Source organism: Mustela erminea, chromosome 12 (assembly GCF_009829155.1).
Source record: "Mustela erminea isolate mMusErm1 chromosome 12, mMusErm1.Pri, whole genome shotgun sequence".
Taxonomy (NCBI): domain Eukaryota; kingdom Metazoa; phylum Chordata; class Mammalia; order Carnivora; family Mustelidae; genus Mustela; species Mustela erminea.
Genome location: NC_045625.1, coordinates 46,754,698 through 46,826,786, shown reverse-complemented (window position 1 = coordinate 46,826,786; position 72,089 = coordinate 46,754,698). Strand labels below are relative to the sequence as shown.

The window sequence follows — 72,089 nt, the reverse complement described above, 5'->3', positions numbered from 1 at the left end:
AGGAAATTCTTCCTGACCTTTGCACCAGCATTATTAATGTTATAACAATGAGCTAGCTCACTCAACACATGCTCTGGGGTGTGAAACTGAAGGAGAAATTTTAAAACTGGGAGTACATTCAATAAAATTGCACATAACATTTACAAGGATGTGTGAATGTGTCCGGAGGAGGGGTGAGAACAAACAAAATAAAAAATAAGGTTTCTTTAGTGCAGTAAAGTTACTGGCAAATTTTGATTTCCTTTGCTTTTTATAAGTATCATTTTTAAAAGGGTATGTGAAGTGAATACAAGGTGGAAGGAAGAAAACTTGGCAGAAAATGATAGGTGAGGAACAGCTGCGACAAAGAGTGTTAGGATGGGATTGGGAGGGAGACAGACCCTAAGTAACTCTTAATCTCACAGAACAAACTGAGGGTTGCTGGGGGGAGGGGAGTTGGGAGAAGGGGGTGGGATTATGCACATTGGGGAGGGTATGTGCTTTGGTGAGTGCTGTGAAGTGTGTAAACCTGGCGATTCACAGACCTGTACCCCTGGGGATAAAAATATATGTTTATAAAAAATAAAAAATTTAAAAATAAATAAATAAATAAATAAAAGAAATCAAGGGGCTTCTGGCTTGAGGGATTTGAGAAGAGCCTCATGCAAGGAGGTTGATCTATGAAGGATGATGAAACTATCTCCATCATCTCCATCAGGGACCAGACAGGAGGCAACAGGCTTAAACTTCAGAATGAGGGATTTAGATAAGAGAGAAGGAAAATTTTTCAGACAGTGCAATTTGATAGACACTGGAATGTGTAGCTGGGAAGCTTGTGGAATTTCCTTCTCTAGAGGTCTTTTAAAAATAGAACAGTGTTTCGTCTGCCTGAAGGATGGACTCTGTTTGACCTTTCAGAGTGTCCATTGAACTTGAAAGGTGCAACATACCTCAGAGAAGAAAGCAAACCTGAATCATCCTGGGTGGCTTGAGTAATGAGAATTGGGTACAAAATTTTCATATTTGACTTGATCTACATAAGTCACATATGTAAATGTGGCTGTTATAGGTCTTTCTTTTCCTTTCAGTTGAATCTTTTCATTTTTAAGCCTTGGCGATTAGGGTTTAAGTAAAAATATTATAGGGAAAGAAGGAAGAAAGTTCATCTTACTTTAGGGCCAATTTTTACAGGGACATAGGCAAGAAGAAAAGGATATTTTGAGTATCTTTGATTTTGCTTTCACTTCTTATTCTAAATTTAAAAAAAAAACTGCATTTTCTGTTGGAGTTGATACTTTGAGAGTAAAATTTTAAAAATTAATTTAGTCTAAATGTTTCTTATGGTGTTTTTGGTATGTCAAACTGGGAGGGGTTCTCTGTATTTAATTTCCTCTCAGGAAGTTTACCTTCAGAAGTCCAAGTGTGAGGTCAAGCTTTGGGTTGCCGGAAATGGTAAATGTCCTTTACTGTCTGAGCACCCAGACAACACTTAATAAAACATCCTCCTTTGTGGGCATTGGTAAGGATTAGGGTGCTTTCACCATTTCCTCTTATTTTATAATTGGTGAATTCTGGATTCAGTCTTCTAAAACTCAGAAATGAAATTATACGTAAGAATACAGATCCCCTGGATTCAGCTGTACCAGCAGCTTTCCCATTACAGGCGGTAGCCATCTTTTTTCCTTTCTAAAAATCAAAATGTCACGAAGCCCAAAAGGGAAGTAAGCTTTAGAGCTTGTTATTTATCTCAAGCAACAACAATGCCAGGGTGTTTCTAAACTTGATCTCTGTTTCAGATGATATGAGGACAGTCACAGGATAAAGCAGTGAGTCATAATACCTCATATTCATATCGCTCTTGTCAAAATGCTTATTCATCTAATATCTGATTTGATCTTAACAAGAGCCTCCTCAGTGTCATGATCTTACAGGTGAGAAAATAGGATCTCAGTATGGAGATGTGACTTGCCCAAGATCACAGGGCTAGAAAACTTAGGGTTAGAACACTCCTGATTTCAAAGCCCATGTCTTTCCCACTATATCATGTTGTGCTGTCTACGAGAATCTATGAGAAAAAAAAAAACCCTAACCTAGGGTTGTTTTTTTTTTTTTTTCCACCACTGGTGAGATCTTTGTCTCTGATTCATTCTGAGCTAACATCATATTATAGACCATGACACTAATGTTATTGTCACCAAATAGAAAGTTGTGCTAGGAGTCTCATGGGGTAAAACACCAAAGGTTTTTAAAAATCCTGCCATTCCGCAAAGGTCATGCAAATTTCTGATAGGGCAGTCCATATGAAGATTACAACTTACTCTAATTCATGCTCGCTTTTGGTTATTAAGCAACATTTTGTTTGTATGACAAAACTTACTTTAATTCTTTTATTTGTCTCCGACAGAAATTAAATATTAACAACTCCCATGATCCCTGGCTTTCTGTCGTGGATGTCTTTGGGGGTCCAGTGTCTTTATTTCCTTCCCTAACAGTTCGGAAGTTTGTTTAATACTGAGTCAGAGGAAGCATTCTAGCTGAGTCCTCACATGGTCTTGTTTACAGCTCCAGAGTGCACATAATAGATAAGCTACTGATTTCCACAAGAACCCCCACATTTCCTGGGTGTGTGGGCGTGTGTGCTCGCGCCTGTGAATTACGATTGTGCAATCTGCCGGCTAGCTGCCTCAGGTTGCAAAGCCGTTTCTGATCTCTGAAATATTTCTCTCCCAAGCCTAATTTCATCAACCAAAATCCATTGTGTTCCATGGGAGCTGTGCTCATAACTAATAATTAACACTGAAAGCCCCATGAGTTTGTAACAAGATCAAACTTGATATTGAGGCAGGGAGTAGGCAAATTTGCCTGAGGAACTATTGTGAAATAAAGCTGCAAATGGTCATAGATGAACGCTGTTCCATCTGTAGGATTTCTCTCCTTGACTGTAATTATAACTATCACTTAGAGAGAGCCCAGTTAGGTCAGCATCATCTTATTTGATTCTAACTGTAGCCCTGAAAGATAAATATGGCTGAAGCCCTTTTGTAGAAAAAAAGGTGATCAGAGATTCAGTAATAGGTCTTGTAGTAGGCTGATGGGAACTGACAGAAGGATGAGGGGGGCCGGGACTGTTGGACTCCAATGACAGAGTAGGTTCCACAGTATTTCTTTCATTCCTTTTTTGATGTGACTTTGCTTGAACTTAATTGTAGGTTACATAAGGCATTGAATTTATTAGAAGAGCGGTCCCTGAATAGTAAGGGAATTCAGCCTACAGATGTTCGGAAGATGATGGTGATAGGCTGAGAATAGCTCATTAAACTCTTGAGTATTTCAGGGAAGGTGATCTGAGGCAGAAATATTACAGAGACCTCAGATCATTCTTGCCTGGAAATGGCGTATGTGTACATGACTGCATGGGTAATCTGTCCTGGGTAGGGAGCTGAAGTGATTACAACCGCCGTGAGCAAGTACTGGACAGAAAAATTGCAAAGCAGATTTTTTTGAACCAATTTTTATTTTTTATTAAAATTTTTAAAATTTATTTAGTTACTTTTTTTTTTTTTTTTGAAAGAGAGAGAGAGAGAGAAAGAGCCTGATGTGGGGCTGGATCTCAGGACCCCAAGAACATGATCCAAGTGGAAAGCAGAAGTCGGATGCCTAACAACCTAGCCAACCAGGATCCCCTTGAACCAAATTTTTACATCAAAACTAAGCAACCTGTATTATCTCAAGATTGTGCTTACCAAGTTTGGCCCTCTTTGTAACTTTTATTTTTAAAAAGCCATCATAATTCGTTCCCTTCGTTTTCTCTTCCCAGCTGCAGCTGCTACTGAATTTGAAGCATGCCATTGACCACTTTTGTAGCGATAGCTTTATTTTTGCAAAGTGAATGGAATAGAGTTTGTGGGCATATAGAATGCAGGCACTGAGAAACCTAAATGAATGTGTAAGAATGACCACAAGGCACCAAACGTGGGTGTATTTATCTGCTTGTCTCATTACTAAGAGGTTTTAGTTCTAACAAATATCCGGAAGGATTTAGCTTTGGGGAGTGGGAAGGCAGAAGGAGTGGAATAAGAGTTTTGAAACTGTAAACAATTTATTTGAGCCTCCAACTGATGTACTCCATTTTCTTCACATCAGAAACAGGATTCCTTAAGGGACAGTGAGGGAAAGATTTTACCACCAGTGTACACAGGCATTAGAAAATTGATTTTACAATTTATTTAGTAGATTAATAAGACATTTCACTGCAAGAAAAATTGGAAACTGCCAAGTTTAAATATTAGTTGTTAAAACAGCAATTAGGACTTTTTGTGGCCCAGAAATGTTCGATCTTAGTGGTATTTGCAAGTTAATTGTGTTGATGCAATTCTCTCTGATGTTCTACTCCTTAAATAGATCATGTGGTTTCATTGAAGAGGGTAAGTGAAGCTCCTTTTCATTTTCTTTTAAAAAAATTTTTAAAGTAGGCTCCACACCCAGCATGGAACCCAACATGGGGTACAACGTGGGGCCCGAACTCACGACCCTGAGATCAAGACCTGGCTGAGATTAAGTGTCAGATGCTTAACCACTGAGCCTCCCTGGTGCCCCTCCTTTTCCCTTTATTTCAGAGACACCATAGGACAGTGTAGATATTCAGTTCTGGGGTCAGACTACTTGGGTTAAATCCCAGCTCTGCCTCTATCAAGTTTTATGACCTTGGGCAAGTTAGTTATAACCCTCTGTGTCTCAGTTAATTTACCTTTAGAATGGGGATGATAATCATGTTACTTTTCTCATGGGGTCATTATAAAGATTAAAATGAAAGAATCATAGGACACACAGAGAGTGAGAGGTCAATAAATAATTCTTTTTGAAATTTACAGATAGTAATAGTTACCTTTTTTTAAACATACAGTTCTATGAGTTTTAATACATGCATAGATTATTGTAACTACCCACATACCAACATAATAGGACACAGAATAATTTCAGAAGACTTCCCTTACACACCTGTCTGTGGTCCGATACTGGTGCCACCAGCCCCTGGCTACCACAGGTATGTTTTCTGTCCTTACATAGTTTTGCTTTTTTACAGAATGTCATATAAATGGAATCACATTGTATATCATCTTTTGAGATTAGCATCTTTCACTTAGCATTATGCCCTTGTGGTACAACCTGATTTATAAAAGAACTCCACAGAAATTCATCTGACTTCATAGAAAAGGGATTAGATAAGATTTTTAAAGGATCATTAAAGAGAAGAAAACACATATATTAATATCATACAAAGGGGGACTTTGGTCTAATATTAGTAATTTTCCAGAGTTATCAAAATATCAAATATGGTACATCTTTAAGAGGAAATTATCCCCCTGTCATTAAGAGTGTAGACACATAAGTGAAGGGCCATTTGGAAGGCCCGGTGAAGAAGATGCAAGAGTCAAATATAAATATAAGTTATAAAGTCAAAAACAAATATAAATTGATAATGGTGATGTGTGGTGTTTTGTATGTAGGGACCTGGAGTGGGACAAGGTGTTGAAAAGTCACAAATAATCCCAAATAATCTGTAAATGTAATCATATTTGCTCCAAGCCTTGTGGGTGCCTGTTAAGTGTTCCTGGGTGCAGGGGGACCTGGGACACTTGTCACCTCCGCAGCTGAACTGTATACATGGGGAGGTTAGGCAGCAACCATTAGAGAAGATCAAGAAGAGGTCAAATCCTGACCTGGATTAAAAGAGAGGGATGGGGTGGGGATGGCAAGGTTGAAGGAAGGGAAGGAGCTGGGCCTAGGCTGAGCAGACACATCTGCTACTTTGCACTGCATGTTTGATCCCAGAGGCAACAATTTTCATATTTTCTAAATAATGGGTATATTCACCTAATTTACACAGGCACACATCCATATATAATTGTGTATTATGTATGTGAATGTATGTGTTTAACTTGATTCATCTTCATTCTGCAAATCTTGTTAATTTGCTTCTAAAAACCTGAAAGTTCACTGTACCAACTATGGTTTTCTGGCTATGCTCAGGGTAATTATGTGGTATTTGATTTAATCCTTGAGTGAAGATGTTAACATCACATTACAGATGAGGAAGCCGAGGTTTAGAGGGGTGAAGTGACTCACCCAGAGAAACAGAGATAGTAAATACAGACAGAGCTGGAGCTGCTTTTCAGGAATGTCTGCTTGTCTTCAAAGTCTGGGCATTTGTCTTCACTCTGCTTTTACATGTTGATGAGAACAGTTGGATTTTGCTCTTTTTTTTTTCCTACTTGGAAATCTATTATCAATTTTATTTTATTTATTAGTTTTTTAAAAAGATTTATTTATTTGAGAGAGAGAGTACGAGCAGAGGGAGAGAGCAGAGAGGAGGAAGAGAGAGAATCCCAAGCAGACTCCCACTGAGCACAGAGCACAATGTGGGGCCCAATCTCACACCCTGAGATCATGACCTGAGCTGAAGCCAAGAGTCTGTCTCCTAGCTGACTGCCCCACCCGGGTGTCCCTCCAATTTTAAATACACGTGAAAACAATCTGACTTTTTAAAGTATACTCTATAATGATACTTCCTGTGTTTGTTGTTATTATTACTGATGATAAAACTTTATATCCAGTTACTCACTGAATTTAGCAAGGATTTCAGGAAAGAAAAGCTAAGCTTGTGGAAAGGTCTTGGAATCAGAGGACCTGAGTTAAAATTTAAGTTCTGTTCATCATAGCTGTCTGGTTTCTCTCAGCTTTGTGTTCTTTGCTGAATTCAAAATGTAATACCATGGATTTTATGTCATTTAATGACAAAAATGGATGGACACATGCCTGGCTTTGTTTATCCCATGGTAGGCATTTAGTAGGAATTTGAGAAATTAGGAAAGACAATGAAGAAGCACTTCTAATTTCACGACTGAAGTATGAGAAGAAAGGCTACGGCTTTATTTGTTTGGATGGCAGACGACTTGGGGCTCTGGTTTGTGCTTGGTGGTTTTAAAGAAGGTTGTATAGGACTGTTTTGTTTACATTCAACTCAATCTTACACATGTAAGTATGAATCTAGTTCAACAGGGAATACAATGGATGAATTAAAGTATTAGATGGTATATAGATTTTCAGGATAGTGCACACACACACACACACACACACGGCCATTATGCTATTCTTTTCTTCTTTTAATTGCTCTCATATGAAGACTAATAAACCTCTCTGGAGATTTCATTACTAAAAGTGAAAGAAGCCAAGCGGGGCTGAGAAGTTATTTGAACCTGTTTCATTTAGAGCTGGAGCAAATAATCCAAAAATTTGTATGGAATCAGAAGAGACCCCGAATCGCTAAGGAAATGTTGAAAAACAAAAATAAAACTGGGGGCATCATGTTACCTGATTTCAAGCTTTACTACAAAGCTGTGATCACCAAGACAGCATGGTACTGGCATAAAAACAGACACATAGACCAGTGGTACAGAGTAGAGAGTCCAGATATGGACCCTCAACTCTATGGTCAAATAATCTTCGACAAAGCAGGAAAAAATATACAATGGAAAAAAGACAGTCTCTTCAATAAATGGTGCTGGGAAAACTGGGCAGCTATATGTAGAAGAATGAAATTCGACCATTCTCTTACACTGTACACAAAGATAAACTCAAAATGGATAAAAGACCTCAACATGAGACACGAATCCATCAGAATCCTAGAGGAGAACATAGGCAGTAATCTCTTCGATATCAGCCACAGCAACTTCTTTCAAGATATGTCTCCAAAGGCAAAGGAAACAAAAGCAAAAATAAAATTTTGGGACTTCATCAAAATCAAAAGCTTCTGCACAGCAAAGGAAACAGTCAAGAAAAGAAAGAGGCAACCCACAGAATGGGAGAAGATATTTGCAAATGACAGTACAGACAAAAGGTTGATATCCAGGATCTATAAAGAACTCCTCAAACTCAACACACACAAAAAAGATAATCACATCAAAAAATGGGCAGAAGACATGAACAGAGACTTCTCCAATCAAGACATACAAATGGCTATCAGACACATGAAAAAATGTTCATCATCACTAGCCCTCAGGGAGATTCAAATTAAAACCACATTGAGATATCACCTTACACCAGTTAGAATGGCCAAAATTAGCAAGACAGGAAACAACATGTGTTGGAGGGGATGTGGAGAAAGGGGAACCCTCTTACACTGTTGGTGGGAAAGCATATATGGTTTTCACTTGAGCTATTCTCTCTGATTGAAGAGAAATGCAAATGTGAGCCGTCAGGGAGTCTGTTCCACTAGGATTCAACTTTCCTCTAATTTATGGCTGCGGTTGCCTTAAGGCTGCATTCTGCCATTTTTGAGTCTGGCATCTTTTACCTTCTTAGTAGCATTTTTTTTTCTTCTGTTCATTCGAGACTCACTTCTACTTATCAAGTATATTTATTGAAAGGTTGCTCCTCCTTGTGTCCCACGTGCTAGGGCTTGTTGACCTAGGGAGGAAGGCAAGACACAGTAAGTGAGGACAGCAGAAGTTGGGGAAGCCAGCGAGGAGACAGACTGGCTGGCAGAAAAGAAAATCCAACATGGGGAAACCTGAGGCTTGATGACAAAGACAGTGGGGTGCTCAGCTATAGGTAAGCACCATGCTGTTAAAGCAGGAGGTGGGGAGGGCAGGCACTCCAGATCACTGTTGGAAGCTTGGCTACCATCCCCAGGTGTCAGCTGTGTTTCAGTCCTACCTGCACTGGTGAGTGCTGGTTCCATCTTTTTAAAGGCACAGATCACAGCTTCTGATATTAGAGATGAGGGGTTATATAAAGCTTACTTGTTGAAGTATGTTTAAGGACGGCTGTTTGTTTTTGTCCCATTTGTTTACAACTATATTGGGGGGTTTTTCTCTTCTACTCTCAACTCCTCAGTGTACAGGTGAAGCCATGCTGGTAGTGTCCAAAAGGCACCAAGTGAGGAGTCCATTGTACACTTCAGGCAAGTTGATCAAATAGAGTCGAAGTTGACTGCAAAAATTTTAATTCCATTAATGATGCCACAAACTAAAGAAGACTCTCTGTGTGTTTTCTAACTCTCTTCAGCATAGGTGGCAGGTTGCATAATACCCATTTGTCCTAAAAGTAAACATCTTTACAGCAGAAATTACTGAAAAAGACATGGCAAACATCTCTAGCATCTTCCCAATGGATTAGTGGTCCCCCCTTTTTTTTCACACTATCCTGGGCATTATCAATATTTTTGTAGGGTGCCTGGATGACTCAGTTAAGGGTCTGACTCTTGATTCTGCTTGGGTCATGATCTCATGGTTGTAAGATCGAGCCCCATGTTGGGTTTCATGCTGGGCATGGAGTCTGCTTGAGATTCTCTCTCTCCTTCTCATTCTGCTCCCAACCCCTCTTAAAAAAGTAATAAAAATACCTCTCACCTACATTTGAACCTTATAAGAACCTCATGTTATAGATGTTATCTTTGTTTTGTAGTGAAGGATCAGAGAAGTTATTTACTTTGTCCAAGAACATACAGCAGTAAATAAATAAAATAACATTCTGTACACCAACTTAGGGGCTTTGCTATCGCTTCTAGAACTCACAGAATTTGTATAGCTGCTGACAAAATATTGAGTGATATAGACGATATACACTGAAATGAATCTGCTGTAATATCTCTTGCCCTTTACTTGTTTCTCTCATTTCCTTAGTTTAACAACCTTATCTCTTTTTTAAAAAAGTAATTTTTAAAAAAGATTTTATTTATTTATTTGACACAGAGAGAGAGAATACAAGCAGGGGGAGTGAGAGAGGAGAACAGGCTTCCTGCTGAGCAGAGAGCCCGATGCAGGACTCTATGCCAGGACCCTGGGATCATGACCTGAGCCGAAGGCAAAGGCTTTAACCCACTGAGCCACCCAGCTGCCCCTAAAAAAGTAATTTTTAATCACTTTTTTATTATTAAAATTTTTTTAATTCCAGTATAATTAACACACAGTGTTATAATAGTTGCAGGTTGTATGGTCTCGTGATTCATTGATTCTACACATTACTCGGTGCTCATCACTATAAGTGTACTCTTCATTCCCTTCACCTATTTCACACCCCCAACCACCTAGTTAAGAGTCTGTTGTTGTTTTGTCAGTCTCTTTTCTTCTTTGTTTTGTTTCTTAAATTCTACTTATGAGTGAAATGATGGTATTTGTCTCTCTCTGACTGACTTATTTCACTTAGCATTATACTCTCTAGATCCACCCATGTTATTGCAAATGTCAAGATTTTATTCTTTTTTATACCTGACCAGTATTCCATTAAAAATATGTACCACATCTTCTTTATCCATTCATCTATCAATGGACACTGGGTTGCTTCCATAATTTGGTTATTATAAGTAATGCTGCAGTAAACAGGGGTGCACTTATCTTTTCAAATTAATGTTTTCTTTCTTTTTTTTAAAAGAGATAAAAATATTTTATTTATTTGACGACAGAGGTCGCAAGTAAGCAGAGAGGCAGGCAGAGAGAGAGGGAGAAGCAGGCTCCCTACTGAGCAGAGAGCCCCATGCAGGGCTCAATCCCAGGACCCCAGGATCATGACCTGAGCTGAAAGCAGAGGCTTTAACCCATTGAGCCATCCAGGCACCCCAAATTAATGTTTTCATATTCTTTGAGTAAATATCTAATAGTGGAGTTACTAGATCACATGATAATTCTAATTTTCATTTTTTGAGAAACCTCCATACTGTTTTCCACAGTGGCTGCACCAGTTTGCATTCCCACCAACAATGCACGAGGGTTCCTATTTCTCTACATCCTTGTCATCACTTGTTGTTTCCTATGTTTTTCTTTTAGCCATTGTGATAGGTGTGCTGTGATATCTCATTGTGGTTTTGATTTGCATTCCCCTGATGATGAGTGATGTTGAGCACATTCTCATGTGTCTATTGGATAGCTGCATGTTTTCTTTGGAGAAACATCTGTTCATGTCTGCTGCCCATTTTTAAATTGGATTATTTGTGTTTTTTAGTGTTGAGTTGTAAAGGTTTTTTAAAATTTATTTTGGATACTAAACCTTTATTGGATATGTCATTTGCAAATATCTCTGTGTAAAATCATAATCATATGGTGTAGGCACAAAATTCAATAGTAAGAGGGAGCTGTGTTATCAAGAAGGTCAGAAACATACAAGAGTATATGGAGAGCTTTATTATGTGTCAGGAGGTGTCTTAAACCCAAAAAAGGAAAAAGAAAAGAAAAAAATGAAGAAAAAAAATGACTTACTATTTGAAAAAAGACTAAAAATGCCAATTAACACCATAAACCACTTACCAAGATGAAATCTGGATGGATTAAAAATGAAAAAGTAAAAAATCATTAAAAATCTATAAGAAGATGTGTATTTATCTCATCTTAGGAGGGGACAGGAATTTTTAAGCATAAAGGCAATGAAAGAAAGCACAAATGTTTATAGATTTGATTACATGAAAGTTGACTTTTGAAGAGTCATAAATGAACAAAATAAAAATCAAACAATAGATGTGAAAGTATTTGACATCAGATTAAGAAGGGCTGTTATTTTTAGTATATAAAAAATTCTTATAGCTCAAAACCAAAAGTCTCTGACTGCAGTAAAAAATGGATAAAAGGTTTAACCAGAAAATTCAGTGAAGACAAAATACAAGAGGCTAATTTTAATTCAAAGATTTCAACTCATTTTCTAAGTAAAGGATTACTTAAAACAAGATAGCCTTTCTCTATCAAAATAGAATGTTTCAAAATACATATATGCAATTTTGATAATGGTCTGGTGATGGAATTGGTGGGGTCATAAATTGGTGTACACTTTCTGGAGAGCACCTAAAACTTTTTTTGAGAACCTCAAATAAGTTTGGCCTTTTGACCTCACAATTTTCTTTCTAGGAATATACTCTGTGGTTTTAGGAAAAATTTCAAACAAAGATAGATAAATATCCTGAAACATACCTATATATGATATCTATATTACAGAAATGATATTTATATATAACTTTGCCATATATATGCGAAGATTTTTATTTCAATATATATGCAAAGATTTTCATTTCAATATTTTAGGAAAATGTTTTTAGGAAAATTTTTTATTATGGAAAAACCAATATAAATGTAGAGAGAATATGACAATCAATCTCTGTGTATCCATTACCTGGCTTCAGAAATTATTAATATTTTCCCACTCTTATTTCATCTGTTTCTGTTTGCTTTCTGTCCAGAACTATTTTAAAGCAAATGAAAGACCTCTTATTATTTTATTTGCAAATATTTCTATATGATAAAAGCTTCAAAAAGTATTCAAATGTCATTATTAAGTCTAAGGGAATTAAACAGGTTTATGGTCACATTTCTTCCTTGACTACAGAATGTCTTTTGATAATTGTTTTGCTCACATTAGAATCCATAAGAAGGGTCTGCACATTGCACATACCGGTGTCACATCTCTGAAGTTAACGTGTAACAGTCCCCCCTTTCTCTTTCTCCTGCTATTTATTTGCTGAATAAACTAGGTCATTTGTCCTGTAGAATGTCAGACTTAGCTGATGTCTGCCTCATGGTATCATTTAGTGTTTTTCTCTTTCTCTCTTATTTTCTGTAAACTAGCACTTAGAATGAGGCTTGATTAGTCAGGCTCATTTTCAGGTTTTATTTTTTTTGGGGGGGGCAAGAATACTGTGTGTGTGGTGTTTTCTACTTCCTGTTGTATTATATCAGTATGCATATAATTTCTGCTTGCCCCACTTTCAGTGACTCTAAGATTGATTTGTAGTTCTGGTGAGCGCTCTTTATCAAGGTTCCTGTTGACTTTTTACATAATTATTAGTTATTACATTTATTAATGATCATTGCCTAGAGCCATTATTTCATTAGAACCTACAAAATGGTATTTTTTCTAATTCAACCAATCCTTTTGCATGAACTGGAAATTTTCTGTAAAGAAAAGCTCTCTCTCTCTGACAATTTGATTACTCTAAAAGAGTTCATGCTGGAAAGGCATGATACATGCTTGATTCTTTTCCTTATTTTCAGTTTTTCAGAGTAATGTGTCAATACTCTCGCTACCTTTGATTCTTTGGTTTATTGTGGTGCAAGCTTCTAACAACAGAAGTGAATGTCTGACAGCAGAAGATACCCTGTGGTATATCTAGGCTATAAATACTATGCAATCTTTAAATTTCAAAAAATATTTAATAGCATAGGAAAAGATTCTGAATTAAATGTTAACTGAGAAAGACCCAGAAGTATATAAATAGCATCATAGAAATATTATCTAACGTGTATGCATTGTAAAATACTATCTCAGCCTCAGATATTAACATGATCACCATAGGATAGTAAGTTTTAGTCTTCAATTTTTATCTTTATTTTCCATAGACCCTTCTAGAAGGTCCACTACTTTTATCCTTAAAATAAAATGTAAATTTGTTCGAAGGAAATGTCTCAGGGTAAGTTGTTGTACTTGAGAGATTCCTGGATGCTGATTTTGGCTCCAGCTTTTGTAACTTCTATTTTAACTCTCTCCTACATCTAAACAAGTTTTTATGGTACTAACCAAACAATTGGAGTGATTTAAAATGTACTCAATTCTGCAGATTCTGAGACGTCTTTTTCATTAAACATAACACTCTCTGTTGACTCATATAAGCAGCAGAATGGAATCTGTTAAGTCACGCTCAACTAAATTTGACTTAGTTCAGAAGACAGCTGAACTGAATTTCCTGTTTTTGTTTTGTGTGTGTGTGTGTGTGTGTGTGTGTGTGTGTGTGTGGCATGTTTTATCAAATGGTTCATTGGTCCATATCAGATAAACACATGGACCATAATCTCAAGATTGCATCTTCTTGCCGGGATCTGTTTAATATACTACATTTGTTTGTTGCTTAGTATCAAGATGAATGAAAGGAAACCAACACACTGTCTCTGATTTTGACAAGTTCCCCAAGTAATCCTCAGTAAAGTACTTGATTCTCCAGGGACCTCTCTGAGGCCCATTATACCTCCATAAAATGAGGATCAGATGGTTTGATTCAGGGGTTGTTTCCAACACAGTATGTGTAACACTCTTGGCCTAATACTCAGCAACTCACATTTGCCCAGCAAACAGTAGTTTTCTCTTCCCTCTTCCTAAACAGAAAGGAAAGCTGTCTTGTCCAGTTTTACTCTTCTAATCTTAGAGAGCAGATCCCGGGGGCCTGTATCTAGAATCAAGTCCAGCTCCATTCCTGGTTTTGGGGCCAGGGAAATAAATACATCTTTTGTGTCTCAGTTTTCCCTACCTGAAAATGGGGGAAATAACAGCACTTACTTATAGGCTGCTGTGCATTTAAATGGGTTTGTAAATGCCTAGGGCTTAGAACTTTCCGTGGCACAGAGCAGGAACTCTGTGGGTGGGAGCTATTATCTTTATTATCTGCCTAGAGAAATGGTAGGTCCAAGCTCAAGGTTCAAGTCACTTCCCCCTTGGATGATGCGTGAAAGACACTGACCACTTCTTGCTTTACTTCTCTTTTTCTAGGTCCTACACAGAACCTCTTTCTTTTGTTGATTCATTTAATACTTACAGTCACACAATCCAGATTTTTCTTTTTATAATCCCGTGATTATAATTGATTAGGATTATGGGACACTTGTCCCTTTTCCTTGTCCCTTTGCATTGTTGTGATGGTGGTGATAATGAGGGTGTGTGTGTGTGTGTGTGTGTGTGTGTGTGTGTGTGTGTTATAGCCTAAGATATGGTGGCACAGCCAGCTGATGGATGCAGGTATAGTTGTAACTTTCTACACATTCATTCCATTACTAAATTTTATTGAGAAATTTCCACAGATTTCTCTTTCTGTTATGGAATTTCTTATTAGCGTATTTCCCCAAAAGTAAGTAGCTTATCTCTCAACCCTGCTTGTTGAGGGGTGGGAATGGGATAACCTCAGTTCTTCCGTATTTTGACAACAGAGTGTTATTAGACAGGTTTAGGAGAAGGTGCAGAATGACTCAGAAATAGGGACAAACCATATGGCCATATTATTTAGGAATGGGACAACCTAATCAGGGCACAGGGAGCTCTAGACCCCACAAGGGAACATTAGACCGTATTAGAAAACATTTCTCACTCAAACTGAAGAAAATAAAGAAGGATCCAAAGTAGATATAAGGTGCCTTCTATGGCAGTAACCTGAGAGATAGTTCTGTAAATGTGCTTCTAATGATACAAAGATGTCCTTTCTAATAATTCATAGGCACCACGGAGTTTCTCAAGTTCCATCAAAGGGATCAGGGTGTGTACCTTAGGAGACCAGGAGGGTGGATTGTAACACACCTATGGGGGTGTTGTATTGTCAAAATAGACTGAGTTATAGAAAGGGGTCTGGGAAATGAGCGCCCATGATAAAGCCTCGTCATTGGCACTTAGCAGTTCTGAGCAGAAAGTAATCTGCATCTGAGGGCAGGCCCCTGTGTCTGGACAGAAATAATCTAGCAAGTGATAGGACAATCCACTCAGATATCCCACTGAGACTATTAAGAACATCTATGACTAAGTGCTTTAGTTCTTTGTTCACCAGGGAGAGACTGAGGCATTCTTTGTTCCACTGATTGTCATACCCAACGGTAGGAAGTCATGTCTGTGAATCTGCTCAAATGAGCCTATCTGGGGCAGATCACACAGGGCGTTGGAGACTATGCTAAGAATTTTGGAGGTTGGGAAACCATTTGTGGGTTTTAAACAAGGAAGTGAGTGAAAATGTGCTATTTATAGATTTATAAGCTATAGAATCAGAGAAAAATCGCTTCATTGCACTATTTTAAATTTAAAAAAGAGAGTCACCTACTTTCCATTCACAAAACCTTTGGAAACACTCTAAGATATTGTATCATCAGGCTTCTCCAGAGAAACAGATCAAACAGCATATACATCTATATCTATCCTGAAGCCTCAGTTCTAGCTCTTACAGCCTTCAGTTGACTCGATGAAACTTGCCCACATTATGGAAGGTAACCTGTTTTGTTCAAAGTCTACAGACTAAATGTGAATCACATCTAAAACGTAGCTTCACAGTATCACATCTGGACTGGTGGTTGGCCAAAACCTGGACACCACACTCTAGCGAAATGGACACATTAAAATTAACTATTGCAGACAGAGAGCATTTATGATGTCATCCTTAGTTGAGAGGTGACTTTGTTAGTTCAGGGCAATATAATATCACCAAGGGCAAGTCATTTATTATCAATTGCAAGTGTCCATAGTCAATAAATATGAGTTGGATTCCCACATGAGCCATTTAGTTTTAAGGACCATGTTTTAGATTGTATTCCAACATTTTAAGGTCTATCTCGAACCTTCTGAAATATAGTCTTACTAAGGGAATGTGCAAAAGGTATGGGAAAATCAGTGAACGTATATGCTCCTATGAGAAAACAACTCAGAGTTGCAGGTTGTTGGGGTATGGTAGTGGATAAAGTGTGTCCTCACCCTGGCATGGATGGATGTAAAGGGCCAGCATCTTTCTCTATGGATCACATTTTTAGAAAGATTTTATTTATTTATGTGACAGAAAGTGAGATTGAGCAAGAACAGGGAGAGCGAGAGAGAGACTGACACGGGGCTCGATCTCAGGACCCTGAGGTCATGACCCGAGCCAAAGGCAGTCACTTAACTGACTGAGCCACAAAGGCGCCGCTCGAATTTGTTTTTTTAAATGAAATTTTGACTTTCTTTTAAAACTCACTATGGGGGCCCTGGGTGGCTCAGTGGGTTAAGCCTCTGCCTTCGGCTCAGGTCATGATCCCAGGGTCCTGGGATGGAGCCCCACATCGGGCTCTCTGCTCAGCGGGGAGCCTGCTTCCCTTCCTCTCTCTCTGTCTGCCTCTCTGCCTGCTTGTGATCTCTGTCTGTCAAATAAATAAATAAAATCTTTACAAAAAACCACAAACCTCACTATGAAGGGATAAGTTTATTGTGCATATCAAAGTACACAGTAAAAGTTGTGTCTGTTGTTTACCAGACTTTAAAGATCTTTTTTCTTTCTCACTTATATTAGTCACAAATTCTAGAGAATGGAATTTGAACTTTTAACTAATTTATTATTAAATTATTTATTAATTTTGTTATTATTAACAAATTTTTTATTTAGATTCAACATCTAATCCTCCATTTTATTCATCTATGTACCATATTTGTAAATGAATATTTTTCTTTTGTTTATGGGATCCAACCAATAATTGTTCCATGGTGACGTTGGTGTGGTGAAATAGGAACTTTCTACGCATCTAAGATTTGCTAAGATTTGCTGATTATGGGAACTTCATTAAGGACAGATATTCAAAGAAGCCCCCAGCCCTTAAGGAGCCTGCATTGTCATGGGGCACCCAGGCAAAGGAACACTTATAAAACATTTTGATCAATGGTATAAATTCTAGACATTGTGTCATTTCACCCATAAATACTTATTGTGCATTGCTGATTGAAAGAATATGTTTTATGTGCAAACCATATCATCACAACTTACAAATTTAACAAATTTTAATATATTTAATCCATATTCAAATTTACATGATTGTCTCACATATCTTAACAACATGTCCCATTTGCTATAATTCTGCAAAAAGAATGTGAAAAGTCACTAGAAATCATAAAAGACACTTATTTGAAGACACACTTACACTAATAACATATGGTGATGAGGAAGAGGAGGCTAGACTTGTGATTTTTTTATAGAGAAAGTAATTATTTTCTCAGGGATTAAGTTGCAAAATCCTTAGCTTTAAATTGCATAATATTTTAGAATTTAAAAGTGTTGCTTTTTATTTTTATAGAATTTTATTTGGTTTCCTGAGAATGTTGGATAATTTATTTTTGTTCTTTTGTATTGTTTTCCATTTTATATTTATTTTGCTGGTAATGAAAGCAATTCGTGTTCCTTATAAAAATGTTGGGATATTAATCATAATTTATGACCCAGTGATGACCCTCAATATTCTGGAATATTTCCTCTAGTCTTCAGTGTGGCCGTTTATGACACATACAGGTGTATGTAATGTGTACAAAGAGGCTTTTATTAATTGTAACCCACTTTTTGCAATTTACATTTTATCTTATGCATTTCCCAAGTCAGTGAACAACAATCATTATTTTCACAAATCTGTGTGAATCTATGACTAGTCCATAGATTAAGTTGCTAAAATGGAATTAATGTGTTCAGGGTAAGAATACTTGTAAGATTCTTAGTATTTATTGCTTAATGGTCCCTCAGAAATTATTTTCCAATTTCCAGAAAATAAGCACTTATTTTAATTCTACTTCTTTAGCATATGATATTAACATACAAGTTTTAGGATAAATTGATGCATAAAATATTACATCTGTCTTCTTTTTTTTCATTTAAGTTTTTGTGACAATGAATTTTGTTTCAGTGTTTTATGAAAATATTTTTTCAAATGTTTATCTATAACTGTAATTTTTTTGCCTGTTAAGATGTTTGATCAACTTTCTATTTCAGGACCCATCTTACTGAGTTAATATTTTGTCTATAGTAAAGATATAAACTTTTTCTATATTGTTGTTTTACACTGGCAAATATTTTTCTAAGTTTTTCTTCTAATTTCATTTGTTTTTTCCTAAAGAGATTTTACATTTTTACAGTTAAGCCTGTCAGTGGTTTCTATTGTTATTTCTTTCAAAGATTTTGCTTGGTCCTTCCTATTCTCAAGTAGTAAATATATAGTTAAATTTGCTTCATGTTGGTTTATGACTTTTAAAAATACTTTATTCTTTATTCCTTCTGAATTAAATTTAGAAGTATGGTGTGATGAGAAGCACCGACAAGACTTTTTCCAATCATTTCATTTTCATAGCATATAAAGGATAACGTTTCCTTTCCTTATTAATTTTTTGGTCATAACTTTATCACACACTTAATTTTTTTTAAACACAACTTTTATGTCCGCTTGGCACATTAATGTGCATTGACTTAGAATGATCTTTTCTTGGTAGATTTTTTAAAAAAGATTTATTTGTTGGGGCACCTGGGTGGCTCAGTGGGTTAAAGCCTCTGCCTTCGGCTCAGGTCATGATCTCAGGGTCCTAGGATTGAGCCCCGCATCAGGCTCTTTGCTTGGCAAGGAGCCTGCTTCCCTTCTTCTCTCTCTCTGCCTGCCTGTTTGCCTACTTGTGATCTCTCTCTGTCAAATAAATAAGTAAAATCTTTTAAAAAAAGATTTATTTATTTAGTTAGTTATTTGAGAGAGAGCAGCGACTGATTTATTTAAGAGAGAGAGGGAGCAGGAGTGGGGCAGAGGTAGAGAATCTTCAAGCTGACTCCCTGCTGAGCTCAGAGACCACAGGGTCTCCATCCCAGACCCATGAGATCAGACCTCAACCAAAACCAAGAGTTAGATGCTCAACCAGCTGAGTCACCCAGGCGCTGCCCTTGGCAGATTGTTAGAGGATCCTCTTTGCAGTCGTCTTCTTCTCCTCCACCTCCTCTTCCCCCTCCTCCAGCCCCCTTCTCGTCCGCTCTCCCTCCCCCTCCCTCTCCCTCTCCTGCCTCTTTCTTTTCAATCTCCTGCGTTACTTTGAACATGACAGTCAATGAAAATGTGTTGTGTGATATAAATGATTAATGAGTCATTAATATACCTGGGAAAGTATTAACTTTAAGATAAATAATTGTTTTGGTTGTTTTAAATATTTAACTTTTGGGGAAAAGGAGTGCTGGGCCTGATCAGTTTTTTTAATGACCCCTCCATTTTATGATTCTTTCCTGTAACTTTACGCAGGCGCAGTCATTTCCTAAATCGGAGCACCAAGCTAGATTCTCCTGTTCCTCGGGTTCAAGATTAACATTAGGAGCTAAGTCATTTTAATTCATCCTTCTTCCAAAGCAACTGTGGTGCAGGCTGGTATTTCTGAAACCTCAGCAATGCGCAGACACCTTTTGCAAAAGCCCTTTGAAGATTGCACCGTGTCTTGTCAATCCACCGGGATAGCCATATATACCAACCCAGTCTGGAATATCTCAACAACATATTCCCTAAGAATCGGCCTGCGGAGATTCTTTCTTAGCGCCCCTGCGATCCTGCGCTCACACACACACACACACACACACACACACGCACAGCGATCCTAACTCTACTGTAAACTACAGCCCCGCGGGGACCCGATCTGCTTTTGCAACCCCCTGCGGCACAGCCTCCACGCTCCAGATGTTCGCTCCCAGGCGAGCCCACACCTTGCAGCGCTCCCGCTCCCACCCCAGCGGCAAGCAGCGGAGCGGATCTCCAGCTTTCCGGCGGCCTCCTACCTCCTCCTGGGTCTCCTGGAGGTGATGGGCGGCTGCCTCTCTGTGTCTAGCTGGGCCTGGGACTCCCCGGTCTCCGTCCAGGGCGCGCCGCCCGCCTGCGCTCTGCCAGGGCTTGGGGCAGGGGGCGCAGAGGATAGATACCCCGCCCCACTTCCTATCCTTCCTCCTTTTCCTCTGCCTCCCTTTGCAACAGTATAAGAACGCATTGAGAAAGTATCTTTATTTCGTTACTTCGTTAAGAAACGTCTCTGCCTCTAAGGGAAAGACCTTGGTGTCTGGCCTTCAGTTCCCGTGGAATAAAACAAGGGGCTCAAGTCCATGGGGCTTTTCACACGGAGTCCCCGGAAAAGAAAAGGTACCTGGGGGGCGCTGTTTGAAATGAAACAAGAGGAAAGCAGAGAGGGAGGCTAACTCTAAGAGACTCTTCATCTCACAAAACAGAGGGCTGCTGGGGTGGGGTGGGGGAGGGGTGGGGTGGCTCGGTGATGGACACTGGGGAGGGTGTGTGCTATGGTGAGTGCAGTGAATTGTGTAAGGCTGATGAATCACAGGCCTGTACCCCTGAAACAAACAATACATTATATGTTAATGACAAAAAATTGCGACACACACACACACACACACACACACACACACACAGGATGTAAACAAGCAAAACCAAACAAAATGACTTCTCCTCTTCCCCGGAAAAACACAACCACAAAAGACCAAAACAACGACAAACTCTTGTAAAAACCCTGAAGGATATCGCTTTCCAATATTCTTTCAGGGCTAACATGCCATGCTTGAAGAGTTTTTTCATTTTCTTCACATCGCATCACTTGCCTTTGTTTTCATCTGTAATGATTTCCATAAATTGGTAAATTTACTTCAACGGTTTCTTTATATACTCTTAATAACTTGTGTTATTGGCTGATTAAAGCAGCTTACACTAAAAAAAAAATGCAGCATCACACAAATTCTGTTCCAGAGAAAATTCTGGACTCTAGACCAAACAGTAGGGTTTTAGTCCTAGGTGTGCCGCTGTTTTGTTTTGTCTTGAGCAATTCACTTCACCTCACTTTTGATCTCTGAAGAATGAACTAGTAGACCTGAATGGTCTCTTTCCTGTTTTGAGTTTTCAGGACACCCACGCTTCCCGACCTGCTGGCAAACTGACTATGTAGTCATACTAGGTAGAATGTAGGTTTAACTGCCTAGGGCAGTGCTTTGGCTCCCAAGTAGGGGATTTTACCCCTTGGGGCTTTGGCTACCCCTTTCTTCATTGACTTTATAAATAGGAAGCAGGTTGAGTCATTTGCTGTGGGATTAGTGGGGATTTGAATGGCTCCTTCCTGATAGCATCTGAAGGTAGGTCTCCCTTGAAACCTATGGTCCTACTTCATTATAAGAAGACTATGAGGGACGCCTGGGTGGCTCAGTTGGTTAAGCAGCTGCCTTCGGCTCAGGTCATGATCCCAGCGTTCTGGGATCGAGTCCCACATCGGGCTCCTTGCTCAGCGGGGAGCCTGCTTCTCCCTCTGCCTCTGCCTGCCATTCTGTCTGCCTGTGCTTGCTCTCTCCCCCTCTCTCTCTCTGATAAATAAATAAAATCTTTAAAAAAAAAAAGAAGACTGTGAGAAGCCCATATACTTTTTTCCCTCTTTATGATAAGCCTCTCTTCACAATATACTTGTTGGCTAAGACTACTATTCTTGGTAAAGAAACTGTAAATTTGGTGTCAAAAAGTTAAGTGAAATACGATGCAAAACAGGAGGTTGCCTGGGGTGAACAAAAGGTGTACAACTCTCCTTGTATGGTCAACTTTCTTGGATTAAAAAAAAAAAAAGTTACTTAGTTATTCTTAAGCTTAGAGGTTAGAAGTGTTAAAGGCAGACCTTTGATTTAACTCACAGATCACAGATCTTCCTGAGTAACTGCTTTCTAATCTAGAAAAAGGTTCTTGAAGGAAAAATAATGTGTTTTCCACATGAAGGCTACCTATCTATGAGTTAATTTCCTAGACAGTTTCTTTGGTGACATAGGTATAGACACAGTCTTAGGTTTGCTAGCATTGTGACATTTTTGCTATCCCCAAGCCCAGTAAACTCATATCAATAGCTCATTTCTGTTTCAAATTATAAGGTAGGGGCCTTTAAAGATTTTAAGAAGTTATTTGCCAAAGGACTTTAGGAATTTGATTTGACTTTAAGATATTAAAAGTTGAGGGTCTTTACACACCTTTCAAAAGAACATGGAGAACATTTGGAGATCTTTAATCCTTAGTAATAACTATTCCTTTTAAAAGTAGATTAAAAATTTTCAGTTTGAGCTGTTAAATGAAGCCTCGTATCAGGGAAACTGGGATTCCTGGTTCCCTTTAGTGAGAAATGGTATTTGAGATTAAGATCTGGGCACTAGGGGTGTTCATTGCTACTGTGATAGCTTTTAAGCCGTTCTGTAAATAGAATCTTAGTTAATGTCTACGTATAGATTCACATCTATATGTATAGGTTTACGTATGGAACCTTAATTCTATTCACAGAATCTCTGTGTATACACATATACGATACATGTACACATATATAAATTACATAAACACATGCTGTATGTATGCATATCCATAAATTCCACAAATACATATATATGTCTCCATACACATGTATAGAAATATGTGTATTAAAAATCTTGAGCCCATACTACCAGTTTGGTTCTATGCTCACAGGGTTTTTGTATCCTCTGTTCCATATTAGTTTGTCCTTCCTTCCACAGTGAGAAAACCATGGTTCTCCATACATTAATTTATTATTTATTATTTATTAGTTTATTAGTTTATTTGCTAAATCCTATAATAGATATGAAATAATTTCAGAATTCTTTTGCCTATACCATTCAAAAACAGACCTGTTACTAAGAATTCAGAACGTGTTTGCTGTTCTTCAACCCCTGCTTTATGCCTGGCCCAAGCCCCCGCGTCAGATGCTGCAGCCACGAGGGTGCTGGAGTAGCTCGTTCACTGCCATTTCATCCCTGTTATATGGGTTTTTTGTTGATGTTATTTTTTTTAAGGTTTTATTTATTTGACAGAGATCACAAGTAGGCAGAGGCAGGCAGAGAGGAGGAAGCAGGCTCCTCGCTGAGCAGAGAGCTGATGCGGGACTCGATCCCAGGACCCTGGGACTATGACCTGAGCCAAAGGCAGAGGCTTTAGCCCATGAGCCACCCAGGAGCCCCTGTTGATGTTATTTTTTGAAATAACATTGGATTAATTTGTTTCAGCTTGCTTTCAGTTTTAGTGTTTTTTTCCTCTTTCTTATCCTTTTTTATTTTTAAAAGATTTTTGTTTATTCTCTGAGTATACAGAATATTTCTTTTAAAGATTTTATTTATTTATTTGACAGAGAGATCACAAGTAGGCAGAAAGGCCGGCAGGGGTGAGGGGAAGCAGGCTTCCCGCTGAGCAGAGAGCCTGATGCGGGGCTTGATCCTAGGACCCTAAGATCATGACCTGAGCTGAAGGCAGAGCCTTAACCCTCTGAGCTACCCAGGTGCCCTGAGTACACAGAATATTAACATGATTTCAAGTCAAAATTATAAAAATAGGAATTCTCAGAGGAAAGTCACTGCTCCCCTTACCCCTTGTAGGTAACCATGTGCATAGTTTTCATGTTGCTCATTGATTGCTTTTTTTTTTTCTTTTTTTGGTAAAGAGATGCAGGTACGTGTATGATTCGCCACACAAAAGGGAGCATAACACATGTTGTTATGCATTGTGCTGTAAGTCTCTTCATGTCTTTGGGAAATTGCTTCACATGAATTCATAGTGATTTTCCTCATTCTCTTTTCTAGCTGCATGGAAATTAGAAATCAGCAATGAGCTGAGATTCAGAGAGAGAATGAGCGAGAGGGACAGAGAGGGAGATAGGTCTACTGCTGTATGATGTAGGGATTTGGGGGAAAAAGATGAGTAAGAAACATTTTTTTCTGGAAGTTTTTCTCTGGATTGTGAGGTGTAATTCGTTGCACTTTCTAACCCCTGAGAAAACTTCAGAAAAGGCCACTTTTCTATTGGATATGTCACTTTGCTGAAGTGGATATGAAAGTGTGACAAGAGGGTTCATTTTATTTTAGTTACAGGAGAAGGTCAATGATATCATACAACGGGTCATTGAAAAGTCCTTTTCAGTGGTGGCAAATGGTATACAGGCCTTGCTGGGCTGTATGAAAAGAAGCAATAGCTGGCCACATCCCTATCCTCTGGGAATTGGAAGTCTTATTCTAGACAAGGGGATTTCTCACTCAAGGCAGCAGACACTGCAAAATTTGTGTGGAGAGCACAGCCCCAGAATCATCACTGCATAAAACTTTCAGTGACAGTCTGGAATCCAGGCGGTTAGATGCTGACGTCAGAGCTGGGTTATTGTGCTAGAATCCGAGAACTGGAGATGAAAGGAGACCCAAACATCTCAAGATAAACAGGGAGGGACTTAGAATGATGATGTTCCAGCTAGAACAAGTGTGGCGGTTCCCAGCCTCTTTTGAAGTTCTGGTTGGGGTGGGGTGGGTCAGCTGAGTTTACTGAACCTGAGACACAAACATGCAGAAATCCAAGGACTAAGATAGAACGCTAGACAAAAGGGCCAGAGAGGGAGCTAAATCGAGTGAAAGATCAGTGTGAAGGGAAAATATTTAAATTTCATTTCTACATTTTAGAAAGAGATTGAAGACAGAATGTGATAAAGCAGCCTTGTTAGGCAAACCATGGAATACCCAAACTCAGACAAACATCTGAAAGTGAAAATTCTATTTTATGTGCCAGATTGTAAGTTTAAGTAACTTACTTCCTCAAGGGATTGAAAATATGCCTGGTAGAAATTTCTAGATGAGTGATGTGGAAATGACTAAGAATGTAGAGGCATTCAAATGTTTTTTCGGGGGCGGGTTGTTTTTTTGTTTTTGGTAAGACAGGAGGTAAAAGCTTATAGCTTGACAGATTGCAAAACGTGTCTTCCGCTTCTTCTTCTCTTTATTTCTTTCCTCTTTCACTATTGAATTTGTGACAAACATCTATATAAAAACGTGAAAGCCAAAACAAAATGCCCTTAATAAAATTTGTCTAGCTGACTTATAAAGATCGTCTTTAGAGTTAAAAAATAAAAAGGAAATTAATTTTTTATTATGTTCGATTAGCCAACATATAGTAGTACATCATTAGTTTTTTGTGTTTTTTTAAAATTAAATTTATTTATTTTCAGCATAACAGTATTCATTATTTTTTCACCATACCCAGTGCTCCATGCAATCCGTGCCCTCAATAATACCCACCACCTGGTACATCATTAGTTTTTGATGTAGTGTTCAGTGATTCATTAGTTGCATGTAACACCCAGTGCTCATCACCACACGTGCCCTCCTTAATGCCCTTCAGCTGGTCACCCCATCCCCCACTCCACTCCCTTCTGTAACCCTCAGTTGTTTCCAGATCCCAGAGTCTCTCATGGTTTGTCTCCCTCTTTGATTTCTTCCCATTCAGTTTTCCCTTCCCCTCTGGTCCTCTGCGCTAGTAAAAGGAAATTAATTTAAACTTAAATTTTCAGAGTCATAGTATTTTTTTCTGAGTTTGTTTGGTGTAGTATTGTTCTTAATCTTTTCTGTGTCATGGACAACTGTGGCTGTCAGATAAGGTCTACGGATGTCTCTACATAATGTTTTTTAAATGGATAAAATCAAATATAGCAGACTACAAAGAAGCTAGTTATAAAAAATAAACCAATTATCTTGAAACATGGGTATCCAAAAATTTAAAAATTTAAAAATCGTGATCTGGTAATATGTACACACTAAAAATATCACTTTATAACAGAGTAGTCACTGTAGGTTTATTATAATGAGTACTATAATTCTAATGAGATGAGTATAAAATATTGTGTGATATCTGCAAAATAACTGTTATATGATATAAAAATATCTGAGATTCGTAATTGTGAAAAAGTCAGTTTGTTACAACTACTATTGTCTGTTGTTTACATTCTAAATGGAAAGAAATTCTACTAATGAATAAATATGAAATTTTTTCTATTCAAGTTCACAGACTCCCTGAGTTCTAAGCATTATGGACCCCACTTAAGAACTTCATTCTAAGGAAATCATTATATTTTATGATACCTTCATAGAAAAGATATGGATCACACTCCATGTTACTGCAGTATCATTTAGAATAGCCAAAAATAGGAAAAATCAATGTGTCCATCAACAGGTGAATGGCTTAAAAAAACGTGGAATATATAGACAATGGAACACTATGTAGTTTTCAAAAAGGAGTTCCGCCAGCCGCAACAACACAGATGAACCTGGACGACATTATACTAATATTAGTCATAGAAGAACAAATACTACATGATCCCACTTAGATAGGGAATCTGAAATAGTCAAAATCATAGAAGCAGAGACTACACTGGGGGATGGGGAAAATGAGGAGTTATTGTTCAAGGGTTCTAAAGCTTCATTATGGGAGGGGTGCCTGGGTGGCTCAGTCGTTTAAGCGACCGACTCTCGATTTCATCTCAGGTCATGGTCTCAGGGTCATAAGAGCAAGCCCTACATGGGGCTCCTCGCTGAGTGTGGAGCCTGCTTGAGGTTCTTCCTCTCCCTCTGCCCCTTCCCTCCACTGGTGCACACCTGCACACTCTCTCTCTCAAAAAAAAGCTTCAGTATGTGTATACATCTTCAGCAAGTGGCATAAGTTCTAGAGATCTGCTGTACAACATAGTAACTGTAGTTAACAACACAATACATGATAATAGTGTACTTCAAAATTTGTTGTGATGATACCACAGGTGTTTACATCTGTCTGAACTCATCAAATTGTACCTTAAATATGAGTACATCAATGTTGTATATCAATTATACCTAATAAAGCTGTCAAAAATAAAGATGGGATAAAAGTATGGGTCATTGATACAAGCCTACAAGAATAAACATGACCCCATATATTGGCTAGATACTTTCCCCAGTGCATTTCTAATTTCAATGATTATTTACATGTTTTTGCACTTATTTATTTCTTTGAAATAGTACACTTATTTAATATCTTGACTACTTGTTAGAATTTATTCTTTCTACTGATTTGCATGCCTGGAGGCTGGTTTTATTGCGTATAAACACCTTGCCACCTTATCTGTGGGAGTTCTTTGAAGCCTAAGTTTAACGGCTTTCCTCTAGAAAGAATTTATGTTTACTTCTGTCAGGTGCTGGATGAGGGGTCAGGGGTGGGGCCTAGGGGAGAGGCATCAGTAACCAAGGAATCTTGGAAATTAAATTTTCAGCTTTGTTTTTGTTTTTAAGGTCCACACAGGTTTTGAGACCAGAAGGTCTTAAAACTGGGTGAGTGCAGAATTAAGGCTAGTAACTTTCTGGGTATTTTATTCTCCAACCAGATATAAGTTCTCCAACTAGATATAAGGATATACTTTTGTGACATCTTCAAAAGTGTGCTCTTGGGCACCTGGGTAGCTCAGTGGCTAAGTGTTTGCCTCCAGCTCAGGTCATGACCCCTGGGTCCTGGGATCAAGCCCCGCATCAGGCACCCTGCTCAGTGGGAAGCCTGCTTCTCCCTCTCCTGCTCCTCCTGTTTGTGTTCCCTCTCTTGCTGTCTCTCTCTGTCAAATAAATAAATAAAATCTTTTTTTTTTTTTTTTTTTAAAAAGAACTGTAGAAAAGAGACTCAGCAAGAACAGCTGACTGTTGGACATTATATAAGTCGGGATCAGAACTGAGGTCTCCAGCTGTGTCTGCCAGGTCACCATAGCTCATCTTCTTTCCTTTTATGCTGTCTTGGATTTTTTTTCCCTTGGTCTTGATGTAGCATTATACTATGCACATTATACTAGAATGTTAGGCTCATTCTGACAGATTTTTGCCCGTTTTATCCCCTTGTGCACACCTAGCATATAGAGCAGAGCTGGTACATAGTACATAGTACATAGTCAGTATATATTGATCAGATCAACCAGTAAGTGCTACCATATAGTTTTCATAATGACGAATTTTGAGGCAGTATACCATACTGTTGAGCTGATTAATTAGGGTAGTGTGTTTTTACAACTTATATTAAGATATAGTAACATCTGCCTTATAAGGGCAAACGTTCTCAGAAACTAGTTCATCATTTTCTTTTCTTGCGCTCTTTCCATGGTACCCCAATTGTTTTCAGTGTTATTGTTTTCTTTCTTAAAAGATTTTATTTATTTATTTGACAGAGAGAGAGAGACACAGCGAGAGAGGGAACACAAGCAGGGGGAGTGGGAGAGGGAGAAGCAGGCATCCCGCTGAGCAGGAAGCCTGATGCGGGGCTCGATGCTGGGCTCAATGCAGAGCTTGATGTGGGGCTCGAGGCAGAGCTTGATCCCAGGACCCTGGGATCATGACCTGAGCCAAGGGCAGATGCTTAATGACTGAGCCACCCAGGCACCCTTTTTCTTTTCTTTTTTCTTTTCTTTTCTTTCTTTCTTTGTTTTTTTCTTTCTCTCTCTTTCTTTCTCTCGCAAGTCACATCACAGATGCTCTCCCTTTCATCTACTGCACTGTTCTTGCAAAGATTAGTCACAACAGCAACGTGATCTTAGGCATTTCTTCTGCTGTGCAGCTGACCATGAAGCAAAGTAAAAGGGCGAACTATTTATAAATCAAGCGGTTACAGGTGCAGAGAATAGATAAGAGTTTAGCTTTGTCCAGGTTGGGAGACTATTCTTACTGAATTTCCTTGTTTAGGATAGTCCAGTGCAGGCTCAAATTTACAGTCAGTTCTAGGGTTTTGTTTTGTTTTGTTTTCCTTAAGCATGTATCATTTTTTTTTTTTAAAGCTGAACTTACTCCCACTTAAGCTGCTTGAAAAGTCTGTCATTGTCAGAGTCCATAACATGGGTTAATTTTTTTTTTCATTCAACAACTGTTTATTAAGGACCTGCTATAAGCTAATACTATGACAGGAGATGATACAATTGGCAAAGAAAACAACAAAATCAGTGATATATAAGAATACTTGCTCGGGCTTTTATGTGTGAACAGAGCTGTGTGAACACCCAGGAGAGAGCTGTCCTCCTCTGCTGTGGGCAAGGGCAGTTCCACATACTTGCCTTTTGGTTGACGTGGCCCGTGCCTTCCACACTTATCCCCAAGTGATCTTGCCAGACTCTTGCCCAGCATTTTTCTTTCTCCATAATTTTCCACCCAAAGTGGATTTGTAGCTATTACTTGTTAATAGATATCTTTAATATTTATTATACAATATTATGGGGCACCTGGGGGGGTCACTGGGTTGAACCTCTGCCTTCGGCTCAGGTCATGATCTCAGGGTCCTGGAATCAAGTCCCGCATCAGGATTTCTGCTCAGCAGGGGACCTGCTTCTTTCTCTCTCTCTCTCTCTCTGCCTGCCTCTCTGCCTACTTGTGATCTCTCTCTGTCAAATAAATAAATAAAATCTTTAAAAATATATTTATTATGCAGTGTTATCATTTACAATTAAGAGTTGCTGATTTCTCCAGGAAGGGAGAGGGATGGTTCTCGTTCTATCTCCTCCTCATTCCCTGGTGGTGGCTTGTATTCATTTCAGTCATCTCACATGCATGCGCCTAGAAGACACCAATCCCAGTTTGGTCCCTAAAATTCTCTTTTTCCTGTTTTGTTTAAGTCTCCTAAATTCTTTGAGGCCCACCTACTTTTATTTATGTAGGTATGTTTTGTGTGTGCTCTTGCCCACCAGAGCCTCTCTTGCCTTCTCGAATTGTAGAAGTATTGACTATGCCCGTCTTTGGTAAATGAGATTTGTTTGATCCTACCACATGTTCAGTATTTTTACCTTGAATAATCTGGGTATTCTTTTTAATAGTATTGTGAAACTTTCTTTCCCCAATTTTTTCTTTTGATTTCAAGGGCTGGGTGTTCCATTCCCACCCACCCAGCCCGCTGTACACAGAATCGGGCTTCAGAGGCTCATTTTTAGAATTAGGGTGTTAAGTCACACAAAAATAACACAAAGTGCTTATGCTCATAGCGTAAATGTTGATTCGCCACAGGTTTAGTCTTTCTTTTTTCTTTCCCTTTTCCTTTCTTCTCTTTAATTCTTACTAATCTCACATTCATCCATTCTTTATTTCTATAACAAAAAAAATCCAAAATACATATGTTTCTAGCACTTTGCAAGCACAGTGTGTACACAAACTAATAAGACAAGGAATCTGCTAGGGTAGATGGGAAAACATACAGCCTGAAATATCAAGAAACAAGAGCTGGCTCTATGCTATTTTTGTCCAATACATATTTCATGTTGGGTTTGACTCTTTGATGTCTGTGAACCACCTATTACTTCGGGAGAATTTTGTTACCCATTTAGATTTTCTGCCTCGGAGTCTTAAGCTCCTGTGCCAGATATGTTGAATTTTTTATAAAGCTCAAGTAAGACACAGTATCTGTATTGAGGCTTACCACTGTGCATTTGAGAAAATTGGTTTTTCTGTAAAGAAAAAATCTCCTGTCACCCTGACCCCAGGTAATGGGTTTTCAGATGTATTTAGGAAATCTGGTCATCCGGGCTGCCTCTTATCTCTGAGAGTGACCCAACTGAGTTGGATGCATATTTATTGAGAGCCCACAGGGAGGAGCCCCAACCCCCTGCAGCAGCTTCAACAGGTTTGATGCCGAGGTGGGCCGTGATGGGGGAGGGGAGCCATCAGAAGAGACAGGAGCAGACTCAGGGTGGCAAGGGAATTCAGAAGTCTGCGGTGTCTATTGTCTTAGAAATATCTGAGGGTGTAGTGGGAAAGCAAGGTGAAATTTTTCTGCAAGGGGTTGGAACACTTGGCTGCAAGTGGGAAGCTACATATGACCAACACAATTAGGCTTTGGCTTTCCATCCAACGATGAGTCAGTGTCAGGTGAGGCTATGACGCACTAAGAGTTCTGGGCCAGCAAACACGTGCAACCGTGAAGCATCTCCAACTGATCTTTGGTCTGATAGGACCGGAAGGCAGCAGTCTGAATCGCAGTGCTCCCTGAAGTCCCCTAGCAGAGTTCTGTTTGGCAAGTTTTTTCTGGGACTGTGTGCGAGTTGCTGTGAGAGGCCATACCTGTCCAGGCTCCCATCCCAAACCACAGAACGTTCCTATTCATTCTTTTGTGGTGTTTCAAGAAACGCGGGGAGTGAAAAGGTCATGTAGGTGCTTTTGCTCTCATTTTTGGAAATGACGTCTATTGTGGGTAGGAAGTATATGGTTTCTCAGGTCCTTTGAGCCCTTGGTGTCAACTCAGGATTGAAATCACTCACAAAATTTCAAGACAATGCAAAGACAAAGGGTGGTCTACTGCTAAAAAACAAACAAACAACAAATGATGAGCTGGGGAGAAGTTCTGTATCTACACCATAATCACCTTCTTAGTCTTTTGTGCAGGTGCTAGCAGTTATAGGCATATAACTCCTGGAGGTCATCAATGGCTGTGCCTAATTCTGGGATTTTCAAATTAGGGACGAAATGGGTGGGAATAGGGATACAGTGGTGTCCTCTAAGGGCTGGACACAGTAAATCCTAACATCTTTCATTTGCGTCTCATCCATTCTTTTAACAAATATGTCTTAAGTACCTACCATGGGTGCTAATTATTGTCAAGAGATATGGAAGCATATAGTCTTGCATGCTTTTTTATCCCATGTCAAGATGGGCAACATTCAAATTCTTTCTGTCTTTGGGCTTAAAGTCTTTCTCCTGTTTCTTTCCTGTACTGCTCCTTAAAATGAGAGTCTCTTTGTCCTTTGAGTATGTACTAAGCAAAAAAAAGGAAAGTATATTTCTGACCCTTAACTCTTGCAGAATAGTTTTGAATAACTGCCATAACTGTTTAAAGAATGCATATGCATAGAACATATTACATTTATGAAACATGTCTCATACTTGTTTCCATGTAGCATTTGTAACAAGGCAGAAACTGTCCCCATTTTATAGATGGTGACTCAGAGGTCCAGCAGCTTGATTCTATCTGGACACATGGCAGAGCCTGGACTGCAAAGGGGGGTCTGGCACTTCTCCCACTGCGTGACACTTCTTCTACACATGTCAAGGGCAGCTGGATATTGGCATTCCTTTCAAACTCCAATCAAAGTGACTCCTGCAACTATTTGAAATATTAAGTTGTGCGTTGGTATCCTTCCTTTATAACAGATGGGAAATATGACACACAAAGAAGAAGATCTAAAGATCTGAAAAGGCATCTGCAAATAATCTGATCACCTTGTAAACTGTGTCAGACACATTTTTGAGTTGGTTGCTTGCTTATTATTTATTTATTTTAGGTCTGGGTTGCTTTTATGGATTTAGTTTTAAGGAGCATGGCATTGTTGACATTCATTTTACTCTAAAATTTGTTTTTGGGAGAACCAGAACTTCTTAATTTTGGTGTGGTAGTATTTATTGATTAGTGTGTACATGCCAGACACTGTGACATGTTACATTTTTTTGCTGTCTTAACAACTTTGTGAGAAAAATACTACTATTATTTTAATATTATAGGTAAGAACGTTGAGGCACTGAGAAATGAAGCGACTTGCCCAAGGTTATACAGCTAGCAAGTAGGAAAACTGGGGCCTGAACTGGGCTGTTTTTTGTTTTTTATTTAATTTAATTTTTTCTTTTTATTAACATATACTATTTTATTAGCCCCAGGGGTACAGGTCTGTGAATCGTCAGGCTTATATACTTCACAGCCCTCACCATACCCCATATCCCCTTGAATTGGGCTGTTTTTAACCACAACATTATAATGCTCTGTAATGCAGAGATGGTTGTGTGACTGTTCCAAGGTCACTAATGGCTTTGGTCTTCAGATTCATTATTCATGAAAAGAGATTGCACTAGATAATTTAGTTACTTAGCAGTACTCTTTATTTGTGTACATTCTCTATTTAATCCTCACCGTATGGACCTAGAGTCCTAGCCTTAAACATAGATAGTACTAATATCCTCATTTTACATAGGGGAAAATAGGACTTACGTCAAGTACCTACGAAAGGTGACATAGCTGGTGTAAGAACTGAGATTCACATCCAATATTTTAATCAATATAAGTAACTGCCTTTCCTTTTTAAGAGCTTGTGGAGCCCTAAAATTCCATACATTGAATCCTGCAATTTATTTCACAATAATAATATGTTCATTTCGTAAAACCATGAATTTATAGTTTTTCCAAGAGATGACCTTAGTGTACAAATGGCTGCCAATGTTTGAGAACCACTGACATAGATAATAGCAGTCTTAACAATGAAACATTGTGCTAATAATATTATATTATTATTTTTTCGAGGAGTCACATGCGTAGCAAACAGGATGTAACCGGACATGTTAGGCAAGCTGTTGCTAACTCAGAAGACTAAAGGGGATTAAATTCTCATTATTACTCACAGTTAGTCCCCAAATATCTGTGTATGTTCAGTTTCTTCAGTTTGGCAGGAAGTTTTAGAGAACCAAACAGCATGCCCTTCCGCCCCTGGCATATTCATAAGCTATTTTGGGGTGAGTCATCGGAATTCTGTGGTTTGTATATCCTGAGGGAAGAGAAGAGACACTGTATGGTTAGCATTTATTTGAAACTGTTAGTTGGGGGAAAAAATTCTTTGATAAAGTTCAACATTAGGTAAGAAATGCCTGTGGAAGGATCTCTCCATTGTTGTAAGATTTGGCTCATATTCACGTGTCTGGGAATATCATACAAATTTAAATTTTCAGACTGTTCCTATGCACAGCATGTGTACCCAGAAGCCAGGGAGTTGGGAGTAAATAACAAAGACTTCACAACCGGCGGAATGACTCTTTTTCTGACCTTAGACTCTCTGCTCCCCAATGCCAGAGTAATGTTCAAAGTTGGATAAAGTTGTGGATACATGAAAACTGAGAGACCAGGCCAAACCTCTGAGGTCCATCGGATATGACCAATATTATAACTGTGGGTCATGATTTTTTTTTGTTTTAATCCATTTTTATTTTGTGAATTATCTAATTTAATCATAATATCTAACTTCTGGTAGGTTCTGTAAATATTTTTGTGTATGTAACAGGCAAAATGTTCTCTTGAAAAAAATCGTGGATTGTAATTAAATAACTACAACAGTAAAAAATAAGTGTGTAAGAATTACTTTTCCTCCTTGTAGCTACAAGGGAGCCTGAGGGGGGAATTCCAGCCTTCAAAAAAATTTTTTCTCGTCTCATCAGGAAAAGAAACTGGTTATTATTGGAAGAAGGAAGAAAATACAAGTTAGTTGGGTGCTTATGGTGTGTCAGATGCTACAACTGGAGTCCAGTAAGTCTCACAGGGGCGCCTGGCTGGCTCAGTCAGTAGAGCACGGGACTCTTGATCGCTGGGTTGTGAGTTCAAGCCCCACATTACACGTGGAGTCTGCTTAAAAAAAAAAAAAAAGGCTCATAAAGACTGTATAGATCTGAGGAGAGTATTACTTTCAGAATTGCAATGGGCCTATGGTCTACAGTATCAGTGGTCTGTAAGACAGGGTGATCAGGAGGGGAAGTGGTGACATCTGATACCTGTGTGCAGTTACCCATGTGATTAGGACCACCTGACAGGCGGCTGTAGACAGACACAGTCATGGTGGACAACTTGGATGGCCCTCATATGGGATGAGTTAAAATATTGCCCTGTTTTCTGAAGAATAAAGAAACTATGGTTTGATCCTTAAAATGCTTTTAGATGGAACATAACTGGGCATTACATAGCACTGAAATACATAATGAGCAAAAGTTCTCTTTAATTTCCTCTCAGTCTCCTGATTAGGTCAAGTAGGAAGTTTTAGTTCTGCATTAGTAACATTTGAACTGTTCTCAGAGCAGGCCACCCTCTCTCTCCCTAGACTTGAGTAACAACTTACTTAAACCACTTCTTTGCTCAGTTGCATTTATTTATGGCAAGTGAAATGGATTTTCTACATGTGTGGAGTAGACATTAAAAAAATTGGTCCATATAAAAAAGTGAGTTGGTTTAAAATAATATTAACTAAATAATCATACAAACAATTAGCTGAATGGGCCTCGGGGGCCAACCTGAAGAGGTTACTTGGCATTTAAAACTTTACCACTTTGGTGATTAAGAGGCAGATGGTTTTTACAAAAGCAAATAGAAAACTTAGTTTGTATTGGTTCTCCCTGCTTGTCCAGAGGAGTCCTGCTCAAAGTATTGTCCACAGACCAGTGCTGGTCTGTGAACTTTTGTCTACCTGGAAGGAGAGAAGTACAGAGTTGCAAGTAATCGTTTAGAAACTTTTATAGCTTACCACCATTGCTTTGACACTGAATCACATGAAATGTCTTTCTAACAACTTGTTTTTATTGTAGAGCACTTTACAAAAGCAGTGGTCTGGAATGGATTAGAAAAGAAACATTATAGTTTCAGAAGCACTGATGGTGTATGTTTAGAACAAAAATATAACAAGGAAAGTGGCAGCCTAAACTGTCCCAATAAAGAATATGTGTTTGTGTAAAGTACGTGATCTTCGTGGAATCAAGAAGAATGAGAGTAAGGAGGCTAAGATAATAACCAGTTTGTAAGGACTGGGATGGTCTCAGTCTTTTCCTTATTGTATCCTCAGGATCCATCATGAGTAAGCACTCTATACATATTGTTGGATGAATGAATGAATGAATTAATGAGTAAATGAATAAATGAGCTATGGCGTTTGGCAGGTGGGTCTAATGCAATCACTGGAGAGTATGCTCAGTTATAGAGAGTGGTAGCTCATTATGCTTTCCCAGGCATCTCACAGCACTGTTCATTTCCCTTTGTTCTGATTATATAAACAACAAGTCAACTTGTATTAATTAGATTGTCATTGTACCTCGACTCCAAGAAGGTGGTGCCTTAAGTTTAGAATAATTTTTAATTCCAGGCTATATACCACAACAGGAAGGATAGGTTGGGTTATATTTCAGAACAAACAACCCCAGTGTCTCAGTGGCTTAGCCCAATAATTATTTCTTTCTTTCTCATACACATGCCCAGCAAAAATTGACATAGGGCTTTGTTCCATGTGGTCATCTCTGCTTCCATACTAACCATAGCAGGGGATGTGGCAAATCAGACCCTGCCTCTTGGATCTTCAGCCTGGAAATGACATGTTTCACTCCCATGTATTTATTTATTTATTTATTTATTTTTGGCTAAAGCAATGAGCATGTCTAGTAACAACAGAGCGGGGGAAAAGTGAGAAGCAGGAAATATTTTGTGGAAAGTGTTGACATATACATTCCTTTATTGTGAATTACATGAACAAGCATTCTTCCCTCTTTGATTGGTCTTTTGTGACTACCATCAGCACTGAGTTCCTGCCCTTTCCGATCTCTGGACTGAATCTTGAATGTGGTGACTTCTGGAACGTACGGCTATGTGTATCCCTTTGCCTCAGCCATCAGCTCGCTTACTTTAGCTATTCAGTTCTGTTTTTTTCTATACTTTCAAGTGACGTCTGCGAGAGCATATCAGTTCCTTTGGTTCAAATTCTTTCTCCACTGACCAAACTTTTCTGCTGAATACATCTTTCCAGAAGAAGGCAGATAGTGGGTCTTAGATCTTGGTCAGGGAGATTTCTTCTAGTGAAATTTTAAAATTACTGTGAATATAAACATAAAGATTCTTACGTGGGATTGTTGGACTGAGTCCACTTCCAAGAGGCTCATCAATCCTGAGAAAATCAAGCATACTACATTTCTAGAACTGCAAACCTGGATGATAGGTTCTAGATCCCTAGTGACCTATATATTCTTCTTTCCTTCCTTCAATTCTTTCTCCACCCACTGCTTTCTTCCTTCTTTTTTCCCTTCCTTTCATCCATCCATCCATCTACCTATCTAGTCTGTCTGTGATCTTCCAAGGCAAGACATAATTACATATCTAGATTGGGCTAGAAAGGATACTTCTGAAGTGCATGAAAACTTTTACTATCTAATGGAATATAAAAGATCTTCACCCTCTTGGCTCAGTCTTCAAACATCTGCCTTCGGCTCAGGTCATGATCCCGGGATCCTGGAATTGAGTCCCTCACTGTGTTCCTTGCTCAGTGGGGAGCCGCTTCTCCTCCCTCTGCTTACTGCTCCCTGTTTCTGCTCGCTCTTTCTCCCTCTCTGACAATAAATAAATAAATAAATAAATGGAAAGGAAAAAGAAAAAAACAGATCTTTACCCCCTTAAGATATATTTAGATAATTTGCTTGTAAATTCACTAGGAAATAAAAGATTTTCATTTATTTATTGGACAGAAAGATTGAGTGCACATACAAGCAAGGGGAGCGGCAGGCAGAGGAGAGGGAGAAGCATGTGGGGCTCGATCCCAGGACCCTTACAGATGCTTACTGACTGAGCTACCCAGACACCCTAGGATTTGCTTTTAAAAAAGTGGCCTTTTTGCTGGCATTATGTGGACTTCCAAAAGCCAAATCAAGATGAGTGAAATCTGACAGTGTACTCAAAAAGCCCACAATTTTCATAATTATAAATCAAAATAATCAGTATTTGCCTCTATCACAGACAGATGGCAGAGGGAGGTAGAGGTTTGAGATGTCTAAATGTGACCTGTAGAAATAGTCAAATGTTACTGAGCTTCTTTCTCTAAAACCCTTTCGCCAGGCTTTCCCCCCCAGCTGCCTATATTGAACACAATAACAGAATGGTTTCTAGATCTTTACAACACTGTGCCCGTGAATACAGACTAATTACCCAGCTGAATAGTAAGAAGGGAGGGATCTTTTATTACTCCTCCGTCAGCTGTTGCACTTCTAGACATGTAGCTAATAATTTATTAGCCTCTAATTTTGGAGGCTGGCTCTAGATGATAAGCCTCATAAAAAGCTAACAAGGAGATGCTTTTGATAAGGTGGTAAATCATTAAATGGAGAAATGACCAGTTGATTTATGACTTACTGGAATACTTTAGACTGCAAAAGATAAGCCTTTCTGTTTTGCGAGTGATATCCCTATTATCCCTTAAAAAAATTTAAACTTGGATTACACAGCACAAAGGAAAAAACACATTCTGGCTAATTTCAGACATCTTCAGTTAGAATAAATTCTCATTACTCAGTATTGGTGTCCCATTTCCTCTCTTGACCACATAGGTAGTTGGTTCAGAAATATTTGTGCCAATGTTTCCTCAGGAGCTGATAGAAATGATAGAATTTATGAAGATAAACATGGGGCAATATAATTTTTTGATAAAATACAATTTATAGCAATATTTAGCTAAGAATTTCTTAGGACTTAGGACTTAGGACTATACATAATTTTGTAGTAATTTAATTAGGCATACATAACAAGAAATTCCTGAAAATGACTGTAAATACTATCTACACTCTTAGGCCAGGTTCTTCAGGGATCACTTGGGGAAAGGTAGTTGGAGGAGGAGGTCATGATGTGTGAAAGCAGGAATCATGTGGAAGACACATTATGTAAACATGGCACAGTTACAAATTAGAGGATTCAGGAGATGGGTCCTTTCCTGAAAGGACCCTGGGAAAGATCGTTATTCTCTCTGGTCCTCATTTGTCTATAGAGTGGAGATTTGGTGGAATATAATATTTCCATGATGTTTGACTTGCTATGGTATATGATTCACTTTCTGAGACAAAAGCATTTTTATATGTATAGTTGTATCCAGGTAGAAATAGATTGTTTCTTATTTTTTCCTTTATTTTTATAACTGCATTTATTTTTCTTTTTTTAAAAACAGATTTCGTGAAAAGAGTTGCTTCAACCTGTTATGGTAATTACAAAAATTACATGCATTATACAATAGGAAATTATTCAGCCTTTACAAAGAAGGAAATCTTGCCATTTGTGATAATATAGATATATCTGGAGAACATTATGCTAAGTGAAATAGGCCAACTACAGAAACACAAATATTGTATGATCTCACTTCTATGTAGAATCTAGAATAGTTAAACTCAGGGCACCTGGGTGGTTCAGTGGGTTAAGCATCTACCTTCAGCTCAGGTCATGATCCCAGGACCCTGGAATCAAGACCCATGGTGGGCTCTCTGCTCAGCAGGGAGTCTGCTCCTCCCTCTGCCTGCTGCTCTGCCGGCTTGTGCTATCTCTCTCTCTGTCAAATAAATGAATAAAATCTTTAAAAAGTAAAATAAAATATTTTATTTCTATGAACTCATAGAAACACTGAGTAGAATGGTGGCTGCCAGGAAATTGAGGGAGTGTAGGATAGGGAAAATGGAAAGAATTTGGTGAAATAGTACAAAATTTCAGTTATGCAAGATGAATAAGTTCTGGAGATGTAATGTACAGCATGGTGACTATAGTTAACAATATCTCATTGTATACTTTCATACCTATGATTTGCTATGGGGGGTAGATCATACGTGTTCTTTTTTTTTTTTAAGATTTTTATTTATTTATTTGACAGACAAGTAGGCAAAGAGACAGGCAGAGACAGAGAGAGGAGGAAGCAGGCTCCCCATTGAGCAGAAAGCCCGATGCGGTGCTCGATTTCAGGACCCTGGGATCATGACCTGAGCTGAAGGCAGAGTCTTTAACCCACTGAGCCACTCAGGTGCCCCCATAAGTGTTCTTAACACAAATTTTAAAAAGGTATGTATGGTGTGATGAATATTTTATTTATTTATTTATTTTAGAGAGAGAGACAGGGAGAGTACAAGCAGGGGGAGAAGCAAAGGGAGAGGGAGAAGCAGACTCCTAGCTGAGCAGGGAACCTGATGTGGGGCTTCATCTCAGGACCTGGAGATTATGTGCGAGCCCCAGGCAGACACCTAACCATCTGAGCCACACAGGTGCTCCGGTGATTAATGTTTTAACTACTTGATTGTGGTGATCATTTCACAGCGTGTATGTATATTAAAACGTCAAGTTGTACTCCCTATAGATATATAATTTTTACTTGTTAATTACATCTCAGGAAAAATAAAGAAGAAAAAATTACACAACAAATCTGCCTATAAGTGGACTTTTAAAACAACTCAGCTAGGGACGCCTTGCAATATAACAACATCTAGAGACTTTTTTTTTTAAGTACCTCAGAAAAATGCAAGCAGTTACAAGAACGTAAAAACATGCCAATACTTTTTTAACTTTCATAATTCAAATACATTCAGATATTTATTTGGCAATTACTGAGGAGGTCCTTGTTACACTCAGAATGTAAAGCTATTAAAGAAACACATGTGGCTCTTGTCGTTATAAAAGTTGCGGTCTAGTCTTAGCTTTATTCTGATTTTCATTATGATTTTTTCTTAGATTTTCTAGCTGTTTAATAAAGTGTGTTTATGATTTTTTCCAAATTTGTTTTCTTATAATAGTTGTTTTTACTGATTCCAAATATAATTGCATTGAAGAAATAGAGCATGGTTTGAATGATACTGACTGAAATTTACTGAGCATTTTTTATGGTCTGATATGTGGTCTGTTTTCATCAATGTTCCATGCATGCTTAAAAAGAATATGTATTCTCTGATCATATAGGGCTTAATTTGTGCCCATTATGTAATTCTTTATTCCCAAGATTATATTGGTTTACTTTATCTATCCATCATATAGAAGGTATTTAAAAATTTTCCCCACTGATGGTGGATTTGTCAACTTTTCCTGGCAATTTTATTAATTTTTTGGCTTTATATGTTATGAGACCTTGTTGATAGCTACATACAAGTTTAGAGCTTTTATATCATCCTGGCTAATTAAACTAGTGAAACTCTAGGTAACTGTGGCATTGGCTGACAGCAGGACTGCAGCCTCCTGTGAGACCCTGAGCCAGAGCAACTCAGGTAAGAGCAGCTTTGGGATTCCTGACACTGAAACTGAAACTTCCTTCTGAAACTGAAACCAAAACCTCTTTCTGAAGCCATGAGAAGCAACCGTTGGCTTTTTAAAAGTTAAGTTTGGGGTAATTTTTCACATGGTTATACATAACTAACACTATCTGATTTTCTCTATTTTCTCTTTCAGGAACTCTGATTGGCCAACTATTAGCCCTTTTTCATTTGCTCCTCTACATCTCTTACTGTATTTTTTCCAGCTTTCTCTGTGAAGTATTAAGCATAATTTACTCAGGCCTAGCTTCTAGCTTTCTGGTTCTTTCTCTGGCTCATTCTTACCTGCTATTTAAATAATCTAGTGAGTTTTTAATTTTGGCAATTGCCTTTTCATTCCTGGAAGTACTGTTTATTTTTCTCACACATTTTTGCTCATTTTGATAACATCTTATTCCTTGTATTTGTTTCAGAATACTGTAGAGACTTGGATGAAGATGTCCAAAGATCCAGAAAGGATTTGTGTTTCATTTTGACTAGATCCTGGGGTGTTCTTAATCTAGACACACATTTAATTCAATATATTTGAATAATATAATAAAATTTCAATATATTTGCTTTCATGTTCAGGGCTTCCCAGAGGTCTGAATTAAACCTCTAACCCCTGGGGCGCCTGGGTGGCTCAGTGGGTTAAAGCCTTGGCTCAGGTCATGATCCCAGGGTCCTGGGATCGAGCTGCACATCGAGCCCCACATCGGGCTCTCTGCTCAGCGGGGAGCCTGCTTCCCCCTCACTCTCTGCCTGCCTCTCTGCCTACTTGTGATCTCTGTCAAATAAATAAATAAAATCTTAAAAAAACAAAAAAACAAAAAAAACCTCTAACCCCTGACTTTCCTGATGGGAAACTTAAAGTTTTATTATTCATTGGGGAGATATTTTTACTGAACAAAGGACTGAGGTAGCCAAGTTTATAAATGACATTTGCTCACCCCTCTAGTCAGGGTTTGCTACACACTGATGGAAAGCAGTGAGGATTGTTTCCACAGCCTCTGTATCTCCAAGAAGACTGAGTCAATCCTCTTCATCTGGGCAATTCCTGGAGCTGGTTTCTACAGCTATTGTTGAAGAAATGTCCTACCAGTTCTTTCTTTTTTATAGGACAGGCTGGAAATGGCTCTGACTTTTTTTTTTTTTTTTAAGATTTTATTTATCTATTTGACAGGCAGAGATCACAAGTAATCAGAGAAGCAGGCAGAGAGAGGGGAGGGAAGTAGACTCCCTGCTGAGCAGAGAGATAGATACAGGACTCAATCCCAGGACCCTGAGATCATGACCAGAGCAGAGGTTTAACCCACTGAGCCACCCAGGCGCCCCTGGCTCTGACTCTTAACAAGAATGACCTAGCACACTGTGGCTGAGTGCTTGAACATATAAATCTGCCATCTTTAAAACAAATGCAGATCACACTTTTGTATTTCACCTCAAATATAGCACTAGAATCTAAGTTCACAAATTACTATTACTGATATCAATTACTTTTATTTTCAAGACCTATAGGCTTCAAAAACTTTAGAAAGTAGTCTGCTAACTGAAGGAAAATGTCTCTTTACAAATTGGCTTTTGTTTAATGATTCTTAGGCTTTATAAGGCAGACCCAGAGATACTGACCAAGACCTTAATATAGTTGGCTAGTGCTTCTTAAACTCTTTGTAATGCAGGATGATTTTTAACCAATTAGTTTTCTCATTTTTCTGTTTTATTACTTCATTTTTCTTTTCCTCTTGGTTTATAACTTAAAGAGGACAAAATTTATCAAGTATTGACTTAATTTATTCTTTTTCTTTTCTTCTTCCCTAATATAAGCATTGAGAGCAATAAATCTCCTCTAAGTACTGTATTGGCAGCATCCCAGACTGAGATGTAGACTCTCATAATTTTGTTCTTTAAATATCTTACGTGTCTTCCCAACCAAAAGTTTATTTAAGAAGAATTCACTCTTGTGAATGCTGTAAGAAAAAGAGCTTAAAAAGAGGTACAACTAGAGGAAGGACATGGCACAAGATAAAATGATACGTTACTGATATTATGATATTATACCCAAGACAATCAAATAAAAATTTCTTAGAATTGGTAAAAATTTATTGAAAGTGAATGGACACAAAATAAACATTCACAAAATTATTCCTTTCTTCCTTTATGCCAAGATTTAGAAAATAAAATGTTAGGAAGACCCCATACATGATCACAACTATCAAAATAAATCATCCTAAAATTTGGTTACCAGTAAATGTGAAAATCACAAAATTTGCTATAAGTTATAGAAAGGCAAGAAAATAAGTAGACATATCATGTTCATGAGTGAGAAGGCTCAATGGTATAAAGATGTGTATCTTTTTAAATTAATTTCTATCCTTAGTGTAATGTCAATCAGAATCTTAATGGATCAGTGTGGACAGTATGCCCAAATGATCATGAAGCTAATCTGGGAAAATAAATGTCAACAATTCCTCCTGTCTCTCCTCTTGGGGAGGTGGAGGTCTGGGCTGGGTGAGGGGTAGAGATGCGAGGAAGGTAAGGAGGCAGCCTGGGTGCAGAGGATTCGTCATCACCTGGGTCATCTTTAAATGGACAAGGGCAACTCTTGGATAAGACTTTTTGCACATTTCCCACTGGGAAATGAGTGCATTTCCACAATCAACAAATATTCATTGAACATGAGCCATTGTTCTAGGAATCAGGGTTGGAGCAGGGGACAAAACAAAATCCCACCCTTGGGTAACTTAGGTTCTACTCGGAGAGGCAGGCATTCAACTTGGGTTTTGCTGAATGATTCTTAAGCCTTACAAGGGAGACAGGGAAACAACCACCAAGATCCTAATGAAATTAGGAATAAGTGATTTTTAAACCGTTTGTCTTGATTTTTGTTTTTATTTGTTTTTATTTCCAATCCAGGGCAGACAGATAGTTTTGGACATCTGGAATCTTTTGCTTAGAAGCTGTGGTATACCAAAGGTTTCGACACACTCTCAATTTTTGTCCTTATTTCACTCAGAAGTTCTTGGACCACACCAAGGAGCACTGAAGTAAAAGGCTTCTGGAAATGTTTCAGGGCTAGACTACAGGACTACAGACAAGCTACTAATGCAGGTTGGCTGAAGCAGTGAATTTTCCTCCATCCTGCTGGCATTTCACTGTTGTTCCCCTTCATTCACAGAGGAGCACTCAGATTTCTAAAAGTTATGGTTCCTCTACCCTTCAAACTCAGTCTCCATGGCAGGGGCACACGGAGTGCCAACAGTGACAGGTCAGCCAGGCAAATGAATAAGAGTCCAGCCTCTCACTTGTGTTTTTCAAATTCTGAGCCTTTGCCAGCTAGCTCTGTACCCATGGCTATTTTAAATGAGGAATGGCATCTACTGGGAAAGAGTATGGGTAATGTTCTAAAGGAGAGAAAGACAAAAGCAGGTGATGGTCAGAATGTATGTTTCCCTCTTTTGTATAATGAGAAACATCAGGCATTTTCACTCTTGAAGGTCCAAAAATTAATGAACTATCTCTTTTTCCATCTTAAATTCTAATTCAGTTTTTCCTAATACCCAGGTCCCTCAGGCTCTCAGGCATGCTCAGGGTCAAATTATGTCAGAGGAAATTGCTGTTGACTTTTAAAAAAGTTTCAGACCTCTCTGAGCAACGGTTTTCCTATCTGTTAAGCATATAATGATATATAGTGGTGATCCCACTGCAATCTATAATTGTGTCAAATTAATACATCATATACCTTAACTTATCCAATATTATTTGTCCATTATACTGCCATTAAAAAACAAGATACCCCTTTTAGTGTTGTTGAAAGTATTAAATTAATTAATGTTTGTAGAGCCCCTAACACAGAGCCAGGGGTGTTTGAAGCATTTGATAAATATTATCTTAGAAACAAGAGCTGAACAAACAGTTACTGGGTCATACAGACTAGTGATTTATTGGTGATTATGACTTACTTCTATGGCTAGAGTTTCTAAATTCAGGACTCCACTGTGTGTTTCCTGAAAAGTATTTTCTTAAATCCTTTTCCCTTCTGATTCGCATACAAAGAGAAGAGGCGAGCTAGTATAGGACTGTTTCTTTGGGTTGAGTTCACATTTAAATTTTGAATTAGGCTCTGTGGATCCCATTTTTCATTTACCTTACGGCTTGCGCTCAGAGAGCATTTAGTTACAGACCCTCTTAGTTAGGCTTAAGGAGATAAAGACAATGTGTCGCTGAAAGGCAAGGCGCGACCCTGAGGCGCTTCAGAGGAGGGACGTTTTGAAGAGCCATAGAGAAGCTTCTGCAAGCAGACAGGGTGCCCTTCCACAAAGACGTCGGTACTTTCTGGCCCCAAATAAGGTCATCTTTGGCTCATTTCAGTTTCCCTCCCCAGGCAGAAGCAAGCCCAGTCCACAGTGGTTCATCACTTCATTTGGGAATCCTTTTTGACTCTCAGACATAACTATGTCTGAAATCAAGATTAAGGTCTGTGAATCAGGTGAACAAAATGGAAATGAGGGCTGAAAATTCCCCTACCTACCTTGAAAGGCTAACCTGGAGCCAGAGATTGTTTTCTGGGTCAGGTTTATCTTCCCAGGTGTTTTGCAGAAGCCTAGCGAGCCAGTCAGTCGGTATGAGTCATCGGGCTATGGTAAGATTAGAAATTCCTACAACATGATATAGGAGTCCGGCACTGGGGGCAGGGAAATTGAAGGGAAGCGGCCCACTAGGCTTGCATCACCCCCCCCCCCCCCGCTCCCCTCCTGGTGGCCTAAGTTCCATCTAAGTTTTGGGCAGGTGCAGATCAAGACACCTGTTTTATCAATCTTGTTTTTCTCCCTTCCTCTTCTGTACTTTTTTGTGCCCCCTCCCTTCCTGACTGTAAAGCCAGGGCAAGCATATTCAAGTTGGGCGCGTAGAAGCTGATAAGCAGTGTGTGCGCGTAAAAATGTTCAAAAGGGAGAGAAAGTGGAAGAGGAAAGACAGAAGGGGGGAGGGGATGGCAAAAACACGCTGGGAAGGAGAAAAGGACCCGCGGGCGGGCGAGGAGGGGACGCGGAGCCTGCAGAGAGCAAGGGGGAGAAGTCCGTGTTTGTAACTTTGCCAGCGGGGGACGGGGGACGGGGGACGTACTTGGCCAAATGGTGCTTTTCTATTATATGCCCATGAAATAGCGAGAGAGCAAACAGAGACGATCGCACCTGCTCTGTTCAGGGAAAAGCAATTGTTGCAATTCACCTCATTTAAATGTTAAGAGGTTTAGCCATTAGAAACCCGCCAGAGCACAGTTCTGGACAGTGGAGATGGCGCAGCCGCTCGGAGAGTGCCGGAGCTCAGGGGCCCCCAGGGGTTCTGTCCCCCGCGGCGCCCTGCCCCCCGCGGAGAGCCAGGCGGTTCGGGCGACAGCAGCGTCCGCCCGTCCCAGGCCTCCCTGGTCTGTCTTCCTGAAGCCCAAGGAGACAAATCCTAACGGAAAAGGAAAACGAGCAGCTTCGCGGCCCCTTGCTTGACGGAACACCCTTTGATTCACAGAGGTCGGGTGTTGCTGCTTCACTACTCAGGACGGCTTGTCCCTAAGAGCCCGGGAGTCCAAGAACCCGGACAACTGAAGTTCGTTCCCAAAGCGTGTCGTTAACTCGGGCGGAATAGGGGGGAGAGGGAGGGAGAGCGCGCACGTACTGTTTCTCGTATTATTTTTACTTGGAGGACCCCTAGCGGCGGTTTATTGGCTGTGTTCTTCAACCGCAAACGGAAAGAAACCGGGCCGTAGAGGCGGTTTGGCGGGGGCGGGGGTGGGAACTTCCAGGTCGGCGCGCGGGTGCCCCGCGGGAGGTGCCTTCAGTGTGCAGACGGGGCTGCCGTGGCCCTGGGTACCTGGGGGCCCTTGCAAGAGTCTGCAGCCCAATCCCCTCTCCCGGCTTTCACGCCCTAATTGTTTCACAAGTGGTTCTTAATGAGCTCATTGTTTATTTGACACCAATGACCCGATTTGAAGACAGCAGAATGGCCACAGTCTCGTCAATCTGGTCACTTCATCAAGTAATCAGCAGATATGGATGGCTGGCCGCAGGCAGACTTTTGGAGGGCGTTATGAGGAACAAGGCAAAGTTCTGCGTGAAAGGGAACAGGTTTTTTCCCCTCTCCACTTCTGGTGGCGAAGTGCCATCCCAGCTGTGTCCCTAGAGTCAGGGACCTCATCTGACTTGCCTTTCCTTCATCTGTAAAGTGGAAGTGAGTGCACTTAGCTCATAAGGTGGTTGTGAAGACGATGTAAAAACTTAAGGTAACTCCCGCACAGCCCAGTGTCTGGTTGAGAGACCCTCCTCTCTCTCTTCCCGACTCCCATCTATCCCCACCCGAGCCCTAGAAGCTAAACACACGGGGTTCCCCTCCTTCCCCAGCCCACTCTCCCACTCTCTCTTGAGATCACTTCCCTAATAAATCACTTACACACAAGTCATGGTTTCAAGGTCTGCTTTCTGGGAAGACAACCCAAGACAAAGTGATTCCTATTTTCACTATAGGGTGAGTAAGTCTCAAGGTGAATACCAAATTTTAGCAATACTTTGATTCTTCCCATAATAGTTCACAAGGCTTAGTCACCTGCAGAGTAAGTACTCGGATTGCTCATTATTTACTGACTAAAGAACAAACTTATATTTTGGGATTAGTTCTCAACCCACAAACTCCCAGTGAGGGTTCTCACTTGCAGTTCAGATCTGGCTTGTCCCAGATCCGTCTTACAACTCTGTTCCATGAAATCAAGGTAAATCACATGGGGTGAAATCTGGGGAGGCAGAGTTTCCTATTAATATATCCAGCATCAAAACTGGATGTTTTAATAATAAAGTCCCTGGCAGCTGTTGTTTAGGAAGAGATGATATGATCCACTCTTTGCCAGGAAGGTGAGTGATGCTTTTTATTTATTTATTTTTGCATTTGGCTTAACTTTACACAAGATGGTTTCCTTGAGCCTCTCTGCATTTATTATAAATTTCAAATATTTTAATACGACCATCAAAGAGCTGCATATCTAGTCTCCACCCACTCCTACAGCTTCCTCTTGTACCCCTCTTAACCTTTCTTATTATGTTCTGACTCATTATTTTTTTTTAAATCTTCCAATGAGCTCTTTTTCCCCCCAGTGAAATCAGCACGCGAGTGTTCTTCTCTTTGGACCTCTTGTCCTCCTACTTTTCATTTAAATAACTCCTTCCTACTCACTTTTGAGGATTCAGCATCATCTGGCTCACTGAGAGCTCTTTCCTGACCCTAATCTAAATTTGTTCTTTTTCCTTATTCTCTCTCCTTAAAATACTTCCTAGCACCTACCATGATTTTTAGTTACGGTTTGTATTTTTTGACTTATTGTCTATGTCCCCACTAGAAATATATGCTCAGTTGAAAGAAGAAGATGCCTGTTTTGTTTCTTTCCTGTACTTAGCGAGGTATCCCGTTCGTGCAGAGCACTCATTACTGAATTACTGAAACCAATTCTGCTAATAAAAAAAGTTCCCGGATCATTTCCACACACTAACACACCCAACATTTCCCTTGACAAAGCTTTTGTTTTGTTCAGTAGCCTTCTGGGGAATCCCCTTTGCCTCAGAGATTATTTTTGGCTATTGATAGTTTGAAATGAACAAAAATTGGTTCCTAAGAAGAATCTTTATTTTCCTACCATTCAGAAAAATAATTTCTCCCTCCTTAAAACAGGCATTTCAATGTATGTTTCTTAGGCATCATGTATGTAGGCTTATAATAGCTCAAATCCCACTGGGACAAATTCCCATCACAACAGATAGTTCTGTCTAATGAACAGATTTTTCATGTCCTCAGCTTGTGGGTTGAGAACTAATTCCAAAATACAAGTCTGTTCTTTAGTCAGTAAATAATGCAGAATTCCATAGTCTTTACTCTGCATGTGACTAAGACTTACCTACCAGTGAAATATTATGGGAAGTATTAAGGTATTTGTAAAATTTGGTATTGACCTTAAGATTGCTCACACAACAGTTTAAATAGGAATCATTTTGTCTTGGGTTGTTTTCCCAGAAAGCAGAGCTTGAAACCACGATTTGTTTGTAAGTAATTTATTAGGGAGTGATTTCAAGAGAGAGTGGGAGAGTGAGACGGGGAAGGAGGGGAAATACATGGGGGGCGTGTTATTGAACTTGCTGCTGTGATCAGTGGGGTCTAGAGTCCCCTGGATCTCTGGAGATCCTTGAAAGTTCATCATCAGCAAGCTACAGGTCTAGTAGACCTTTTCAGTGGCTTTTATCAGAACTCTGTCTTCCAGATACCTGGCTATTTCATTCAAGACTCATTTCTGTGCTGTTTATACTTTCGGAATTACTTCTCTCCTATTTAAAAACCTGATTAATTCCCGATCACTCTATTTGGTCAACTTCTCATTCCTATCTCATCCTTTAAGATTTAGCTCAAGCAGCCCTCCAACTGACCTCTCTCCCTCCCCACCCCCATCCTCATTGTACTCCCCGATCACCTTGATGCCTGATTCCATTTTCATATTTCCTACACTGTCCTGTAAATTTAGGTTACTTCCCTTCTCCTCCAACCATGCTGCTCAAAGGAGCAGAACCTGTTTTTCATTAGCATTTGTTGCCTTAACACAGTACCTGTTCGATAAAATGGATGTGTTTCAGTTTTTCGAGTAGACACCCAAACCCTCAGTGTTGGGTATGACTTCTCACTCAACCCTGTATTTCAGTCTAGCGTGTCTTACATAGTATATGCTTTAAAAATACTTGTGTAATGCTAGGGGAAAGCCCCTAAAATGTCCTTCTGTTTCTGTAAGAAAATGGAGCTATGAACAGATCTCTGACTCAGGTTGCTGAGGTTGCATTTCTATTTCAGAAACTCTGGCTATGAAAACATCAATGACTCAAGTTGATAGAGGTCAGCAGAGAGCGTCTCTCTTGTAAATTTTAAGCCAAATAGTGACTCAAGCTGTTTCAACAAAAATGAGAAAAGAGAAGCCGTGTAGATAATGCATTAGATGAAATGCATGAAATGCATTTGAAATGAAATGAAATTTCAAATGAAATTTAGAAAGGAGAAAAAAAAAACCCAATTTTGAAATTAAGAGACCAGTTTTGAAAGCCTGCCTGAGACTTTTTTCTTACAGTGTACAGAGTGCCCACAAAACAAATGATATGTGTTTGGTGGACCTAAGAGAGTGACCTTGTTGTAAATCACAAAATAGAGTGACTACATTGTATTACATTGACTTTGGGGGGTGGGTTTTTTAAAAAATTAACATATAATGTATTATTTGCCCCAGGGATACCAGTCTGTGAATCATCGTGCTTACACAATTCATAGCAATCACTATAGCACATACCCTCCCAGTGTCCATCACTCAGCCACCCTATCCCTACCTCCTCACCCCTGCAACCCTCAGTTTGTTTCATGAGATTAAGAGTCACTTATGATTTGTCTCCCTCCCGACTCTATCTTGTTTCATTTTTCCTTCCCTACCCCCCAAAACTCTCCACACTGCCTCTCAAATTCCTCATATCAGAGAGATCATATGTTAATTATCTTTCTCTGATTGATTTATTTTGCTCAGCATAATACCCTCTAGTTCCATCCATGTCATTGCAAATGGAAAGATTTCAGGGGTTTTGATGACTGCATAGTATTCCATTATCTATCTATCTATCTATCTTCTTTATCCATTCATCTGTTGACGGACATCTAGGTTCTTTCCATAGTTTTTCTATTATGGACATTGCTGTTATAAACATTCAGATGCACGTGTCCTTTTGGATCACATTTGTATCTTTAAGGTAAATACTCAGTTGTGCAATTGCTGGGTCATAGGGTAGCTCTATTTTCAACTTTTTGAGGAACCTCCATGCTGTTTTCCAGAGTGGCTGTGCCAGCTTGCATTCCCACCAACAGTGTGGGAGGGTTCCCCTTTCTCCACATCCTTGCCAACATTTCTCAGTTTCCTGACTTGTTAATTTTAGACATTCTGACTGGTGTGAGGTGATATCTCATTGTGGTTTTGATTTGTATTTTCCTGATGCCAAGTGATGTGAAGCACTTTTTCATGTGTCTATTGGCCATACTTCTTTGCAGAAATATCTGTTCATGTCTTCTGTCCATTTCTTGATTGGGTTATTTGTTCTTTGAGTGTTGAGTTTGATCAGTTCTTTATAGATTATTGATACTAGCCCTTTATCTGATATGCCATTTGCAAATATCCTCTCCTATTCTGTCAGTTGTCTTTTGATTTTATTAACTGTTTCCTTTGCTGTGCAAAAGCTTTTGATCTTGATGAAGTCCCAGTAGTTCATTTTTTCCCTTCCTTCCCTTGCCTTTGGTGATGTTTCTAGGAAAAAGTTGTTGCGGCTGAGGTCGAAGAGTTTGCTGCCTATGTTCTCCTCAAGGATTTTGATGGATTCCTGTTTCACATTGGTCTTTCATCCATTTGGGGTCTATTTTTGTATGTGGTATAAGGAAATGGTCCAGTTTCATTCTTCTGCATGGGGCTATCCAATTTTCCCAACACCATTTGTTAAAGAGACTGTCTGTTTTCCACTGGACATTCTTTCCTGCTTTGTTGAAGATTAGTTGACCATAGAGTTGAGGGTCCACTTCTGGGCTCTCTGTTCTGTTCCACTGATCTATGTGTCTGTTTTTGTGCAAGTACCATATTGTCTTGATGATGTCAGCTTTGTAATAGAGCTTGAAGTCTGGAATTGTGATGCCACCAACTTTGGTTTTCTTTTTCAACATTCCTCTGATTATTCAGGGTCTTTTCTGGTACCATATAAATTTTAGGATTATTTGTTCCATTTCTTTGAAAAAAAATTGATGGTATTTTGACAGGGATTGCATTAAATGTGTAGATTGCTTTAGGTAACATAGACATTTTCACAATATTTGTTCCTCTAGTCCATGAGCATGGAACTTCTTTCCATTTCTTTTTGTCTTCCTCAATTTCTTTCATGAGTACTTTCTAGTTTTCTGAGGACAGATTCTTTGCCTCTTTGGTTAGGTTTATTCCTAGGTATCATGTGGTTTGGGGTGCAATTGTAAATAGGATTGACTCCTTAATTTCTCTTTTTTATGTCTTGCTCTTGATGTATAGAAATGCAACTGATTTCTGTGCATTTATTTTATATCTTGATACTTTACTGAATTCCTGTAAGAGATCTAGCAGTCTTGGAGTGGAGTCTTTTGGGTTTTCCACATAATGTATCATATCGTCTGCAGAGAGTGAGAGTCTGAGTTCTTCTTTGCCAATTCAGATGCCTTTTATTTCTTTTTGTTTTCTGATTTCTGAGGCTAGGACTTCTAGTACTATGTTGAATAGCAGTGGTGATAGTGGACATCCCTGCCATGTTCTTGACCTTAGGGGAAAAGCTCTCAGTTTTCCCCCATTGAGAGTAATATTCGCTATGGGTTTTTCATAGATGGCTTTGATAATATTGAGGTATGTACTTCTATGTCTACACTGTGAAGAGTTTTGATCAAGAAAGGATGCTGTACTTTGTCAAATGCTTTTTCAACATCTATTGAAAGTATCATATGGTTCTTGTATTTTATTAATGTATTGTATCACATTGATTGATTTTCAGATGTTGAACCAACATCCAGCCCAGTAATAAATCCCACTTTGTTGTGGTAAATCATCCTTTTAATGTACTGTTAGATCCTATTGGCTAGTATTTTGGTAAGAATTTTTACATCTGTGTTCATCAAGGATATTGGTCTACAATTCTTCTTTTTGGTGGGGTCTTTGTCTGGTTTTAGGATCAAGGTAATGTTGGTCTCACCAAATGAATTTGGAAGTGTTCCTTCCATTTCTATTTTTTGCAACAGTTTCAGGAGAATAGGAATTAATTCTTCTTTAAATGCTTAGTAGAATTCCCCTGGGAAGCCATCTGGCCCTGGGCTCTTGTTTGTTGGGAGATTATTGATGACTGCTTCAATGTCCTTACTGGTTATGGGTCTGTTCAGGTTTTCTATTTCTTCCTGGTTCAGTTATGGTAGTTTATAAGTCTCTAGGAATGCATCCATTTCTTCCAGATTGTCAAATTGGCTGGTGTATAGTTGCTCATAATTGTTTGTATTTCTTTGGTGTTGGTTGTGATCTCTCTTCTTTCATTCATGATTTTCTTTATTTGGGACCTTTCTCTTTTCTTCTTGATAAGCCTGGCCAGGGGATTATCAATCTTATTAATTCTTTCAAGGAACTACCCCCTAGCTTCTTTGATTTGTTCTACTGTTCTTTTAGTTTCTATTTCATTGATTTCTGCTCTGATCTTTATTATTTCTTTTCTCTTGCTGGGTTTAAGTTTTATTTGCTGTTCTTTAAGTGTAGAGTTAGGTTGTATATTTGAGACCTTTCTTGTTTCTTGAGAAAGGCTTGTATTGCTAGGTACTTTCCTCTCAGGGACTGCCTTTGCTGTGTCCCAAAGATTTTGAACAGTTGTGTTTTCATTTTCATTTGTTTCCATGAATTTTTTCAATTCTTCTTTAATTTTCTGGTTGACCCATTCATTCTTTAGTAGGATGCTCTTTAGCCTCCATGTGTTTGAGTTCTTTCCAAATTTCCTCTTGTGATTGTGTTCTAGTTTCAGAGCATTGTGGTCTGAAAATACACAGGGAATGAACCCAATCTTTTTTACAGTTGTGACCTGATTTGTGACCCAGGATGTGATCTATTCTGGAGAATGTTCCACATGACTAGAGAAGAATGTGTATTCTGTTGCTTTGGGATGGAATATTCTGACTATATCTGTGATGTCCATCTGGTTCAGGGTGTCATTTAAAGCTTTTATTTCCTTGTTGATCTTTGGCTTAGATGATCTGTCCATTTCAGTGAGGGGGGTGTTAAAGTCCCCTAATTTTACTGTGTTATTGTCAATGTAAAGGCAATGTGTTTCTTTGCTTTCGTTATTAATTAATTTATATAATTTATATAATTGGTTGCTCCCATGTTAGGGGCATTTTAAAAAAATTGTTAGATATTTAAAATTGTTAGATCTTCTTGATGGACTGACACTTTGAGTATGATATAGTGTCCTTCCTATCTCTTATTATAGTCTTGGGCTTAAAATCTAATTTATCTGATATAAGGATTGCCACCCCAGCTTTCTTTTGATGTCCATTAACATGGTAAATTATTTTCCACCCCCTCACTTCAAATCTGCTGGTGTCTTTGGGTCTAAAATGAGTTTCTTATAGACAGTATGTCGATGGTTCTTGTTTTTTTTTTTTTTTTTTTTAATCCATTCTGATACCACGTGACTTTTGATTGGGGGCATTTAGCCCATGTACATTCAGGATAACTATTGAAAGATATGAATTTAGTGCCATTGTATTGTCTGTAAGACAACTATTACTATATATTGTCTCTTTTCCTTTCTGGTCTGTTACTTTTAGGCTTTCTCCTTGCTTAGAGGACCTCATTCAGTATTTCCTGTGGCACTGCTTTGGTGTTTACAAATTATTTTAGTTTTTTTTTTTTTTTTTTTGTCCTAGAAGCTTTTTTGTCTCTCTTTCTATCTTCAATGACAGCCTAGCTGGATATGGTATTCTTGGCTGCATAGTTTCCTCGTTTATTGCTCTAAATATATCATGCCAATCCTTTCTGGCCTGCCAGGTTTCTGTGGATATGTCTGTTGCCAATCTAATATTTCTACTATCGTATGTTACAGACTTCTTGTCCCAAGCTGCTTTCAGGATTTTTTCTTTGTCACTAAGAGTCGTAAGTTTTACCATTAGATGAAAACGTGTAGACCTATTTTTATTGATTTTGAGGGGGGTTCTCTGTGCCTTGTGGATTTGGGTGCTTATTCCCTTTGCCATATTGGGAATATCCTTTGCTATAATTTCCTCCAATATACCTTCTGCCCTGCTCTCTCTTTCTTCTTCTTCTGGGATCCCAATTATTCTAATATTGTTTCATCTTATGGTATTACTTATCTCTTGAATTCTCCCTCTGTGGTCCAGTATTATTTGTCTCTCTTTTGCTCAGCTTCTTTATTCTCCATCATGTGGTCTTCTATATCACAATTTCTCTCTTCTGCCTCATTTTTCCTAGCAGTAAGCACCTCCATTTTTTATTGCACCTCATTAATAGCTTTTTTTTAATTTCAACTTGGTTAGATTTTTGTTCTTTTATTTCTCCAGAAGTGGACTCTCTAATATCTTCCATGCTTTTTTCAAGCCCAGCTAGCACCTTGATAATCATCATTCTGAACCATAGTCCTGACATATTACTAATGTTTGTATTGATTAGGTCCCTAGCTATCAGTTCTACTCCTTGTTTTTTTTTTTTTGTGGTGAGTTTTTCTGCCTTGTCATTTTATCCAGATAAGAATAGATGAATGAAGGGTGCCTGGGTGGCTCAGTGGGTTAAAGTCTCTGCCTTTGGCTCAAGTTGTGATCCCAGGGTCCTGGGATCGAGTCCCGCATCGGGCTCTCTGCTTAGCAGGGAGGCTGCTTCCTCCTCTCTCTCTCTCTGCCTGCCTCTCTGCCTACTTGTGATCTTTGTCTGCCAAATAAATAAATAAAATCTTTAAAAAAATCTTAAAAAAGAAAGAATAGATGAATGGGAGAACAAAATGCTAAAACGGTGGCAAAGACCCCAGAAAAATATACACTAACCAAATCAGAAGAGACCCAAAACTGGAGGAGGAGAAAGGGGGGAAAAATATATATATATTTGACTGGTGAATAGAAGAGAGCCACTCACTTGATTTTGGGTGTATTCTGGTCTCTTAGAAGAAACTACCTCCCAAAATTTTAAAGAAATTAAAACATATAATACAAAAATAAGGGTAAACATGATGAAGGGATGGAATATGACTGTAAAGATGAAAAATAAAAAAGATTCTAAAAAAGGAATTGATAAAATAAGAAGTTGGTTGGAAAAAGAAAAAAAGAAAAAGAGGAGAGAATGTGATCAGGCTGGAGACTAGAACAAAGCCACGTGCTAGATTTTGGGTACATTTTTATCTGTTAGAAGAAATTGTTTCTCAAAATTTAAAACAAATCTCTATGTATACCAAAATAAGGTTATATACAATGAAAGGATAGAATATGACTATAACAATGAAAATTTTAAAAAGATTTTTTTCAAAACATATGGATAAAATAGTTTAAAAAACATTAAAATAGGAAAGAGGAAAAGTTTAAAAAATAGAGTAAGAAAAAATAAAATTTTAAAAAGTTAACTTTGAAAGATTAAAGAATCATGGGAAAAAAGCCATGAATTCTGTGTTGCTTTTCCCTAACTCTGGAGTTCTGCAGTTCTCATTGATCAGTGAACTTGGTCTTGGCTGGATGTTCTTGCTGATCTTCTGGGTGAGGGGCCTCTTGCAGTGATTCTCAAATGTCTTTGCCCCACGTGGAATTGCGCCGGTCTTGCCAAGGGCCAGGCTAAGTAATTTGCTCGGGTTCGCTCTCAGTAGCTTTGGTTCCCTGACCGCTTTCCGTACAGCTTTGGAAGATGGTAATGAAGATGGCTTCTAAATCTCCAACCCATAGGAGTGGAGAGCTCAGGACCCCACTCCTCAGTGCGCCCTCAGAGAGAAGCATTCACTCCCTCCCGTCTCCCTGGTCTCCGGCAGCACTCTGAGCTCACCCTGCCTGTGACTGAGGGTTTCTATCTCTGGCACATGGCTCTATTTAGAGTCTCCAAACCCATCAGATTCATGCAGCGTGCTCCCCTGCCACTCCTTCTGGAGGAGGAAGGTGGGGGCTCTTCCCAGACCTACCACTTGTGGAGTCCGTGCTTGAAGAGCAGTGGCCTGATTGCCACAGATCATGGTTTAAGGTAACCCCAAGCTGAGAACCGACTGCAGCTGGCTTCCCCACTCAGATACCTGGGAGCTCAGCCACACTCAGACACCCCTGGTCTTTCTGTGACCTCACAGGTCCTGAGACCACACTGATCCAGAGAGGATTCCACCCCTCACTAAACCTCTGGAGTGACATCCCTCTATGGAGCAGACTTCTAAAAGTTCCAATTTTGTGCTCTGCCACTGTCTCATTTGCTGGGAGCCAGCCCCTCCCCCACAGTCTATCTTCCCGTTGCTTCGGATTCACTTCTCCCCACGTCCTACCTTCCGGAAAGTGGTCAGTTTTCTGTTCTTAGAATTGTTACTCTTCTTCTCTTCAAACTGTTGAGTTTGTAGATGTTTGGAATGGTTTGATAACTATCTAGCTGAACTCCTGGGACCTGATGATATTTCAGTCTGCTACTCCTCTGCCATCTTGCTTCCTTTCTGGGGCAGGGTCTTAAACAACAGAAATTTATTTCTCACAGTCCTGGAGGCTAGAAGGTCAAGGAGTCTACAGGTTGATTTTTTTCTTCTCCTTTTAAAAATTGTTGACTTATGATGTTGTTTGTTTCAGGGGTATAGGTCTGTGATTCATCAGTCTTATACAATTCACAACACTCACCATAGCACAAACCCTTTCTAATGTCCATCACCCAGCCGCTCCATTCCCCTGCTCTCTCCCCTCCAGCAACCCTCAGTTTTTTCCCTAAGATTAAGAGTCTCTTATGGTTTGTCTCCCTCTGTGGTTTCATCTTGTTTCATTTTTCCTACCTTCCCCTATGATCCTCTGTCTTGTTTCTTAAATTCTTCATATCAGTGAGATCATACAGTAACTGTCTTTCTCTGATTGACTTATTTCACTTAACATAATACCCTCTAGTTCCATCCACGTTGTTGCAAATGGCAAGATTTCATTTCTTTTGATGGCTGCATAGTATTCCATTGTATATATATACACCACATCTTCTTTATCCATTCATCTGTTGATAGACACCTGGGCTCTTCCCATAGTTTGGCTATCGTGAATATTGCTGCTATAAACATTGGGTGTAGGTGCCCCTTTGGATGACTACATTTGTATCTTTGGGTTATATACCCAGTAGTGTGATTGCTGAGTCATAGGGTATCTCAATTTTTAACTTTTTGAGGAAACTCCATGCTACATTGACTTTTGAATTGATTGATTACAATGATGTTTGTAAAGTTTATTTCATATAATCCTTCTTAATACTTATTCCCCTTTTTCTATTTTTATAGCTCAGCTTTGGAGGGATCTGAAATGCTTTTATAATATACACATCTATTACTATTGGTAGGAAAAATAATATGCAGAAATTTGGGGGGTCAAACACAAAGTTCTTAGTGTAAAAATTATTCTCTGGAATTTTGATCTATTCTCATTCTCTTTCCTTCCAAGTTGGGTTTTTACTGTCACATAAATCTGACAGTTTGGTCCTAATAGGAAAAACAGTTGTGCATGTTTTAGCGATGTCTTGAATTCTTTTAACCAGGGAGATACCTTTGTATTTTATAATATAGTTGAGGTTTATAAAGCAATCCCCAGGAGAAGTAACATGTGAACTTCGTTGCACCTGTGAATGACTATGCATATTTCATAGCGGAGAAAAGTTCCAACCTCATTGATATTAGTTGTCTGACGATAGTGAAGATAAGCACTTAAACTCCAGGCAACATAGTAACAGCCAATAAATAATAAATAAATAGGAAGAGAGGTTTGTAGGAAAAGTTAGATTTCTTTATCTTTTGTTCAGGAATAATTCAAATTAACTATCATTTCAAAAGTCAAATGTTTTCGGGAGGATTAACCGTTAGGGTGTGTGTGTGTGTGTGCGCGTACACGTGTATGGCTGGGAGAGAATTATAACCCTTCTTTATCTTAATGCCAATTGGCTTAAACACAAACACTGTATCTTTTGTTGTCTAGCTGAATTCAGCCATTTTGTAAGAATTGTTATTTTTTTTTTTTAAATAACTTTATTTATTTATTTATCAGAGAGAGAGAGAGAGCAAGAGAGCCTGAGCAAACAGGGGGGGCGGCAGGCAGAGGGAGAAGCAAGCTACCCACTGAGCAAGCAGCCCAATGCAGGACTTGATCCCAGGACTGTGGGACCATGTCCCAAGCTGAAGGCAGATGCTTAATCAACTGAGCCACCCAAGCGGCCCAAGAACAGCTCTTTAGACAAGGTCTGGGTAGGGAGTAGGAAAGAGAATTTTGGAGCATGGAACTGCTCAAGAGAAAGGCACGCCTGGTTGCCTTCACGCTGAGGGCCTTCAGGAAGCTGGAGCATACAAACAGGTATTGGTGATGTAGGAGATGTGATAGAATCCTAGCTTTGCCGCTTACCAGCTATGGGACTCAGGTAAATTGTTTAACCTTCCTGGGGCTTAGAGTGTTTTCTCATTTGTAAGATGTGAATAATAATAGAAAGTTCTCCCGAGACTGTCCTGCTAATTTAATGAGATTAATACATAGAAGATGCTGAGGGCAAAAGCCCTCAGTAAATATTGGTCTCAGTCCTCCTCCCTGTCTTCCTCCTCCTTGTCTGTCTTCTTCTTTTTCTCCTTTGACTTCTTTTCTGCTTTGGTACCCTGGTGGGCAGAAGATAAGAATGTACCCGGAAATGCAAGACCCCTCAGGAAAAGGAGACAGAGAGATAGAACAGAGAATTCCCATGAGCCATTCCGATAACTCTTCTTTCTCTCACCTGTTTCTGTCCACCATGTTACCCGTCCTCTGACCTGACTTGGAGAAGGCTGCACACTGAGTTCGCCACTCTCTTCGCCTCCTGTAACCACTGAGCCCCTGTGAAGGGTGTAGAGAGGTTTAGGCGGCACTTTACTAGGGTGGAAAGGGAAACGCAATCGCCTCTGAGGCACCTGGTTCTTTACATGACCCCACCGGGTGCTGAGACAAAGGAAACAAACCTAGCTGTGAGCCTCCCTGGGCTGGCTCCCCTGCAGAACATGTGTGTGGTGGGGGAGAGGAGTCTCCCATTTGATCACAATGTGGCCACGTTTGGGTCCTTTTGTGACTGTCTCCCTTCCCACGCCGTGAGCACTGATGCTCCAGCCCAAACACGTCCAGGCGAAAGCTGTTGAGTGCTCACTACAAACAGATGGTCAACTAAGTACATTCTGCGCATTACCTGCTCTCATTCTCAGTCTCCCGAGGTGGGAGACACGGCTATTATCCCAGTTTGACAAAGGTGACACCAAGGTACAGCAAATTAAAGGAGCAGAATCAAGATGAAACCAAGCATTCTGGCTTCAGAGCCTCCTTCTTAGCCACTGACCTCTAAGGCTCCCCCAGCCCCCCATATTCCACTCCTTGTGGCCTTCCCATCTGTGCTTACAAGCTGTTACAAGCCTGTGACTTCTGGAAGGCATGCCTTTTCCCTCGCTCTTTGTTGGGTGCTTCCTGTTATTCTTAAAAGTTAATTCAGGCAGTAAATGCTTATTACACTCTATTGTATTTCATCACGTATATCTCTCCCCCACCAAACCGTTAGATCTTGTTTCCTATCCCTAGGCTATTGCACAGTGCATGGTACAAAGGAGGTGCTCGATAGAAGTCTACGGCCGGAAAGAATGAATCTTGTATGGGGTTGAACTTTTTTTCACGATATGAGTGTGGTAGACACATCCAGCTATATATAGTTGTGGTAAACCTTGAGGGTCGCATTGAGTTAAAACATTTCACAGCTTCTGTTAATGGTGAAAAGGCTAACAGTTCCCCAGGTGGTAGCTTGCTTTTTTGAGGAAAAGAAGGAACCCGCAGTTTTAAAAACGCCAGCATTTCCAAGTTATGTGATTGGTGTGTATTTTGCTCGGTTGGCACTAGGTGGCGCCAAGGGGCCTTGCAAGAAAGCTCAAAAGACACTTGAACTACTGCAACCAAGCCTCAGGTTGCGCTGGAAATAATTTAAAGTTCATTATTTTTTAAGGTTTGAAAATGGGTGCATTATTTGGGCCAGTTAGTGACGTTTATTCTATGATGCTTTTTTTTTTTTGCTCCACTAGTTATCTTGTTTTTGAAATGGAAAGATATTACAATTTGTTTCTTCATGTTTTCCAATAACGTAGTACCTTTTCAATATCCAGGTGAAGGCTCTTTTTGAAGATTTATTTATTTATTTAGACAGAGGGAGCATGAGCGGAGGCGGGGGAGGTTGAGCAGAGGGAGAAAAACTCAAGCAGACTCCCTGCTGAGCATGGGCTCTATCTTAGACCTTGAGATCATGTCCTGAGCTGAAATTAAGAGTTGGCCACACAACTGAGACACCTAGGTCCCCTGAAGGCTCTGGTTTTTTCCTTTTGTTGTGTTTTGGTGATTTTTTTTTTTTAAGGTTTATTTATTGGAGACAGAGAAGGAGCAGGAGAGGCTGGGGAAGAAGATCTCCAGCTCACAACGTTCTCAGTGTGGAGACCAGTGTGGAGCTCAAGCTCAAGACGGGGAGATCATGACCTGAGCCGAAATGGAGTCAGATCTATAACCAGCTGAGCCACCCAGGTGCTCTGAAGGCTCTGTTTTGTTATTGAGACTCAGCATCTCTGATCTCTCTCTGTCTGAACCCCCCACTCCCTTTATTTTTAGTACAGTGTGGTCACAGACACCAAAGTTCTTGCATGTTAAAAGAAAAAAAAAAATCCCTGGGCTAGGGACTAGGGATCTATCTTTCTTTCTTTCTTCCTTTCTTCCTTCCTTCCTTTCTTTCTTTTTTCCCTTCCTCTCCCTTCCCCTTGCTTTCCCCCTCTTCCCACTTCTCCCTTCTTTTGGAATTTTTGTAGGTCAAAGCTGTGAATACCAGCAACTGCAGTTAGTTCAACCTAAAGTTCTGCTTCTGCCTTTGATTTGTCTTATGACCTTGGTAAGTCACCTCTTTTCTTTAGACCTTACTGTTTGCATCTGTAAAATGGCAGGAAGGGGTATTTCAAGTCAGACAGACTTAGACCATTTTCATTTTGATTTTTCATAATTTCAATCCCTAAATTCTTCTGTTCTGTGTCATTGACTGGCTCTTGATGTCTTTGCCTAGCATATATTCTGGACTTTTACTAGCTGATGTTTAATTATGGACTTTTATTAGATGTTTGTTAATTATGGACTATCAGAAACCTGAAATGTGCCCTGTTCATTGCCCTGAGTTTATTGTTACTTCCCTGGAATAAGTTCTTTATAGGATGCAAACTCACTGTTAAACCTATTTAGTCCAATTAAAGGAATACAAAAATAGAAAATTATGTTTCATTATAGTATCAACCTAGGTTTCTCCCTTTAGAATTAGTTTAGTGAGGCAGCTTATGTGACCTTTAATTAATTCTCTGGAATATATGATGATCTCCTCACAGAGATGCATCTTACTCTGGAAATTTTGCTCTTCATAGGAGGATTATTACACAGGATAGTTGAACCAAACCTCAACTTTATGTAGTGTCGTGTATCCTGAGTGGGATGTTGAACCATATCAGTTCTAATAGCCTTCCCAAATTTCAGTGTTTATAGCAATTAAAAGATTTTAACACCATTTCTCTATGATACAAAATTGGTAAAAACCAGATGATCTTTCTCCTTAACTCTCTAGGTGTTTGTAAATGAGAATAACTCCCCCCCACTAGACCAGTAATTCCTCCAGTTAAGTTGCTTGACATGTAAATCCCAAGCAAATTCCTTAGGAAAATAATTTGATGATTAAATAGGAAACACTGCATATTACCTATGGAATTTCACAATGAATAAGATATTAAAGGTTCTGAGAAGGCCAGTCATGTTCATTCTTACTTAGCTTTTAACTGCCATTCCCAGATTTCTATGGCTTTTTCTTCCTGTAACTTTGTGTAAGGCGTGGGATCCATGGAACATATCCTTATGATTTTTTCTCTTAAAAAGTTTTCTCCAAGGCAGGTGTTTCTATTAACTTTCTATAATAGACAGTATTTAACTTCAGGACAAAGAAAGAATACTCAGAATTTAACAACTCTTTTACTTTATTTACTTAGTAGTAAATAAAAGTGAAATTACAGCTGGAAATGGTATTTTGAAATTATAGCTTCTTCTATTTTGGGGGGGATTTTTATGTTCAAAATACTTGATACCAGTGGATCAGGTAAATTTGTTTTCTGCTCTTAACATGCTGGAGGAAGGCACACATTTCTGGACCAACTCCATTAAGTAACTTACCATGTTTCTCATTTTCCTCATGCAGAAACAGTTTTGCTTGTATCTAATTGATTTTTATTGTCATCTAATGTTTCTGAATTTAAATCCTGACTCCTTGCTTTGCGCTTTTTTTTTGTTGTTGTTTTTCAAGTTAACTAACCTGTGTGTGCCTCATTTCCCTCATCTGTGAAGGGATATAATTTTTGTATTGTATCTAAGTTTTGGGGGTGTTGTGAGGATTCGGTAAATGAATGCCCAAAGGACAAAGCACAAAGCACGTGGAGGTCTGTCTGGAAAGCCTTCTGTGGTGTGAGTTATAAAGGTTGATGCTCATGATGCTGTGCTTAGGATGGAGAGATGATTCATCAACCTCTCCCCAAACCCTCACCATCTAGATGGAACACTTTTAAGAAGTAGGTAAGTCTTGGGCTCTGTATCATCAAGGCAAGGATTTCCAGATCATATATAGTCAAGTTCTATTTTGTTTCTCTTCTGTATTTTTAAGATAAATTGCTTATTCATTTATTGATCCCATATTAATATGAATTGAGCAGTGGCTGTTGTTTTCTGGGCACTTGTGCTTATTATTGTGGATACAGTGTTGATCACATTACCTGTGGTTTCCCTCCCTGTGGGCCTCTGATTACAGAGGGACAAGCAGGGAGTACCCTGGGTGCTATGAGAAGAGAACTGGATGGGCAAATAGGAGTTACCCAACTTGGGCAGGGAGATTATGGGAATGTTTGGGGAGGACATGACATCAAAGTTGAGATCATAAAGACTAATCTGAGATATCCATGTGACGGGTAGGTGATGGGAACAGCTTATACGATGGTGACAGGGCACAAGCCAGATTCAATGCACTGACTGATATTCCATAGGACAGAAGAATAGGCTAGATATAGTTTTTGCACATTAGTTAGGGCTTCTGTGAACTCTGCGGTAGAACGATCATCTGATCCACTGTTACCTATCATAGCTGGGTGAGAGGTTCTCATTCTCATCAGAAAACCTTCCAGGTGGCAGGACGTACCTTTCTCAAGGTAGCAGTTTTGATAGACTGTTTCATATCCATGCTGCTGCCTAACATCTATAATGTTGGAGGTCGGCTTGGAGGCTAATGTACGTAAACCCATAACCTGGAGACTCTTATCACTGGGGGTTCAGCAAAACTGGTCACAAGATGAAGTCATTCACGGCGGTGAGCCAAGGGATAGCAGCTGGCCCCAGCTTAGCTCTGTGCCTAGAATCAGGAAAGGGCAAAAGCTTTTAGACTGTGCTCCTGTGAAGGGATCTGAAGGGAATCTGAGAGCTTTGATCTCCTAGGTGCCTTCCTAGTCAGAGAGGCTAAGGAGTATCACAAACTCACACATGGTCTACTTTGGTATTTTCACTAAAGAGATGATTTCCTTTGTTTTTAACCTGAGACAGGAGTTTAAAATTGCTTCAGATTCTGAGTCTTATTGTCCATATATTTATTGTTTTAAGTAATCTCTATGCCCAACCTGGGACTCAAACTCACAACCCTGAGATCAGTATTCCAATGCTCAATCAACGGAGCCAGCCAGGTGCCCCTCTTAGACTGTTTTTACAAGCAAACACACTGACTCTACTTTTAGTCACTTGCCTCAAATGGCCTCACCCCACTTCCTAGTATTGCACCTGTTATGAAAGATCAATTCATAATGAAATCACGGTGCATGTGTGATCATGCCAGGGGGAATCTAGTCACAATAAAAGTCACAATTTCTCTCTCTTTTCCCACAACTGAATTGTAGATCCTCTTCACACTGATGTTGATATCTGACTTGGAAACATTCTTGTTTGTATCATCAAACTTAATTCCTTGCAGAAAATTCTGCCAGAGCACTACGGTCAGGTTAAGTAGTGAGGCTTTATTGTTCTATCAAAACATGGCACTTAAGGGGCGCCTGGGTGGCTCAGTGGGTTAAAGCCTCTGCCTTCAGCTCAGGTCATGATCTCATGCTTGGCGGGGAGCCTGCTTCCTCCTCTCTCTCTGCCTGCTTGTGATCTCTCTCTCTCTGTCAAATAAATGAATAAAATCTTTAAAAAAACAAAAAACCAAAAACAAAAACATGGCACTTACATTTTCTGAATGTGTCCTGCAAAACTTCTGCTGGTAATGACAAGCTCCTGGCCATGACTCTCCATTCTCATGGCACCGTGACCTCCCTCTCTAGGTGTCTCTTTCCTCACTTGTTCTGCATTCTTTTCATCACGCAGTGATAATGTGAAAGGTTTTATCCCATTTGGGGTTTGGGAAGGAAGACTGCCTTTCTGATTGAGCCTGAGACTAAAGGCTCCCTCACCTCATTGCAACACACCCAATTTATTTCCATTAAGCAAAACTTCTGGCTACCGTGGCCCTGAATGGTATTACACCCCTCCAAACCCATTCATTCTTTCAGTAGACAGGTAATAAGCATTTCCTATGTGCCAGGCACTGTTCTGGCACTTGACATACATCTGTGGACAAAACTGACAATGATGCCCATTCTCATACAGCTTATTTTTTAAATAAGAGAAAAAGATAATACACCCTAAATATAATAAATCTAAGAGTTCTCCTTTAGAGGTCTAGAAGAAGAGTAGGCGCAAATACATTCTAAATTTGAAAATACAATCTTTATATTACAAGGTTAAAAAAATAGAGTTCACAAAATGACATAAATATTTCAGTTCCTGGACTCTGCCTAGGACTGGGCTTCCATATGCAAATTCCCTTGATTATCTTAGAATATCTCGGTTTGTCCAAAGCAGTATCCAAACAAGCCACTTGCTGATTTGGTTATTTCTCTGAAGTCTTTGACTTCAATTTCCTTTCATCTGGAAGAGTGCCTTTTCCTCACCCTTTTTTCTCTGGCTTGGTTTCAGTTGTCCTATAGATGATTTCACTGGGGCAGGTGCCCTGCTCACATTCCTTTGGTTCCCACTATTCTCATGCAACCTGACCCAATGGCTTCCAAAAGAAAGCTACTGTGACTCTTTGGGCTTTCTTGCCTCTTCCCCCCACCAGCAATGCAGGAGTTAATAATGCCACCCCCCTGCCCCTGGCAGTCTTTACCCAAATGATTGATGAGGATGGATAAATGATTCAGCTTTTAACCTTTGGGATAGCTCTGAGGTGCATTTGACTCTTCCAAAGTTCTGTAGTAAAATTGGACCCCAATTACTTGGCAGCTATAACCTGCTTAATAATACTCCTATGAGTGGCTTCCTTTCTTTCCCTGGCTTGTTTTGTTTCCTCATTTCTCTGCCAATGATAATCTCACCAATAAACCATAAACCTGTCTCAAGGTCTACTTTTGGGGGAACACAGCCCCAGATATCTATTATCTGAGTTAAATAGTTCTCAAGATGTCATTTGATGTATTATTAGTCTATTTCTATAGATTGGAAGTTAGAACTAAAGTTTTCTTAGATTCAGTGGTTTTTTGGGGGGGTCAAGAATTCTTCACAGACAGTGCTGAGTATCTCCTGTTACATCACATCAGGAATTAAATTATGTGGTTATCTCACATTTAATGTTATTAGTAAATTGAGATGGTAAAGATGTGTTCTTCTCATCAAACTTGTGCCTAATGACTTTAATATCCATTGCTGACCATTGTTTGAATCAGTTATTTCATTTGGGATTGTAAAATGATGGTTTTCTCACTTCACTGTTTGGAGAAGAAAGACCCAGGCTGAGAGAACCGCATGTGGAAGGAGAGAGAGGTGAGGCCAAGTATAAGAGAATTAGGGGGAAAAAGTATGCTTAGTTTGTAAGGTGCACTGGGGATCAGTAGGAGACTGATTTGGAAAGGTAGGTGAGAATTTTTTTTTTATTATGTTAAAGACTTAGGATCTTGTACTGAAATTAATGGAGGGACACTGAGAGATTTAAAATGTGTCCATCAGCATGAACATATTTTTTGGAGTGATCACTCTATTAATATTGTAAAGCACAGATTGGTGAGAGTAGCTAGGAAGAGGTTTCCATGGTCAAAGATAGTGGGGAGGGAAAAGATAAGTTATATACTTAAGACCATAGAATAAATGGTATTGACTGACTGGTTAAATGTGGGGTAAGGCAGAGGAGGAGTCCAGGATCTTTCCCTTTGGGACAAATGGTTTGATAGTTGGTATCCTTCATAAAGACAGGGAATGTGTAGAAAGTAGAAAGTAAAATGTGTAGAAAGTAGAAAGTCTGATGAAGAAAACAACTGAGTTTGGCTCCAGACGTTTCAAGGGGATTATGGAACACACAGGTGTAAGTGTACAATTGACAATTGCCATTTGTATAGGAATTCGGGAGGAAGGTTGGGGGTAGAGATAAGGATCTGGGATTCATCAAAAGGCAGTTAGTGGTTGAAACTGTTAGAGCAGATTAGATCATTTCATAAAGCGTGCACAGAAGAAATGAGTAAGAAAAGAAGAGACTAAGCATGTATTCCTGACCTACATGACCATTTACAGGAAAAGAGTAGGGAGAGAATCTCAAAGACTCAAAGGTAGCTGTCAGATGTTTGTGAAAATGGTGATGCGGGAGTCAGATGTTGGAAATGTTAGAAAGGTTTGCGCGAGATGTTGCCCAGAGGCCAGGCGTGAGAGGACTGAAAAGTTCCCGGTGAATTTGTAAATAGAGATAGGTCACTGTATATTTGTTAAAGATTTATGTATTTATTTGAGAGAGAGAGAGAGAACATGTGTGCGTGCATGGGGGGTGGGCAGAGAGAGAGTCTTAAACAGACTCCGTGTTGAACATGGAGCTCAACCGAGGGCTTGAACTCACAACCCTGAGATCACGACCCGGAGACCACGACCGAAGCTGAAACCAAGAGTCAGATGCTTGACTGGCTCCACCACCCAGGCACCCTGAGATGGGTCGTTATGTTAGTAGGGATCGTTCCGATGGTGTGGCCAGGATGGGAGCCCTGATGGAGGGAGCTGAAGGGCGGCTACGATGGGACAACTTAGAAACAATGGAGGCGAACTACCGTTTTCAAAGTTGGGGTTGAAGATTTGGGTAGGCTTCTCACTCTCCCTTCCTCCCTTCTTGCCTTCCTGCCCTTTCCGCCCTCCCTCTTCCCCTCTCCCTCCCACGGAGTCTCTCCCTCCCTGGCTCCCTTCCTCCCTCTCCTGTTTTCTTTCCTCTTCTCCCTTTTTCTCCTCATCGTCTTCACCACCACTCCTCCTCCTCGTCCTCTTTCTTCTTCTCTTCCGTCCCTTCTCTCTCTCTCCCCACCCCTTCATCGCTCCCTTCCTCCCTCTCTTTCCTCACTGACTGCATCCCTGGATTAGTGCTGAGGGTAATAAGACATTAGTGGCAGAAGTCTCTGAAGGAGAGGGTTTCCCGAAGATTCCGGGTTTCAGAGCCCTGGTGGACTCTGTTTCCTCCTTTGTAAAATTCAGCACAGCGCTAACCTCCCATTGTTGCTGTAAAAATTGAGTGTCAGGAAAAGGACTTCTCCCTCAGGGAAGCCGTGCATCAGTCACGTGCATCATTGGCCCCATTGCGACAGCAACCAGTCACTCTGAAGACAAACCTTACATGGTAGAGCTACTTTGCCTTATATTTAATCTGAAAATACTTTCTCTTTAAAACTCAGTTATAGAAATGGTTTGCAGGGTCTATGAAGTTACATGTAGAGACAAAGAAGGAAATGCCTCTAAAAGGAAGAAAAATATTTTTCCCAATCCAAAATGACTGCATTGGCTGGAGTTCCAGTGTACTTTAACTTTAGTACCTGAGTGCTTTCACAGGGTGAAGCTGGGGCAATGGAGACAACTTTATTCATTGGAATCTTTCATTACAGCCATGCTTTCTTTGCTAGGGAAGTGAGGAGCTTATATTTTAAAATATTCATTAAAATGTCAGTATGCATCAATCAGAGAAATCACTTCAAAACTCTTTTAATCCTAAAAATGGGGTGAAAAGAACCTCCATGTTCATTTCTTTGTGCCCACAAGTAAGAGCTGACTGGACCAATGTCATGAATTAGAACCCACATTATATACACTGGTTGAAGAGCTACTACTGGCTGATTCCAGTTAATGCATCATTTATCATCATCACTTGAAATTAAAGATCCCAGGCAACGTTTAAAAAAGTACTTCACATAGGGGAAGAGTAGCTTCTGCCAATTATTTACCCATTTGTCCTTTATAGGATATAAGTCACATAAAAAAATACGGTTCTCCAGGAGCTTTGACTGGCCTGAAATCCTCCCTCTTGTTTAGCCAAAGGTAGTGGTTCTTACTGCCTTTGCCTTAGATCATCCTGAGAGCCGAATGACAGGATTGGATTCCCTTCCCAGAAAAATGCTCACATTTACAAATATTTTATATATGATTTTGGAGCATTCTTGAAGTTCATGGAATTTCAGGGGATGCACTAATATAGGCAATCAGCTCCCAGAGACAGTCATCTGAAGGACAATTTGATCTTTAACCTTGAGTTTGAACCCTGATATCACATAAAACTGTATTACACCTTTTCTTTTTATTTTTTCTTTTGAAAGGGGTCTGAATCTCAAGGGGTCAAGTGTGATCAGTACACTGGCTTTCACGCTGGAATATATTTGCTTGTTCTTACATTTTCTCAGAAAACAAAGCAGTTTTTCAATTGGAACTTAGTTTGAACAACCTAATGAATGAGAAAAAACATTCCCTAGGAAATTAAGGATTGGCACTAGAATGATGTTCGAGCAGCTAATAGCCATGGAATTGATGGAATTCGTATTCTCATGAATGTCCTCTAGTTCCCAGTTGGATAATGAGTGCCTGAACCCTCAACTGACAGAGCAACATAAGGGTTTTGCATTTAGAGAAGGCAGGACTGTGCTTGTTTGCGAGCACACGTTCTGTTTCTCAGTGCACGTTCTTTAATTCAGGAATTTAGTTTCTACTTTCTGCCTCAAAATAAGCCCAGACACTTCATGTCTTGATTTGATTTTCCAAAATTCTTTTTTTTTAAATCTGTTCCAGGATGCCTGGGTGGCTCAGTCAGTTAAGCGTCTGCCTTCAGCACGGGTATTGATCCCAGGGTCCTGGGATGGAATCCTGCATCAGGATCCCTGCTCGGTGGGGATCCTGCTTCTCCCTCCCCCTCTGCCTGCCAGTCCACCTGCTCGTGCTCTCTTTCTCTCTGTCAAACAAACAAACTATTCCTTCTCTTCATCAGGCACAGTCAGTACAACCTGAAATTTAGCTCAGGGGACTTGGGGGTGGGTATGTTAATTTTTTTTTTTTTTAAAGATTTTATTTATTTATTTGACAGACAGAGATCACAAGTAGGCAGAGAGGCAGGCAGAGAGAGAGAGAGGAGGAAGCAGGCTTCCTGCGGAGCAGAGAGCCCAGTGTGGGGCTTGATCCCAGGACCCTGGTATCATGATCTGAGCCAAGGGCAGAGGCTTTAACCCACTGAGCCACCCCGGCACCCCGAGGGTGGGTATATTCTTAACAGGACTTGTGTGTCTGTGAGCCAAATACTATTTTAAAGTAAATACATGTGGTCTTATTGGAAGATACCCCTAGTTGCAGCCAAGTTGCTTACCTACTTTTGTAGGGCATTTAATAATTCCCAAAATGATTTTGTATTTATGATCCGTTATTTTTTTATTGTTTTGTTTTTTAGTTAAAGAATTTGGAACACAGATAAAATACAGAAAATAGTAGAGTGAACTTACCATACCCAACACTAGTAATCAGCAACTCGTAGCCAGTCCTGCCCCATAGATTCCTCAACTTTCTTATAGTATTTTATTTTATTTTTATAAATTTATTATTTTTTAAAGATTTTATTTATTATTTATTTATTTGACAGAGAGAGAGAGCAGGCACAAACAGGGGGAAGATCCTCCCTACCTAGAAGGGAGCATTAGGTGGAGTTCAATCCCAGGACCCTTGGGATCATGGCCTGAGCTGAAGGCAGATGATCAACTGACTGAGCCACCCAGGGGCTCCTTTCCTATAGTATTTTAAAGCAAACCCATTTAAAACATGTATTTTTACCCATAAATATTTGTGTCTTTCAAGTTCAGAAATCTTTTAACCTCGGGGCGCCTGGGTGGCTCAGTGGTTTAAGCCGCTGCCTTCGGCTCAGGTCATGATCTCAGGGTCCTGGGATCGGGTCCCGCATCGGGCTCTCTGCTCGGCAGAGAGCCTGCTTCCCTCTCTCTCTCTCTGCCTGCCTCTCCATCTACTTGTGATTTCTCTCTGTCAAATAAATAAATAAAATCTTAAAAAAAAAAAAAAGAAATCTTTTAACCTCAACACTATTATTCCACCTTAAAAAATTAATCTTATAACATATGATTTGAATAAAGAACAAACATTCCTACATCACACGTGTAGGTGAGGGAATGAGGCTTATAAATTCTTGAGGCTTATAGATAGTAAATGAAAGCTTAGATTCACCCTATGCTCGTGGCTTTGATTTGAACGCCTAAGTTCTCAAATGTGCTTAAAAAATCGGTTTTGTTTATTGATACGTATGTTGATAAGTTGAATGATTATTTTAACCATATAACTATTTAACAATATTTGTCATTGTGAATTAATATCAACTTGGGTCCATTCCTGGTCATATTTTGGTCTTGTTAGTAGTTAATTATCTATCCCTTAGGTGGATTTTAAGCCAGAACTAGCCTGAATTCTACTTCCAAATCAGTTCATCACATAAAGAAAGTAGTTCTTTTGTTTTTTACAATCTTTCTATGGATTACTGCTTCTGTTTGATATCAGTTTTTCAGAAGAACAATTCATCCATGAAAGGTCATTTCACATCAGCCTTACAAAAGAATAACCTTAATTTTGTATGAGTTAGTTGTATAACGGGTTGTAGTTATAATAAAAACCCATTGCCAAGAACACCAGAGAGAATGCCTCTTGCTCGTACATGGTGTCCTTTCTATGTTCCTAATGCCCCACCAGGTGCGTGGCACTGGGGAAGTGTGTGTTCAGTTGAATATTTCAA

General features: G+C 39.4%; 1 long non-coding RNA gene across 2 annotated transcripts; it reads right to left on the bottom strand.

Annotated features, from left to right (window-relative positions):
• Positions 1 to 29,792: 29,792 nt before the first annotated feature.
• LOC116571074 lies at positions 29,793 to 46,818 on the bottom strand. 2 transcript variants are annotated; one of them, XR_004277695.1, is made up of 4 exons: positions 45,645 to 46,818; positions 33,704 to 33,846; positions 32,201 to 32,420; positions 29,793 to 31,618 (listed from the first exon to the last, which is right to left on the bottom strand). It is a non-coding gene; the product is annotated as an uncharacterized LOC116571074 (long non-coding RNA). The 2 variants fall into 2 exon arrangements; XR_004277696.1 differs by lacking the exon at positions 32,201 to 32,420.
• Positions 46,819 to 72,089: the final 25,271 nt, after the last annotated feature.